This window comes from Staurois parvus, unplaced genomic scaffold (assembly GCF_062004578.1).
Source record: "Staurois parvus isolate SC_StPar_1 unplaced genomic scaffold, SC_StPar_1.0 ptg000748l, whole genome shotgun sequence".
Classification (NCBI taxonomy): Eukaryota; Metazoa; Chordata; class Amphibia; order Anura; family Ranidae; genus Staurois; species Staurois parvus.
The window spans coordinates 3836389-3908477 of NW_028318544.1; the positions used below are offsets into that span (position 1 = coordinate 3836389).

The 72089-nt window shown below is 39.4% G+C and overlaps 2 protein-coding genes across 3 annotated transcripts in view; both read right to left on the reverse strand.

The window, feature by feature from the left end:
* Positions 1-14904: 14904 nt before the first annotated feature.
* On the reverse strand, positions 14905-23034 carry PRDM14 (PR/SET domain 14). The gene is made up of 7 exons (XM_089654257.1): positions 22429-23034; positions 21825-21872; positions 21548-21705; positions 20299-20569; positions 18589-18791; positions 16345-16446; positions 14905-15151 (listed from the first exon to the last, which is right to left on the reverse strand). Exons 1-7 carry the CDS (start codon positions 23024-23026, stop codon positions 14924-14926), a joined length of 1608 nt encoding a protein of 535 aa, XP_089510383.1. The 5' UTR covers positions 23027-23034; the 3' UTR covers positions 14905-14923.
* Positions 23035-64205: 41171 nt separating this feature from the next.
* The window catches only part of NCOA2 (nuclear receptor coactivator 2), a 132080-nt gene continuing 124196 nt past the window's right edge, over positions 64206-72089 (reverse strand). For both annotated transcript variants that reach the window (XM_089654288.1, XM_089654287.1), the window contains exon 21: positions 64206-70318. In XM_089654288.1, the coding sequence (XP_089510414.1) occupies positions 70307-70318 (12 nt within the window). In that variant the 3' untranslated portion in view covers positions 64206-70306. The remainder of the gene's footprint in view (positions 70319-72089) is intronic.

The window sequence follows — 72089 nt, forward strand, 5'->3', positions numbered from 1 at the left end:
TTCAGTGCCCATCAGTGCCACATATCAGTGCGGCATCATCAGTGCCTCCTCATTAATGCCCACCAGTACCTTCTTATCAGTCCCGCCTCATAAGTGCAACCTATCAGTGCCGATCGGTGCTGCCTCATCAGTGCTGCCTCATCAATGCACATCAGAGAAGGAGAAAAATTACCTGTTTGCAAAATGTTTTAATAGAAACAAAGAAAAACTTTTTTTCCCAAAACATTTTTGCTCTTTTTTGTTTAGAGTGCAACCAATGAAATGCCCAGTAGTGATTAAATACCACCAAAAGAAAGTTCTATTTGAGTGAAAAAAATGATACAAATTTCATATGGGTACATGGCCATAAAATTTTCATTCAAAGTGCAATAGCTCTGAAAGCTGAAAATTGGCCTGGGCAGGAAGGGGGTGAAAATGCCTGGCAGGCAAGAGGCTAATGAGTTTCTTTTAAAAGATAACCTTTAGGCAGATATAAATGACACAGATTATTGGGGTTCTTTAATAAAAAAAAAAATACATAATTAAATGGTATTTAAAGAAAAGCAATCAAAACCTGAATTTACCTAGTATCAATGTCTTGCAGCCCTTGTACACCAGGGCTGAAATGTTAAAAGAAGAAGCAATACAAGAAGCATACTACTGACAGTAGAAGAGAGCACTGTGCTGCCTCTCCTTTCACTGTCCATCATAGATTAAGATGGATTCTGTACAACCTGAGCTGAGAGGAAGTGAGTTGAAAAATGCTGGTCATCAGATGACATTTCGTGGCAGAAAAAAAGTATTGTGGGGGAAATCTTTGGATTGAAAATTAATATTGCAGCAAAAGCTTTGTTTTGTGATTTTATCTATTAACAGGCTATTCATTTTTATCTTGTTATTTTAATTTGAAGTTCTATTTTTAAGCTGAATTTCAGATAAAAGGACACAAATCAACGCAACTCAGTATTTTTGAATACATCATTAAATGTATTCTTTTGAATTAAAGCAGAGTAGGTACCTCAATTTATCTTTGTACAGCAGATTTTGAACTGGAGGAGGGAGAAGTAGCACAAATAGGCAATCAATTGTCCTGCAGTGCAAAGGACATGTTGATAGGAGGAGAGATCAGAGTGACAGTGTAATGAGCTAATCAGTCTGCTGCTTCTCTTTTCACTGTCTAGTCACAGGTTGAGGATGGGAATGAGACCTTTCAGTGATTTTGAACTGTAGCAGAGATAAATCAGGTCTCATATGTGTATTTCATCTGTATATTTAGCGTATTGCCTGGAGTTTCCTGCTTTAAAATAAAATCAAAACCATAACTATGCTATAATTAAATGCTATATAAAATATGCAATTGTTTGTATGAAAATAAATGTATCTTTGTGTCTCGAGCTGCTGCTAGATCAGGGTCTCCAAATTATAGTTCATAGGCCTGCTACAGGATTTTATCCAGCCCTTTGATGAAAGGGGGGGCTCTGATGGGGAATATGATGTAAGGGATACTCTGATGGGGACTCTGATGTAAAGAGGACTCTGACGGGGACACTGATGTAAGGGGGGATTCTGATGGTCAACCTGATGTAAGAGGGACTCTGATGTAAGTGCGGACCCAGATGGACACTTTGATGTAAAGGGGACTTTGATGGGGACCCTGATGTGAGGGTGGGCTCGGATAGGCTCAAGTTTTCTTTGTGTGATTTTACAGACGTTTTTTCACTGTTGTTTTAAATCAACTGTTGGTTGAATTGGATGGACTTAACTATGTAACTATATATATCATTCTGATTACAAAAAACTCCAAGTAAAAAATTAACTGAGAAGCCACATTACACAGTAATCAAATCCTTAAAGAGGATGAAAAAGTTTGGAAGTGATGCCACAAATGAGAACATTTGGTAAGATGACAGAAATCAATCAAAGAGTAGCAGATGTCACCAAAACAGCTTTTGTTTTAGGACTTGTCAGTGTAGGACTTAGTTCCATCTCATTATTTCATCCCATTGTCATTAATGGTGTGTCTTTACAGGTTCTCCTCCCTAGATCTTGCAACCTGATCAGTCCCCAAACTGCTCCAACTATACACGGATGGAGGTCTAACCCATAGAATGTCTATGTAGATTTCTACTGTAAAACACACACCTAGAGGTGGTTAAATATTATATAATACACCAAATCCCACAGATGGGACACATACTGGGGTATTGATGGCAAAAGTCCTAAATGATACAGTGACTAAATGGTTAGAACTGTTGCCTTGTTGCACTGGAGCCCTAGGTTTGATTTGTATGGATTTCATCTAGGTGCTCTGGTTCACATCTACCATTCAAAAAAGTACTTGTTTGTTAATTATCCTCTTGCAAAAGTGGGCCTATTGAATGTGTATGACCGCTATAAGAACTTTAGATTGTATGCTTAGATACTAGATAGATAGATACTGAATAGATAGAGAGATAGAGAGAGAGATAGATAGATAGATAGATAGATAGATAGATAGATAGATAGATAGATAGATAGATAGATAAAGCATAACCCTCTATGTATGTACTTATCTCAAGTAAGAACACTAAGGGGTTTATTTACTAAAGCTGGAGAGTCCAAAATCAGACTCCCTTCTGCATAGAAACCAATCAGCTTCTAGGTTTCATTGCCAAAGCTTCATTGAACAAGCTGAGGTTAGAAGCTGATTGGTTTCTATGCAGAAGGGAGTCTGATTTTGGACTCTCCAGCTTTAGTAAATAAACCTCCAAGTGTCATTTCTCTCTGTGGTTTCATGCCTCTGCTATCTGTATGAATCACTTCTGACAAGTTTTCTGACACCAAGAGAAAAAAGGTGACAGGTGAGGGAACTCCAGCTGATTGACAGCTGACTGCAGATAAACAGCTACAACTTACGTAGGAGGATTTATTTCATCTCTGTGTATCACTTCATTGGGTATACAACCAATTTAATGGAACTCAGAGGGCATGGTTCATTCTTTTTACCCAAGAGGAGACACAAAAAAGTAGAAAAAAATCAACATCAGTGGGCTGAAAGAAGAACTGCCTCCATATTAATGGTAATAGGAGGAATAAATGCCCCAGCACCAGTGGCCAATAGGAGGAAACAATAACTCACTAGTGGTCAGAAGTAGGAAAAATGCCCTGGTGTCAGTGATCAGTAGGAGTGAAAAATGCCCTATAAGTGGTCATTGGAAGGAAAAATGCCCCCAACGTAAGTGGGAAGAAAAAAGTGCTGCATTGTCAATAAGAGAAGAAAGAATACCTGGCATCAGTGGAAGACAAAAATACCCCAGCTTTGATGGGTAGAAAGAACAAAAATGCTCCAGTGTTAGTAGCAAGGCAGAGGAAAAAATGCCACAGCATTGAAGGTTAATAGGATAAAAATAATCCCTGAGGTCAGTGGTTGGTAGGAGGAAGAAAAACACCCCTGGATTAATAGTCAGGAGTTGCGATAATATGTCTATGTCAGTGGGAGGAAAAAATACACCAGTGTTCGTGGTCAATAGTAGGGAAAAAAATGTCTGTGTTGATGGTGGGGTAAAGAAGAACAATCCAATTTTTGTGGTCAGTGCAAAGAAGGATACCCTGGTATCAGCAGTCAATATGAGGAAGAATTGCCCCAACATGGTAGTCAGTGGCAGGAAAAAAATATTAAATGCTCTATAGGGAGCTGGGTTCTCTGCAGGTGACTTGTGTAACCTGAGGGAGGCTGGGAGGCAGCGTTGGGGTTGGGACCTCTGAAGTGGGTTGGGAAAATGGAGATTTTGCAGCAGCTTACAGGGCAAAGTGGTGGGCTCTGTAGGTTGGGGCCCTGAAGCAGGCTTGAGGTCCCTATAAAGGGCTAGGGGTTCTGCAACAATCTGAAGGGGTATTGTGGGGGCTGAGAGGATATGTAAAGGGACACAATGGTGGGATGGGGCCTATGTGGAGAGGAAGGGGTTATTCTTGGTAGAGGGAGGTTTAGGAAGTACTATAGTAGGCTGGGGATACCGCGCTGTTGGGGGCTATAGAATAAGTAGGGGGCTGGGGTGTTCAATTGAAGAGTACAGTGGGTAATTGAGATTGGTCTTCCCTCTCGCCACTTACTGTTCAGACCTGTCATCAGCATGTGTGCTCCATATGAAGCTAAAGTTTATTTGACCTGGAAAGAGAAGAAGAGGACTTCACTTTCCGGTGGGCCCCCATGCTAACAAGGGGCCTGTAGATACTTTGCTTCAGAGGAGGCATTTATCTGAAAATGCCTTCCCATGATACCAGGTGAAAGCACAGCCAGTGCTGGTCCATTCAGCATTATAGCAGTGGGCACTCTACACAGTGTCCTGGACACTTGACATTCTCTGCCCCACTAAGGGGTGCTAGCATTAGTCCACTGCTCCTCATCTTAGGGGTCCTGACCCAAACTCCCCCTCTGTTCCAGGCTTCATAGTCACCGCCGGGCTGCTATGGCAGCAGTGAAGCCAGTGTGTGCTAAATTGTTGGTTGCAAGTCTGTCAATGTGTATCCAATGTTGAGCAGGGGAGAAGCACCCAAAATCTTTAAATTAGTAGAGAGCTTTACAAAACAAACATAGCAGCAATGACATTCAGTACAGTTTGCTCAATGGCATTAACAGGAAAACTGATGTGGCTGAAGGTAGAAAGATGCTACTAAATATACAGTATTTTTAAATGTATACTCAGGAACAAAGGTAGATAAACGATGCTCTGGTACTGTACTTTGAGTACCATCACTTAATTTCACAGAGCCACTTACCATACTGGAGTAAAACGTATGGATGGCCAATGCCATGACAATCTACCTGGAAGGCTCCTAAGACTCACTTTAGTGTCAGCTGTACATCATGAAAAGTTCATGAGGAGGACTGGGACTTCCCTTTAAAGGCATATCAATATTAGTCCTCCCTCACTACAGCCACACTCCACTCTGACATGTCAGAAAGATGCCCAACTAAAGCTGGCCAAAAGACAATGTTCGACTTTCATGAACCCTAGGAAACATTTCTGCTCAAAAAAAAGTTGCTTTTATAGACGGACAGTACACCACATAAACAATTCTTTCCACAAACTGTTGCCTGGACGGCAGCTGAGCAAAGCTTGTTAGTTAAAGCTGAACCAACAGCTGGGCAAAATCCCCTCAGGAGCAGAGCAATCAATATTTTACAGTAATGTACATGAATATTCCACCTCTATTGAGAAAAGAAAGCCTCTGCCTTAATGTAAGTGACCGTACAAATTTACAGGAAACCTTCTGGGATTATGCCAGATTCTAAGAACCCTCACTGCTGCCCAAAACCGACCAAATCCTATTGACTGACAAGGCAAACAGGTCTGTTTCCTCTGTTCAATAGCCCAGAAAGGCTCTAAGATCAGAGAAGAGCGAAGAAACAATACCTAACAATAGGTAACTGTGGAAGAGGCAGTGATGTGCATACTGCACTCAGTGCCATTTTATCACTAATAGACATAGATGCTCACCGGTGACAGAATAATGCTACCAAGGCTCATTTAAAATGTATCTTAACCCATCAACAAACATTTTTTAATGAATTCTAATTTTATTGAAGTATCAAAATTACTACAATTAAAACAATGGACAGTAGCAACCACCACCAGACAAATAAAAATCACCAAAAGAAAAGAAAAAAAAAAAAGAATTAAACAGCAAGACTCAAATTATCGCTCCATAAATACACATTGGGTGCTTTAACTACTAATAATGAGTGCCAAGAGGCCTTGTAGGAAAATATAAGCAGGAAGTAGCCATATAATAAACACTGGATCAAATATGAGAGAACTCCAGGCTTCCACAAAAGTAGAGGGTATAAACAGCTGTAAAATGAGTAGTAGTACACAGGGTCCAATTTTTGTCAAACTTGGTGGGACAGCCTCTACTACCATAGGAAGCCTTGTACAAGGGAAGCACTGAGTTAACCAGAGCTTGCCATTCCTGTATAGAAGGAGGGTTGGGCAATTTCCATTTCAAAACAATTAGCTTTCTAGAATAATACAGCAACATAATCAAAAAGACTCTCCTGACCTTACGGGAGGCCAAGGGCTCCACCAGGCCCAACAAGCAGACTCATCTATCCCTCGAGTCACTGAAACCGTCATCACCATTGAGGTAGATTGGAGAACTTTCCTCCAAAAGTCATCTATTGCAGGACAACTCCAAAAGACATGAATGAAGTCTGCTTGTGGGGAGGAACAACGCCAAAAGCTCGAGGAGCCCGTAGGTTCAAGTTTCTTCACCCTAACCCTTACCAGATGCATACGGTGAACAATTTTGAATTGAATTCCAACAACAAACATTTTATATATTGCAGATGTGATGGCTGTTTTCTATTTTCTTTTCTTTTGGGCTATTTTTCCATTGTTTTCACCTGCTGATCCTGCTAGTAACACACTTACATTCCTAGGGGACAACACTCACATATTATACTGTATCTATGGTAAAAACAGAGTTGTAAGTTTTGTAACCTTGGCTACTCTCTTGATTTAGACCATCAATAAAGCATTCGCAACAAACACCTTTCTGGTGTTATGGCCATGTTAGCAAATCTATGTTAGCAAGTTTTCTTGCGATTTGCATGCTACAAATTCAGGCAGCTCTTATGTTCAACATTTTTACAAAGAACTAAGAAATCACTCTATATCAGTGACTGCAAAAATGTAGGTAAATAAGACCTCTTCCATGATTAAGTAAATTACGTGAACATTGTGTTGACAAAATTCAGTCTGGGCCAATTCTGCTACAGATTTAGGGCCCGTTCACGCTAGAATGACATGCGGAAACCTGCTTTCCATGCTGGTTTCCTGCACCTCATTCAAATCCTACTGCCCTTATGATCTGCAGGAGGTTTTAGTACAAAGTTAACAACATACCAAGTGCAGATCTCAAACGCAGTGCATTTGCCCGCATATCACATGGTACAAATGTACCATGTGATATGGTTGCACTGTGTTTCCAAAAGTAATGCATGTACTACCTTTGGTGCGGTGCGGTGCGATATCAGCTCATTCAAAATGAATGGGCTGCAATCGAACTGTATGTGAATTACAAGGATAGACGCAGCATGATCCTATGTGATTCACATGCAGTTCCCAGTGTGAATGGGCCCTTATAGTTGAATATCCTTTGCTTTATTGGTATCAAGATGGAAGCTATTTCCAGTAAAGGGGATGGTTAACAGTTACAAATAAGGAAATAAGGCACAGAGCCACATAATATCAGCATGGAGTTTGCTACAGATTTATGTATGCCTTACAGTTACAAAAATGACTTAAAAAAGAGACAAATCTTGGACTTTATCAGTACACCATGTACACAGTACAGCAATATACACACACCCACCACTTTATTAACTACACCTGTTCAATTGCTTGGTAACATAAAATGCTAATCAGCCAATCACATGGCAGCAACTCAATGCATTTAGGCATCTGGATGTGGTGAAGACGATTTGCTGAAGTTTAAATCAAGCATCAGAATGAGGAAGAAATGAATTTAAGTGACTTTGCTTGGTTGTTGGTACCAGACAGGCAGGTCTGAGTATTTAAAAAACTGCTGATCTGCTGGGATTTACAAGCACAACCATCTCTAGGGTTTACAGAGAATAGTCTGAAAAAGAGAAAATATCCAGTGAGTAGCAGTTGTGTGGACGAAAATGCCTTGCTGATGTCAGAGGTCAGAGGAGAATGGGCAGACTGGTTTGAGATGATACAAAAGACAATACTAACTCATATCAATATAGACCAAAATCTTTGTTGAATCTATGCTACAAATAATTAAGGTAGCTCTGAAGGGAAAAGGGGGGTCCAACCTGGTACTACCAAGGTGTACCTAACAAAGTGGCTGGTGAGTGTATGAGATAAATAAATATAATTAGAAAATATAATCTCCAAAAAAGGGGACAGCTTATTAATAATAGTAACAGCAACAGCACTACAAGTATAATACTTATGTGAATAAATTCCACCCCAAATCTCCATGTGTATACAGATTGGGTATCCTAAACACATGACCAAACCTTCTTATAAATTGAGCTCACAGATGAAAGATGATAAAGTATATAAAATGCTCCATTAGTGCTTAAACCAGAGGTATCCAGAGTTTGTCCAGAAAGATTCCCTATGTGGTCAAAAAATCACAGGGCCTATGATAAAATGTGGATGGATATTGGGATACCTGTGAATTAAAATAAAATAAATCAAGTAAAATAGGTTATATTTTTAAAATAGCTGTTCAGATGGCTAATTATAAGCAATTAACATTATTTTGCCAAAAGTATTGGGACGCCTGCATTTTTCATGCACATGAACTTTAATGGCATCCAAGTCTTAGTCTGTAGGGTTCAATATTGATTTGGCCCAACCTTTGTAGCTATAACAGCTTCAACTCTTCTGGGAAGGCTGTCCACAAGGTTTGGGAATGTGTCTATGGAATTCTTTGACCATCCTTCCAGAAGCACATTTCTGATGTCAGGCACTGATGTTGGACTAGAAGGCCTGGCTTACAGTCTTCGCTTTAATTCATCCCAAAGGTGTTCTGTCAAGTTGAGGTCAGGACTCTGTGCAGGCCAGTCAAGTTCCTCCACCCCAAACTCGCTTATCCATGTCTTTATGTCTTGCTTTGTGCACTGGTGCGCAGTCATGTTGGAACAGGAAGGGGCCATCCCCAAACTGTTCCCACAATGTTGGGAGCATGAAATTGTCCAAATGTATGCTGACGCCTTAAGAGTTCCCTTCACTAGAACTAAGGGGCCAAGCCCAACCCCTAAAAAATAACCCCACACCATAATCCCCCCTCCACCGAACTTTACACTTGGCACAATGCAATCAGGCAAGTACTATTCTCCTGGCAACCGCCAAACCCAGACACATGGTTACATACTGTAGTTAGTCTGAATGAAAAAAAGACAAAAGTCCATCCAGTTCAACTATAAAAAAAAGTTATACACTTATACCCACAGTTGACCCAGAGGAAGGCAAAAAATCCCAGCAAAGAACAATCCAATTTGCTCCTGCAGAGGAAACAATTAATTCCTGATCCCCCACGAGGCAATCGGATATTCCCTGGATCAACTTTACCTATAAATGTTAGTATCCAGTTATATTCTGTGTATCTAGGGAAAAAATTCTGTCTTTTTTTTTAAAGCAATCCACTGAGCTGGCCAGAACCAACTCTTGTGGGAGTCTATTCCACATTTTCACAGCTCTTACTGTGAAGAAACCTTTCCGTATTTGGAGATTAAATCTCTTTTCCTTCAGACGTAAATAGTGTCCTCTTGTCCTCTGTGATGACCTCAGGGTGAATAACTCTACACCAAGTTCACTATATGAACCACTGATGTATTTATACATGGTGATCATATCTCCCCTTTATCTCCTTTTCTCAAGAGAGAATAAATTCAGTTCCTCTAATCTTTCCTCATAGCTGAGCTCCTCCATGTCACTTATCACTTTGGTTGCCCTTCTCTGTACTTTCTCCAGTTCCCTAACGCTCTTTTTGTGAACTGGTGCCCAAAAGTGAACTGCATATCCCAGATGAGGTCTTACTAATGATTTGTACAGGGGTAATATGATATCTCTCTCTCTGGAGTCTATACCTCTTTTAATACAAGAGAGGATTTTGCTCGCTTTAGAAACTGCAGCTTGGCACTGCATGCCATTATTAAGCTTGTGATCTACCAGAACTCCCGGATCCTTCTCCATCATTGATTCCCCCAGTTGTACCCCCCTAGTATGTATGATGCATGCATATTCTTAGCCCCCAAGTGAATAACCTTACATTTATCAACATTAAACCTCATTTGCCACATAGTTTGGTCAACACATCCATTGGATTGCCAGACAGGGAACATGTCCAGGGACCACATCTCCATTGCTCTACAGTCCAGTGGCGGCGTGCTTTTCACCACTGCATCCAATGCTTTGCATTGCACTTGGTGATGTAAGGCTTGGATGCAGCTGCTTGGCCATGGAAACCCATTCCATGAAGCGCTCTACATACTGTTGTTGTGCTAATCTGAAGGCCACACTAAGTTTGGAAGTCTTTAGCTATTGACTCTGCAGATGCATGTGCATACATGCACTGACCCCGCTCTGTCATTTTACATGGCCTACCACTTCGTGGCTGAGTTGCTGTTGTTCCCAGTTTCTTCAACTTTGTTGTAATACCACTACTAGTTGACTGTGGAATATTTAGTAGCAAGGAAATTTCATGGATGGACTTATTGCACAGGTGGCAACCTATCACGGTACCAGGCTTGAATTCACTGAGCTTCTGAGAGCGACCCATTCTTTCACAAATGTTTATAGAAGCAGCCTGCATGCCTAAGTGCTTTATTATAAATACCTGTGGTCATGGAGGTGATTGGAACACCTGAATCCAATGATATGGAGGGGTGTCCTAATACTTTTGGCAATATAGTTCACTCTCACACCTAATTTACAGCACATTACCCAACGCTCTGAAAATGGAAGTGTCTATGCCCACCCACTCCACTACACCATGCTATTCCTTTTAAAACAATTGGAAAAGCTGATTGGCATTATTGTATCTTTTTTTCCCCTGCTTCAGGCCTGTACAGCTTTGAGTTGCTGAAGAAGATAAGGGACTCAGGGCCATGCATAGTTGCTAAAGTTCTAATCCATTCACATATACGACTTAGAGGCATTAATAATCTAGGAACCTATGAGACTACTGACAAATCACGCTTAGGCCCAAATTCACTAAAGACACAGAACACAGGCTGGGGCTTTAGTTTAATACTCCAGAGAATAAAGCAATATAAAATTGGCCGGCAGCAGAACCATTTCAATGAAGGATTACAGGCCTTTTTGGTATAAACCTATCATTTATTTTATCTATGGGGAGCAGTGAATGTGTTATAATGTGATATGGTGCACACTGTTCTTGCACCTTTTCTTTTTAAAACAATGCAGCAGTGTACTGACAACAGAACCGATGATTAGTAACAAGTGAATGCTGCGCTTTGAGCACCCAAACACCAAAAAGGCCCTATCAACATATTGTTTTCTTTCTACTATCCCTGAGGAAAAGCTGGGAATTCTTGAAAAGTTTTGAATTGATTAGATGGGTTTGGAAATCAGCAGTGGACCCTGAAAATTATCTTACATATAGGTTTAAGCGGTTTTGATCTCTTTTGCTTAGAGCTCCTGGTAATTCGGTAAGGAGGTGGCACTTATGTTTATTTGGTGCCCTGGGATCACTGCATGCAGAGGTCACAGTACATAGCATTCATATTTTAAGTGGATTGTCCTTTTTGGAACGTAATTGGACATTAGGAGTGGTCTTTTTATGTTTATTAGTGTTTTAACCTTTCAGTTTTATGTAATATTGTTTATGAATTTTTGGTCACACTGTAGGTTATGTGTGAGGTGGAATTTAACATTGGTTTCTTGCATGTATAAAATTAGTGATAAGATGTCAACCTTTGTAATTGTAGGTGTGGTAATATGGGACTCTGCACATTTTTATTTTTTATTCAACATTATCAACAAACATGAAAACAATTTGCATGTTCAAACCAAACAGCTTTCTTCAAATAGTCTGCTCCAAATCTTTTTTTATTGCACTGTACTTAAAGCGGTATTAAACCCTAACCATTAATGTAATATATTGCAGTTTACTAACCATTAGATGAAACAGTTCTCTATTCTTAGGCCATTTCCTCTGTTTTCACCTGGTGATTCGGCCAGTAACACACCTACTGCAATAGCGTGCCCCTACTAGGGATGAATGAGCACAGGCAGCACCTTTGGACAGCATCAATGTCAGTTTGGGCAGGGGGCAGCAGTGTTAGTGTATCTAAATCTGCTAGTACACCTAAACAAGCTGAAGACAAACTCCAGCTAATACTTTCTAAGCCATTACAGCAAATTGTTTTTTCCTTTTAGGAATGAGTTTTATATGACTAAATAAAAGCTTATCATTGTTATCAGCCCTGCTAGTGTTAAATAACAAGATATGTAAGAAATAAGCTGCAATATAATAAATGATTGCTTCTTGGTTTAGTAGCACTAATTCTAAACCATACATCTCCACACAGAACATGCAAGCGGAACTCAAATTTAAATTGACAAGTACAACTTTCAATATTCAATGCAATGAAAAAAATAAGATGCAGTCCAGACATGTGGTTAAACGTCAAAGCATTAAATTTAATGACAAGTCATACTCTCTGCATCTCCACATTTACAAACAATATCCAGGCTTTTTATTACATTAAAATAAAAGGCAGCGAGATCCAATTTTACATCTCAGGACAGAAGATCAATGATCATCAAAGTGCTGAAGCTTATATAAAATGACAAGACACAATTATAATCTCTCAGAGAACATGAAAACAAGCTCTAGAAAGTATACACAATGAATTCACATGTCATTGAGAGGTGCTAACAGGAGCCAGTAAACAGCCAAGAAGGGAACCCCCAAACCTCTCAGCAAATAATCCACATATGAGGCATCACCATCTTTCAAAGTCAGTAGGCACCCTCTCAGCCACTAAGCATCTATGTTTGGCAGGTTTGGTCATGACAATTTGTTCCTAATTGGTCTGCCTGCAGCCAAGAAGGAACAGAATTTGGTGTCCCTTTTCTATCTGTGTATAAGTGGCTTTAAGCACTCTAGCTCACAGCTTCCCAACCAGGGTTCTTCCAGAGGTTACCAGGGGTTCCTTGAGCAATTTCTGACTCTCAGATAGGCTCCCACTAACACCTCTGATCTTTTTAGCCATCTGTAAGGGGTAAAGTCTTCCCATTGACCAGAAGTGTAAGAAGCATTCTTCCCACTGACCATCAGATCACTGTATCATGAGTAGTAGTTAAAGTAATTTTTAGCAGGGGTTCCTTGAGACTGGAATATTATTTCAAGGGTTCCTGTATGTTGAAAAGGTTAAGAAAGACAGCACTAGCTGCTCCTACAATTTTCTTCATATTTCAAGCAGAAACAGAAAAAAAATGGCCATCTTTGATTATAGCACATGAGACTAAACAAGAGGAGATGAGACATCTCCCTGTTCTTACGTAGAGCATTGCTTTTAGATGTCACAACCTTCTTTACCAATAGGTTTTTAACATGCAAGCATGTCAAAAGCTTTATCATCTTTTTTCCATGCGTTAAGATAACCATTGTTCCCATGAAGTGCTTTTATTTTATTGTATGGTTCACTTTAATAAACTAAAATCTTGCCAACATCCACAGGTATCTATTTTTATGAGATGACTCTGAAGACAATAGAAGGTCACCTTACAGCAGTGTTTCTCAACTCCAGTCCTCATGGACCCCCAACAGGTCATGTTTTCAGGATTTCCCTCAGATGAAACAGCTGTGGTAATTACTAAGGCAGTGAAACTGATCAAATCACCTGTGCAAAATAATGGAAATCCTGAAAACATGACCTGTTGGGGGTCCATGAGGACTGGAGTTGAGAAACACTGCCTTACAGTCACATTTACCAGAATATCCTAATAAATCCATGTTTTAGCAGAGTCATTTTAAGTCTTTGACGTTTCTGTGCCATACAATCCAGATTACTGGGCAGCATCTCAATATCTGTGTGGCTTTTGTAAATTACATAACCAACATTATTCATTAGATCTGAAAATAAAACATACTGCTTGATAGCATTGGCCAAGGCAGTACAAGGAACTGCTAAAGCTTTGCACAATTAGCGAACCATTATTTGACAAACTCATCTATTACATGCAAACTCCAAAAAACGGTCAAAGAAGGCCCATTGGGTCAAGCATGATCTTTTCATGTTCCATGAACAAAAAAGATCCCATAACTCTGCCCCAAAGACCCAATATTTTGGAAAGACCCTCCCACGTGAGGTTCACATACTGGGGCTGTGTGATCAGACGAGACTAGAATATGTCAACAATTGTTGTATTTGTTCAGAACCAAAAACCTGGATTTAAATGTTAATTGATTTTCACAATAGGTCATCTTTTTCAGATACAAGTGCAAATGTACTATGTAATTATTATTTTTTTTTTTTTTGGACAGTTCACCTTATTAGGATTTGCAACCAATGGCATCCATAGTTCAAACTATAGAGCATTAAACCCATATGCCACTTGGACATGAATACAACTATTAGAACTTATAGATAGGATTACTAAAGGACATTTTAGGGATAACTTGGGCCAATTTCTTTGACTGCTGTTCTTTAAAGAAAACCTGTCATGAGAGAAACAGAAAAATCGAAGGATAGCACTGCAGACTTCCTCCCTCTGAATATGCTACTTGCCTGGCTGTGATGTAGACTCCCTGAAATCAAGCGTGGAGATAAGATCTGACCACCAATTATTCACAGCGACTGCACCATGAACATGCAGGCTCACATTGCCTGCGCATACATGGAGAGGGAGTGAACACAGAGGACAGTCAAATGCAGAAGGAGACAGTTGATGAACCACAAAAATTCAAACCAGTCAGTCAATCAACCACCCACCAAAATTTCTTAATCAGAGTTCTGCTGGTACTCATATACACAAACAGTCACGATTCGGGAGGCAAACATTTCACAGCTATAAGTACCTTTACAGTCATCATATTTTAGTCAATAAAATTAATTTTCATTCCTACAAATGGAAAAACACTTAAAGAAAAGCAGTATCTGAATATTTACAGCATCTTACACATATAGTTTTTCATTTCAATATTCAAATGACCAAGCTTACTAAAGAAACTTGGTATTTTCTGCTCTATCAACTTAAAGCATAGAGTTGGAAACTTTGTAAATTCTGCATATATTTAGAATATAGAGAAATATTTACCACATTGATAAAATAACTGTTTCGATAAATTATAGGCTGTGAAATAATATAGACATAAATAATCAGAATAAAATAAATAGTTGGCACAGTGCAAACAAGACAGACAGGCAGGTAGCAGCAATGGGTGGAGGGATTGGTTAGAGAGCAGAGTGGATCTGCATGTGATATCGGAACTCCTCCAGTTCCAGGAAATTCTGTCCACACAGTGTACAGCTGTATCCCTTCTCCTTAATGTGAGTGCGGCGCACATGGCTGTCATGGGCAGCGTGAGAGGCAAAGGCTTTGCCGCAGTGTTTGCACTTAAAAGGCTTCTCACCCGAATGTTGCCGGATATGAGTGCGAAGGATACTGGATGCTGTAAATGCCTAAAAAGGAAGGAAAACACATGAACATTACTCCAGCAAGCCAAATGTAAAGGAAAGGCTGATACAGACATTGCTGACTTTTTATTTAAAGAAGATCTCCGGCTGAAATGATTAAATGATTTCAGTGGCCCTGCACATAAACACACACTAGTGTAGTATTTAAAGCTGAACTGCACACTGTATCTGAGCACCTAAAACATTATACAATTCATTTTAATATTCAAAAACAAACGCACCCACCCATCCATGTCTCAGTGCTATTTATTTATTTTTTAGAAATCACTTTGAAAAACACCCTCGTTTGTTGGCTGCTGTCTTTTTGAGTAAGAGAAAATGATTCATATAGGATTTCCTGGAATCCATCTACCCTTAACTCAGGCAGGAGAGTGTGCTTAGCTGAGAAATCCCCCTCCTCCAGATGAAAAATAAATGCCCATGAAGACTCCTTGGATGTATGAGATCATTGTGGCCTAGGCCAGAAACCAAGACACAACTGAAGAAATGTAAAAAATAAGTGTAAAGCAAGTAAATATAATATACCTTCCAATCTATGTACTAATGCTAGCAACATAAGGATTAAAAATAGTTAATGTTGATTGAAAGAGTTTAGTTCCACTTTAAGAATGCTCTAAACTGCATCCTATTTTGGAATGAATAGGATTTCAATTTGAAGGACATGCACTGCAGGAAAATGAAGTGTGAACACACCTTTCAATGTACAGTTGACCTCCAATCTGATTGAACAATCCCTGTAAAATGTCTTCTGAATTTATCAATAACTCGATTACTATGTAGCAAGGGCCTTCCTAAACAATCCATTAAATTTTGATAGAATCAGGTAAGAAATGTTTAGTTGTTGATAACTCTAACATACAATGTAAAATCAGATAACAGAATGTGTGTTCAACTTTACCAGTCATATGGCTTCCAAAGAAACCGAATTTTGATTCTCCAGAGTACAGACTTGTAAACCCTTCCTTAGTTTTTGAATAGAATTGTTATATTCAGGCTTAGGAGGGGTTTCATCTGGATCTTTCTACACCTATCATGTACCTACAGGTCATGGTTACCATCACAGAATATCTACAGTACACAATACTGCCAATCCTTAATAAAAATCATTTGTAATTTTCCTTTGACAGATAAAAGAATTGGAGAACAATGCGAAGGAGGGAGGCTGCCAGTTACCATACCTTGTTGCAGTAGACACATTTATAAGGTCTCTCTCCGGAATGGACTCTCATGTGCTTGTTCAGGCTGGACGACTGAGAGAAACTTTTCCCACACACTGTGCACTGAAATCAGATCAAACAGACAAGAACATGACCAATATTGAGCTTGACCCAGATGTCATCATGATTACCAGTTTAGGATCTCAACAGCACTATATGACCAGGGCTGTGTTACCATATGGAGAGTCGATGCTTGTGGCTAGAGCAACATTGATTGAGGATGATTGTTGTTCAATAGCTGTGTTTATTGCCTCCATTTGAATTTGTTTTGACATTACTTATTATAGTGAGATGAATGCTGAATAGAAGAATGTTCAAGACTAAATGGTGGATTTACAGAATGTGTAGAAAAAAAACGTACAAGAGATTTTTCTTTAATTACCCTGTATTTTATCATTGATTATTTTAGACTGCATGACATATGAACAATTTGTGCAATTTTAAATTCTATTCAAATAAGAGTAAAATGCAACATGTTCTAGAATTTAAACGCACAATTGTACAAGCCACATGAGAATGAATGGGATTTCTAACTGAAAGTGTGAGTGCGCACTAACTCCAATATGTTGTATCAATGAGTGGAGTAAAATTTAGGTATAGAAATCCACTCCTTACTGAATTTAGACCACACACACCATCTACATACATGATAAACCTTACACAAGTGCTATAGAAAAAATGGAGATGGTCACTATATTTACACATCAGGATTTCAACATTGTCCAGCACAGGATGCCAAATGCATGAAATTGAAAGTAGTCAGTGTTGGGGGTTCATGTTATCTGGTGATGGAATGGGTTCCCAGGTTCCAGTAGTGTCCTCCTTGGTTTAGTGTATGACAATGAAGAGAACCTTGTATTGATCCTAGACACATCTCTAATATTACACACAATGCATTAGCCCCAAATATATGTAGAACACTCAAGAAAATCTTCTCAGCCAACTGAACTGTTAAATAATGTAAGCTGGCCCGTGAAATGAAAGTGTGTCTCATTGAGCCAGACCTGGATCTATTTCAGTTTACAAGCCTTTCAGGTCTAAATATGGGGCCTGCAGCCAAATCCTGCTGAGATAATGGCAGCCACCCGTGACTTGGCTTAACTCTTTCATTGCAGAAGACCAACCAGTGTCATCATAGTACCCTGCACACCAAAGACTGGGTCCACACAAAATTACTTGCTAATGTTTACAACTCATTTGTAAATCTGAATGAGGAGTCTTATGCAATCTAATTACCAGAAATATATCGAAGAGCACTAAAAAGGACCACAGAGGTAATATGATTATCTCCAGGTGGGACCATATTCTGAAGTCTCATGTTCATGAATATCTTATGCTGCTCATAAACCAATTTTACAGTTTAAAATGCTGAAAAGTAGCAAACCACCTAAACTAGATGCTGGATTGTGAATGGTCTGACCTGATGGCAGAGGTTCTGATTTATGACTGTATGACTGGAAAATTCAGAAATGAAATGTATTGGGTGTGTGGATAACCCCAGTGCCCCAGCCAGCTCTTGCTTAGTTGTCTATGTCATGACAGATTCTGCCAATTATGCCCCCATTATGGCTCTTAAAACACTTGTTACATTAGTATAGTGGAGTATCAATCCAAGAGTTTGCTACTGTACAGTGCTGAGCATACCCTTCGGAGCTATATACTGTATTATAATAATAATAATAATAATAATAAATTAGTAGACCCTGATGCCTAAGCTGTGCTTGATGTTCTAATGAGAGCCAAGAACATTGGAAAGCAATGGAGGGTTTTGACATTATAGACCCACCTGTATTCCAATGACATGATCAAGAGCCAGGTTACCATCACAGGAGCTCTTAGGCACTCTAGCTTTGGCACCAAAAGCAACACCCTTTCTTCCAGAATAGCCTCGTTACCAAAGAGTTTTCTTATTTTATTGGCCCTAACCTGGTTTAGCATCCTTTAATGAGATGCCTGCTTTAAAATTTAGGACAGGGAAAAATATTCAGCCAATGACTATTCAAGGAAAAGCCTCTCCTCTCCTATTTTATAGCTCAGGGGCCTATTGTGCCTAGTAATAACTCCAACCCTTCTACCACCCCATGAGCTCTCTATCAGGATAAGCTGCACTGGGCAACACAGCCGACAGCTCCATCTCTATGTGTATACTTAAATAAGCAATCATTTATACAAACAGCAGAAAGTGGGATAGTAGTCTGAACCTACCTTGTGTGGTCTGTGCTTCTCATGCACATGTAAAATGTGAATCCTCAGTCTGTCCCTCTTCTCAAATGACCTTTGACACAGATGGCAAGGAAACTTTCTATCCCCCTGGTCCACACAGCGAGTGTATTTCAGGTGCTTGTCACGGTAATATCTGTAGGCAAACACTTTTCCGCATCGCTCACACTTGTATCCCTCTCCAGACTCTGCAAGACACAATTAGAAGAGAGTTTATTCAGCCTCAGAGCACCACTTTAATGTAACCCCCAACACCCTCCCCTGTGTCCAATGGGGTATTGCTGGGGAATTCATTACCAGCATCATTTTGACTGCCTTGGCATATGCAAGAGTGTTGTGTCTCTTAAGGCTTCATTCACACCTGTGTGATGTGTACACACACTATATATCTTTATTCACACTTTTTATGCATGTTTGCTGCATGACAGCTTAAAAGAAGCCCATACACGTGGATAGGCTGCCGTACATGCTCAAAGTAGATCTTACACCTTTTTTGTGGCAAGGAGCCTCATATTTTGTAATGTGTGGTTTGGGGCAATTTTTAGTTTTGTTGCTCGACAAACCGCATATATCTGGTAGCCACGTTTGGGTGTCATTAAGAAATAATGGCACTGCAAGCACAATTTGGCGCATTTTCAGGAACATGTGCAGAAACGCTTCTTTCTGTGTGAATGGGGCCTAAATCTTTCAGTAAAATTAACACAATATAATAGAGAGCACAGTGTAAGATCACAACTGAGAGATAATCGTAATAACATTCTGTATTTTACTATACTGGGTGGCCATAAAAACACAGGAGTGAGAAAGTACCAGATAGTGGGCAAACACATGCCAATAAGCCATTTATATATACAAAACCATTTGCATAGAGAAAATAAAATGGGCTAAATCTTTTAATAAATTAGCATGTAAATCATTCAAACGGAATAGCACTTGTCAGTGCAAGGCATGGTTCCTGCAATATCTAAAACCTGAAATTATAAATTAAAAGAAAACAAAACAAAAAAAAAAAAACCTTGCACATGGTAGGAAAAAAAGCTAACCACCATTGCCATTTTTTCCCCCCTCTCAGCTTTGTGATCATGATTCTTGCTTAAGGCAGGACATACACTATACAATCAAAATTGTACAATTGCTATAATGTCCTTTGGAGCTAACAAATCATGAAATATAAGGCACACCTAAGCAAACTGTTTATTTAGTAGCAAATCAGACAGCCTCTTGCACTACAAAGTTGAGATCTAAAGGGGATTGCACAATCAGATTGTAAATTGTATGGGCAGCTTTATGCAGGGATGGTTTGGCTTCATTTTCTCCCATGTTTTCTATAGCATGGCTAATTTCTATCGGCGTATTTGTTCTGGGAAGAGCCCGGAAAGGACCAAGCACACCCCACAGGTAAATCCATACATTGAAGGATAACAGTGGCTTGTATATTCCGATAACTATTAGCCTAAATCATTGCAAGATAATTACTTAGCAGATAATCCGGATCCGATTCTGCTCTTGTCAATAACAATTACATGGGCTTGTTTAGATGGGCTTTACTGAGCAGCTAACCGTTATATTTTCCTTCTGCAGATTAAAGCTACAGAGGTTTAAATAAAGACTTCTTTATTCCTCATCAATAGCAGGAGGCGGCAGCCTCTGCATGCGCCATTTCCCAAGAAGAGGTCTTTAGTCCAGGGAGCTTACCTTCTGTGTGCTGGAATGGGTCTCTGCCCTCATCCATGCCCTTCAGACTGACAGGGATGCCCAGGAACTGGAGGTAGAAATCCCCATACCAGACCAGCAGCTCCTGGTTGGGCAGGATCTCCTTACAGGTCTCATAGAAGATCTCCCCCTCACTCTGCACTGCGATCAGGTTCTGCTCCTCGGGGAAGCGGGCACAGTTCACTAGTGCCATCCAATGCCCACATGCCCCCTTCCCGTCTATGAAGTGACTGAGTCTTCCGTCTTCAAAAATCTGACAGGAAAAACCAAACGAATTACGTCTTACTAGAGACTGAAATATTTGTATCATTGCTAAATAAATTCAGAAGTCATTTTTAGAACAACTTTTGTTAGATTGTGTTTTAAATTATTATTACTTATATATTATCATTAGTAATGGACTTTTATATAAATGCATTTAGGCCAGGGGTGATGGACTACAACTCTCAGCATTTCAGGACAACGAATTATCAAATGAAGAGCTAACAATTTATTTGCGATTTCTGTAGTTTCGTTCATCATATGGTTAGAATATTTCAGGGAAAGTTATAATATAAGTTGCTACAAATAGCATTACAAGAATGGAACTTCTCTGAAGTCCTCGTTTTGTACTGTTATCACCCATCTTTTCCCAGCGATAACCGTTTGTTCTAGTACCTGATTAACCAATTCCATAAAAATTAGGCCGAAGAAATTAAAATAAATAAATAGGACATACATCTCTATTCTATGCTAATCCTAAATTTAAGAAATGGAATTGCAATAATTGTAACAGGTGTAGTGATCTACATTTTGTGTCATTTGAATACCTATAATAAGAATATAATACTAGAACAATATAATCATAATATGACAAACATTATTGTGAAGAACTTTAATTTTAATATTTTCTGTTTTTATTAATATATTATTTTAGGTATTTATTTTAGTAGATTCAGGAACGTTTGAGTCTTCTTTTTTTTTTAATTGGATGTAGGGAAGTCTGGAAATGTTTGGTATTTTTTTCTGGCCAGAATGTAACAAACTCACCAATCAGCATAACACAAAATAAAAAGGCAACAACATTTCCCTGTCTGTACAGTGTTTCTATTATATTTGTTGATCTTCAGATCAGATACAATATTTTTCTATAGCTCAGAAATCAAAACGAATTACATTACATGTCTTTTTAAATGAATTTTAGGGTTTTTGTTTTTTTTCCCTAGTAAAAAGGAATTGGCGTTGCTCTTACCTCCCACATCAGTGAGTTATCATCATAGGTTTTTATTTCACTTGTGTTCACCACTTTCCCCTGAAACGGACCGAATTTCAACCCTTTAGGTATGATGTTTGTGCTAAAGACCCCTGATTTTGGAATATCTCCATACTTGGTCCTCATGATGGCCAAACCTTAGAAAAAAAAATTACATAGATTTCATTAAAAAAAAAAAAAAAAAAGACACCAGGTTCTCCAAATAGACAGATGGTCATCAGTTATTATAATTAATATAATATAAATTTGTATCTACCTTCTGGTAGTTGTAGTGCCTCTCTGTCCAGTATTTGGGAGTCCAACCCTGCACAATGTACCAATAAAAGACCATTTAAAAAACAAAAAAAAAAAAAAAAAACACTGGATACAAACACTTAAATAATCTTTATATATGGAGCTTTTAAAATGTCCCAAAGTAATAAATCCGGAATATATATATAAATATATATGGTAACTGTAGGCTAATAGGTTAATAAACTACAACGATATATTTTGTATACATTCACCAAAAAAAAAAAATGATATACACATTATGTATGTATGTATGTATGTATATGTATATATATATATATATATATATATATATATTACACACACATTTTTCTCTCCCAAAAGCGGTGGTATCATTGGACCTGGTCATACAGCTTACAAGTTTTATTGCACAATTTCCTTAAAAATCATGCCATGTCAAACCCTTCTTTGTATCCAGTCTGGCAGCTCTAGATACCTGTTGGCATTAGGAGACTGTACAGATTGTAAGGTGTATAGTCAGGTTTCATACAGATGTTATAGTTCACACTGGAGAATGGAATCTGTAGACGTGGGAGTGCGTTCACCTGCGTTCAATGAGCGGTACTGACCTGCAGAGCTGGCTGGTATCCTCAGCCCAGAGATGGCATGTGTGGCGCCATGTTGGGCACGTTTGGTCTCGGTGCCACAGGTGTACCCATAGAGCACAGTGTGCAGATCATCCTCTGTGAAGTGGTAGGTCCTGCTCGGTGTGCTCTCTAAGATGGCCAAACTCAGAGAGACCCCCTTACATTTCTTGTTGGCTCTGGGACTCTCTGGGGGGTTGGAATGGATTCGGGGTCCCCCTGGCTGTCCATTACTCTGGGGGTCCTCCTTACTGCACAGTCCAGACTGGACTTTACTGAAGATGGGGTATGAAGTGGGAAGAGGACTGAACAGGTTCTGGCTGGGAGATGAACTATGGTTGAGGACAGAGGGAAGCTCCCTGAAATTGAGGGCTGCTAATGGGGAAGATTTGTTGACCAGTCTGCCCAGAGACTTCAGGGGATTAAACATGTCATGAGGGTTTGCCAAGATGCTCAGGTAGTGACCATGGGGCAACAATGAGGGGAAATAAGAGCCTATGGTGGGGGGGCTAATAGGAAGCCTGTCAATGGGAAAGCTTCTGTCCACAGGGTTGGTGAGGGTGCTGGGTATAGACAATGCCATCCTGCCAAGATCCGATCTGGGCCTCCCTGAAAGTGACAAACATGAGTGATCAGCAGTGCCAAATGACATATCACCTCCTGCCCAAATTACTGCTTGTCTTTATGTCAACATTTGTAAATATACACTTTAAAACATAAAAAAAATCGGATCTCTTAATGACATTGATAGTTAAAAAAAACAAAAAAAACAAAATGCGACTTTCTGCTGTTATCTGGTAACATATATACGCTATATATGGCTAGCTTTGGTATAATACATCAATCACCATTAAAAACCAAAATTAAATTCAGAGTAAATTATATATTTCTAATTGCAAAAAACAAACGGACAGGCAGGTGATCCCACTATTTATAGATTAAAAAATATTTAAAAAAATGGTGGGAGCACAAGCCTTCCCTTTTTTTTTTTTTTTTTTTTTTTTTTTTTAATATTTTATTGATAAAATAGAAAAAGGGCATGCAGGTGATCCCACTACTTTTTTTGTGGTTGTTATTGTGTTTATTTTTTACATTTTGGGGTAATTTTTTGTTTTGTCAGCCGTTTTATTTATTTTTTTAAACCAAAAAGTAAGAAATCTGAAATAAGTACAAATTGTGCACAACAGACAAACAAAAAGTAAGAACTTATTGCTGTGAGATCGTCTGATCACTGGGATTGCAGTGTGTATTGGGGATCTGATATTCTAATAGTAGAGTTGGTTTGGGCTTTGGCGATTACATGCAATTACATAGTTTTATAAAATGTCCACAAAAAAAAAAGATGACATACAACGCTTTGTATTCACTTTATACCTCAAAAATAAAACCAAAAGTGACCCTTCAGAATTTTAATATGTTTCTTTCAAAAAAAAAAAAAAGTCCCAGTCCTGTGTTATACAGGCAAGTTTTGTTAAACAGGAATTATTTCGAAAAACTGCAGCAAGTACAACTCGTGATTGGTAATTTTCAGTCTACATTGGATGGAAAATCTTCAACTGGATCGTGATCCTGCACATGAGATATCATACAATCTGCCCATATACATGATTTTTTATAGTGATCGCTTTGAATCAAGTGATAAGACAAGCCTGGGGCCAGCAGATATTGGAGGGGGAATATTTGTACACAATTTTTACTTTACTTATATATGTATCTCTAACATTAAGAAGTAAAAATGGGGAGAATAAAACAGATTATTATGGAAGTGGTCGGATAATTACTTAATGAAGTTTTATAATGACTAATCACTATTTTTTTTTAACTATTGCTATTTTTAATACGAACAAAATGGACAAACCAGAAATTAACATTCACCGCCTTCATAGTGTACATATTCTAGGTAGATTTGTGGCAGTTTAGATCAGATAAGATTTTTCTGTTACAATTAAATTTGTGTATTTTCTGGTTTTACTTTTATTTATAACAATCACAACTGTAAAAAAACAGAAAATTTACTGATTTTACTGAATAATTACCACAAATCAGTTATATGTAAATTTTAAAAACAAACAAAAAATTACAGAACTACTAAAAAAATAATAAGATACTACATGTCTGACCAATTAAGAACGCTAATAAATCTATTTTCGTCATATAAAAAAATATGAAGACATTAAAAAAATACATAAACCAAAACACATGTAAAAGCACATTATGGAAGTAGGATGCAGTTTATTTTTTTTTTTTAAACATGAGATCACCACCATAAACTCGATTTTAGCTGATCTTTTGATCAATTTTTTTTCTTTTTACTATGTCCGGAGAAAAAGGACATCATCCAATCCATACAGACAAATATTTGTAAACAGCCGGCTTAACCAGTCTGTGTGTTTCCGCTTAAAATAACCTTTTTCTAATGATCAATAGAGAATGTGGAGCAGAGGAGAGGAGGAAACCTTCATGAATTTCACCTAATGGTCCTGATCAATGGCAGCCAATACAAGAAACAAAACGGGGTCGTGACACACACATGGCAGAACATGAGGTCAGAGGAAAGGTCACAAATAATGAACACATCTCTCCACATTAAAAAGAAAGCATTGACACCCCTGAGCTGGGGGGCTCTGCTGGTCACTGGACACTTAGGAGCAGCTGAAAACTCCTTTAACTTTATTAGATCAGCACGGATGTCTAGATTCCATCCATAGGTATGTGGTACTCACTGTGATATAAATCCTCCAGATCTGCAGAGAAGCTTCACAGGGAGTGCAGTCCTCAAATCCCACTTCAGTCCTAGTTTGGGTGGGTTTAATCACATCTTATGGCTGATGTTGTCCAATCTCCAGCTCTGGGATCAGGGGGATGGTGGTGGTGAGTAGAATGCTGGCGATGTGGGTTCTGCCTTGTGTTTGAAGGCAAAACAAGGCAGATGGGTTAAAAGGGAAGTCAAAGTAGAAGGAGGGAGGAGGTGAGAGGGGGCTACAGTAGACCAGAAGTCCATCCTCAATCCTAGCAGCATCTGCCCCCTCCCACCCACCTAGCTGCCAGCTACTGGCCAATCAGGCTTCATCTAAGTGTGGCCCCTGGAGAGTCCACTGACCGACTTACAATAAATTATCTGCTTCCAAGTCATATCAATCAACTTTATTACAAATAATTCCATATACTGGAAATAAATTATATATATATATATATATATATATATATATATATATATATATATATATATATATATATATATATATATACACATACATATACACACACACACAGACATACACAGTATCTTACACGAATGTGCATACACTATCATCCTTGCTGTCGCTGTTGGGGGTGCTGAATAATGATCACACGGGTGCAGCACTTTATCTGACATATTGCATGGGAGAGATCAGCAATTAAAATCTATTGATCTCCGTGCTGATTACTTGAATTAAGGAGACGATTCGATGATATTTACACCCAACACTTCATACACAGCTGCAGAAATCTATAGACCCATTGAATATTAATTCCGACTTTTTTTTTTTCCCAAAATCTGTAGAAAAAAAGTTCCTTGTGCTCCCATCTGAGCCATAGATTTGCACATATTCTGTTGCCAGTGAGATATTGTATGAAATAATATGAAAAACGTATAATTATAACACCTTGAAATATGGTAGGGAGTATTGAAGGCGCATCCGATGTAAAAGTACATCAATACCCCAAATTGTACACACACAGAATATAAATATCTACACACATATATTATGTTAAACGTATCATTAAAAATATATATACATTTAACAGATAAGAAATGCATTAATAAAAGTCACAAACATTTAACGAATTTCGATAAACCAGTGAACCCGATACATTTCAAAGACCGTAAGATTGCGACACATTAAACGATATGATTGTTCTATATAAAATCCACATGATCCATGATCGAACAAAAAGTGTGCGTTATTAAACCGAAATCCAATAATAATTACAACGTACTAAAAAACACAACGATTACATACATTAAACTCCTAAGTTACAGGGGAATTCTTAGTAAATAAAAATAAACTAATGTCTGTTAGGTTGTGTTTGCGTTTGTTTTACATCACATCATCTGGTTCATGGTTCTCACTATACAGATTTGTGTTGTATTATTAGGTGCATGGTTCTCATTATACTTATTACAAGTGTGTACTGTATGGTGCAGGGTCTAATTGTAAATGTTGGATTTTCTGCAGGCTTCTCACTACTTGTTATATGTTTGTGTTGTATTTGGTCCAGGGTTCCCACTACACTTATTACACGTTTGTGTTGTATTACTGGTGCAGTCCTCTTGTTATATGTCTTAGGTTGTATCATTTGGTGCAGGGTTCTCACTATTATATGGGTGATATGACTGTTGTATAGTTTGGTGCAGGGTTTGTTTTTTATACCTGTAATATGTTTGTGTTGTATAGTTTGGTGCAGGGTTTGTTTTTTATATCTGTAATATGTTTGTGTTGTATAGTTTGGTGCAGGGTTTGTTTTTTATACCTGTAATATGTTTGTGTTGTATAGTTTGGTGCAGGGTTTGTTTTTTATACCTGTAATGGTGCAGGGTTTTTTATACCTGTAATATGTTTGTGTTGTATAGTTTGATGCAGGGTTCTTTTTATATCCGTAATATGTTTGTGTTGTATAGTTTGGTGAAGGGTTTTTCATACCTGTAATGGTGCAGGGTTTTTTATACCTGTAATATGTTTGTGTTGTATAGTTTGGTGCAGGGTTCTTTTTATATCCGTAATATGTTTGTGTTGTATAGTTTGGTGCAGGGTTCTAACTACACGTTTTGCATGTCTAAGTTGTAATATTTGGTGCAGGGTTCTCTCTGTACTTGCTACATGAAGTGTATGGAGAGAGGGGTAGGAGGACTGAGCAGGACACTAATTATAATACTGGTTGTGAAGAGCCCCAACTGCCCATTGTACGTTTATAAAAAGAGATCTGCAGGTAGATTCCCACTCTGCTTGGAGTGTCCCTGATCAGCAGGGTGCAGAGCTGACCCATAGCAAACACTGCAATGAAAAGGTTTCCTGATTACTGTACACAGAGAACAGCTGATCAGGGCAGCACTCCAATAATACAAGCATTAACATATTAAAAGGCAGGTGGGCAGGACCTTGCACACGTCCTAAATCCGAAACCAGACTGGTAAGTGCCCCCATTACTATACACAAAGAACAGCTGAGCAGTCCTGCCCATCGTTACTCTACTCCCAGGACAGGAAGGCAGGGCTGGGATCATACAAGTCATCAACCTAGCACAGAGCACGTATTGGGACAAGTCAGCTTCTCTGGCTGGTAATAGGAAGAATGGTATATTTGGTCAGTAGTGTATAGAGGTACTTGTAGTTCTACATAAACTCAAGTATATTAATATGATGACAGGTCTGTGGCTGCTATCATCCCTAGAAGACAACACACAAGAAAAAAAACATCCCCTATGGATGGGACTTTAAAGGCAGCACTAGTCAACGAGCCTATAAAAATGGCTATATTTAAAAAAAAATATTCATCACAAAAGATGTTTATATGCACTGTGTGTTTTTATCAGAGAGTGTACTATAGCCAGCTACTGCATCCCTGAAAAAGACAAGTCTATTGATCTCAAAACGTGTTAGATGCTTGACTGTAAATTATATGTACGAGTTTGTATGCAATTTTATATAAATATGACCACAAGGCTGTCAGCACACTAGCTTTTTAATAGATTTTTAACAAACTATTTTTTTTATTCCATGTCTCTTCACTTTGGCTCCTTAACTAGTGCTGCCTTTAAAGTCCCATCCATAAGGGGATATTTTTTTTCTTTTACATAAACTCAAGAGCCTTCATTAATTTTTCTTTAAATTGTATACCTGTGGATATGGCCATCTTGATATAAATACTGTATTTGAGTGTTTCCTCTAGTTTTTTATGATATATGTATATGGGAATAGCCATTTCCACACTGCGCATTTAAGCTATCATTTCTGATTAGTATTTGCTGCTTAGCGATTGTGCTTTACTGTTCTTTATAGGGGCAGGATTTACTAAAGCTTATGTGTGCCTGTTTACTTTAAACAAAACCCATTGGGGTGCACAATCTGGTGCAGGTTACTCAAATTCTAACTTCAGCTTGTTCAGTTAAGCTTTGACAATAATACCTGGAAGCCGATTGGTTTTTCTGCAGAGCTGCACCAGATTTCCATGCTCCAATTTTGGTAAATCTCCCCCATAGTGCCTGCTGTATTGAGGTATCACAGTACACTTGTGATGGGCTGAACAACCCCCTGTTCAGTTTGCGGTCGAACATTCGAACCTAACGAAACAGAAGGGACAATTCACTAAGCTGTATCTTTCCACATCCGAGTATGCAGTAAGATGCCGCACAGCTACTAAAATACCACAAGAGTTATATTAAGTCATGTGGTATTTTAGTAGTGAAAATATTCTTTACTGTTTTAGCTGTCAGTGGGTTTCCCCGCTGACAGAATGTAAAAAGAAATGCCAGCAATTAAAAACTTAAAAAAATAAATAAATAAATAAATAAAAAACTTAAAAAAACCCAAAACAAATGCATGAGTCCCCCATCCATACCAAGTCCTTCGGGTCTGGTATGGATTTTGTGAGAACCCTCCATGCCAAAATTTTTTTGTTTTAAATAGTGTGGGGGCCCCCCAAAATCCATAGCAGACCCTTATCCAAGCATGAAGCCCAGCAGGTCAGGAAATGGGGGGGGTGAATGAGAACCCCCCCCCCTTGAAACAAAAGGGCCTCTTCACCCAAACTGTGGCCGGTGGTTGTGGGGGTCTGCAGGCAGGGGCTTATTGAAATCTGGAAGCCCTATTTAACAAGGGGACCCACAGATCCCCCCCTATGTGAATGAGTATGGGGTACATGGTACCGCAAATCATTCAAAAAAAAATAAGTGTAGTGTAAAAAATGACAGTAGACAGTCTTTGACAGGGCTTTTTTTCAGCGGGAATGCAGGGGAACGCAGTTCCGGCACCTCCAGCACTGAACGTATGTAATGGCAAGGGATGCTGAGGAGTGTAATGGTACTGGTTTCTGGGATCTATTTTTGCAGTGTATCTATTGTGCTGGGAAGAGCTTGACAGATTAAGGTAAAGAGTTCCAAAGGATGGGAGAGGCTCTGGAGAAATCCTGGAGATGAGCATGGGAGGAGGAGACAAGAGAACTTGCGAGAAGGAGGTCTTGGGAGGAGCAGAGAGCATGGTTTGGGTGATATTTGGAGGCCAGATTGGTGCAGATGGCTTTGTAGATTGCTGTTAGTATTTTGTATTTAATTTGCTGGGCAAATTGGCAGGCAGTGGAGGGATTGGTAGAGAGGGGTGGCAGACACTGAGGGGTTTATTTACTAAAGCTGGAGAGTCCAAAATCAGACTCCCTTCTGCATAGAAACCAATCAGCTTCCAGGTTTCATTGCCAAAGCTTCATTGAACAAGCTGAGGTTAGAAGCCGATTGGTTTCTATGCAGAAGGGAGTCTGATTTTGGACTCTTCAGCTTTAGTAAATAAACCCCTGAATGTTTGGTAAGGTAGACAAGTCTGGCAGCAGCAATCATGACAGACTGAAGAGGGGATAGCCTATGGAGAGGTAGGCCTATGAGAAGGGAGCTGCAATAGTCAAAGTGATAGTCAAATGCATTTCATTGCTAAGGTGTCTTTTTATAAAACGGAGATCAGCATTGATCCTAAGGATTGTTGCTGATCTCGGATCATTATGTTCTCCGCTGATCATCTCAGCACACAGACTGCCAGTGTATGAAGGAGCGATGTCAGTCCTTCACTGGTGATCGGTGTTCTCCCTCCAGATTCTCCAGCCCAGAGGTGGAGAATCGGGGAGCAGCAAACGAAGCAGCAATAATTTACCGCTTAGTAAACTGTTTGACAGATCTCTTACTGTAATCTCACGAGAATATAGTAACAGCAGCCATTTTCTAACGTTCAAAGCGTTTGTAGATCGCTTCTCCCTTCATTAGTAGAAACGATCTACACTGCTTCATGAACAGGCATTCAGAGGAGAACCGTCTCCTCTGAGAATGCCAGAGAACTGAGCAGCGGTCATTTACTAGGGGGGAAGAGGGGTGCAAGTAGCTGGTCTTGCCTAGGGCACAATAGTCTAGCACCGGCCCTGCATAGCTTCTAAGTCAGTGCCTAATCAGCTGTAGCTTAGGTATTCCCTGTCCACAGATACATGTGACCAAGGGGAAGGAATTCTTGTGACATCAATGAGCTAATATGGCCATTTTTTGGCAATGGCATGGTCCAAATATGGAGGTCAGTTCAAACTCAAATGAAATCTGTGCTTATCCTTATATGCTAGGAGAGAACGGTGGTAAGAGAGCCAGTGCAGTGCCGGGTACAGCTAAAAGAGGACTTGAGATGAAGAGCCGGAAAGATTCAAACTCTGGTAACAACATTCTGTGCCCTTGATCTGAAAACTGCAGCTGTTGGAGTGGAATACTGGAGACATCACTGTCATAGCATTAAAGCATTATTAGAGCACAAAACAAAAAAAAAGTGATTACAGTTTACCAATCCTTAAATGTGGTGGCTGCATTAGTTTTCAATTTTTAGGCTCCATGCACACTAGCCCATTTGAAGTTCCTAGCAGCTACTTATATGCATTTTTTTTCTGCCCCTAGAAGCAAATAGCGGTATCCTATTTGTCACACGCTATTATAGGCTAGAACCGCTTATCAAGCTTCAGCTTCTAGGAGCAGAATTAAAGAAAAAAACAAAACAAACCCTTTGTTTTTGCATTTTTGGGAGCGATAGTTCATCTGGGAATGCAGCAGCCAGTCTGGTTGGTCATTCCCATGGAAGGGCATCCCAATTTGGGGTCCAGAGAATTTTACTCAACATGGATGTAGTACTCCAACACTGGTTCATGTACTGTACATCTACAATATCTTCCAGTGCAATGGTAAAGCCTGAACAATCCTTCAGTGGGTCAGCATCTTCCTCTTGTATTACTTTGTTCACACACATGGCTACCATTCCTCTCTTGAACAGATTCCCTCCCAGATGGAAAGGGTCTCCTAAAATTCTGCAGTTGAAAACATAGGTCACTTGGAGCAGTAGTCTTCCACAAGGTCTTAGACATGCAACCTACCTCTACAGCTACCCCTAATGATTTTTGGAGCGCTCTTCTGCAGGAGGTATGCTGATGGAGATTGCAGCAGCTTGTGGATCACTGCACAGGTTGCAAACCATGTCCCAATACACATCTTTGGCAGGTTCATTTCCGAGCAGCGACTCATACAGAAAAACTTTGCATGCCTCTCAGTGAGCTTACAGGGTGACTTGCAAAGACATTGGGTCAAAGCCGGCATATAAAGTGTCATTACTGTCTGCTGCCTCATTCCTGTGCTATAAGAATGAGTCACTTCTGACAAGTTTTCCTGACACCGAGAAAAATGGTGATAGGGGAGGGACCTCCAGCAGATTGACAGCCTTAGCTCTGTTCCTGGGCATAGTGTGAAGTGGGTGTCCCTCTAATCAGCTCCCTGCCCCCTGCTTTTCATAGCTGAGAGATCCTATGTAAATTCTACACTTTGAATGGATATAGGGGAAAGATGCGTAGATAAACAGGTACAATTTATGTAGGATGATTGGTTTCACCTCTGTGCATCACCTGAGGTCAGTCACTTCACTGGGTATATGTGAGGGTTTACAACCACTTTATTTTGGCTTTTACTCCCAAGTCACAGGGTGGGGAGCAGACCCGTAAGTGTTACTGAACTGCAGCAGAGAAAAATGTGGTCCCTCGATCTGCAAGACAGGGCGGTGATAGACAGGAATACAAATCCTTTGGCAGGTAAAATACTCCCTTTTATTATCTGTGTATTTAGTGGTTTGCCTGGAGTTCATCATTATCCATTTGAGCTCTGAAAGACTTTACCCACTTCACGACCAGGGCATTTTTTTGCTATTCAGCACTGCACTTTAACTGGCAATTGTGCAGTCATGCAATATTGTACTCAAATTATTTTTCTTATCTTATTTTCACACAAATAGAGCTTTCTTTAGATGGCTTTTGATAACCTCTGGGATTTTTACTTATTGTGATATAAATGAAAAAAAATGAGAAGTTTGAAAAAAAAAAACCACCCATTTTCTGTCATATAACACATCTTATAAAATCAAAAATGTATTGTGCTACACAGGGCTTTTCTCCCCCTCAGTGAATAAGTGCAGGAACTCACCTCTTCGGAATCACCCTCATCTCCACCCCTCTACCCACCTCTGAGCATCCCTTGGTTCTACCTTCTACACACCTCCCAGTACCGCTCCTTTTGGAGAATACAGAACCAAAATATTTCATGGCGCCAAGTAATTTGTACGGAATTTGTTGCTGATAACAAGAAAAGCAGTGAAATAGATCCCCTGCAGCCAGAAAAAAATAGACCCCCAGCAACAATAGATCCACCCAACAGCAATAGCCCCCACCAGCAACAACAGATTTCCTAGCAGGCAACATTAATAAATTCTCAAGCAGCCACAACAGTAAACCCCTTCCTGAACAGTAGATCCCTCACAGCAACAATAGATCCACGCCAACAATAATAACCCCCCACAGCAACAACAGCCAACTTCAACAAACCCTCCAGCTGCCAGAAACAATAGATCCCTCCCTCAACAGTAGATATCTCCCAGCAACAAATGACCCCCTAGAAACATAAGACGCCCCTAGCAACAATAGAACCCCTATCAAAAACCATAGAACCCTCCAGCAACAATATTACCCCATGCAAAAATGGATCCACTCCACAACAATAGATCCCTCAGCAGCGAGCATCAACAGACCCTACAGCACCCCTTGTCATTACATACATTCAGTGCTGGAGGCTCTGGGTCTGTGTTCCCACTAAAAACAAAACAAAACAAAAAAGCACTGCTGCTACATGTCTTTGTTAAAAATACCAATAAATGTATATTAATTGGTTTGTGTGACAGATATAGTGTCTACAAACCATGAGAATCTATATACAAAAATTGATCATTTCTGATGTATTGATGGCCTCTCTCATTTCTTAAGGCCCTAAAATGCTGGGACAGTACAAATATGCCCCAAATTACCCCTTTTTGGAAGTAGATAGTCTGTGGCATTTAGTAAGAGGCATGACAAGTTTTTAGAAGTTGTAATTTTTTCAGTTTTTTGGAAAATGAAGTGATTGAATCAGGGTTGGACTGACAACTTGTCCTTGCCCAAACTCAAAAAAGCCTATGAAAAAAAAAAAAAAAAAAAAAAAGTACCAGGGGCATCTCATGGGGCCCCCTACTGACCCCGGGCAGTGCCCGAGTTTCCAAATGGTCAGTCCGCCCCTGGATTGAATACATGTTTTCCCCCACAATTTTTTTTTTTTTTAATTTTAATTTTTTTTTTTTACATACTTTCACAATGCAAATCATTATAACAAAAAAAGTATATAAAAAAGTTTAACGGTCATGAATGGGTTAACCATTTATGACATCTGTGATCACTAGTGATCTGTGATTTCCTACAGCTAATCACATGGAACAGGGTGCTTTGATTTGCCCAGGTAACATGTGACAGGTTTGGGCCAATTACAGCCTAGGAAAACACAGCTTTGTGGACACTGATCATGTGATTGCACAGCAATCACAAGATCAGCACTCCCCTGAACTGGAGCAGGCAAAATATACAGGTACAGGTGCCACCCAGCCGCAGTATTTGCACTGTGGCCAGTCAGCATGTCGATATTAGTAAAAAAGACAGTCAAATAGCCGTTTCATTTTCATTTTGCTCATCTCTGTATTTTGTCTGGAGTTACCGGATTATAAGAAAACACCTAGGAGGTAATTTGCTAAAACTGGAGAGTATAAAATCTAGTGCAGCCTTGCATAGAAACCAATCACCTTCCAGGTTTTTTTTTATGAAAGCTTAACTCAAACTGATTGGCTACCATGCACAGCTGCACCAGATTTTACACACTCCAGTTTTAGTAAATCAACACCTTAGGCTCGATTTGAACATGTTTTCACACAAAATTCATACCACAGTCACCCTGGATTCGCACATTTTCTAATTTAACTCATGTAGAAAAATGTGTGAATCTTTTTCAGAAACATTTATAAATAGACCTCTCATGAACACAAGTTAGTGATCCACTTGGGAAAATAGCCCAAGCAGCAGGACATGATTTTATTTAGTGTAATAGGACCTCTATGGAGAAGTCCTAGACATGGCGCATGGCTCCAGAATGTTTTTGTCATTTTCACAGCTATTAAATCCTCCCTCAGGATTACATGATCCATCTAATCCTCCAAGATAAGTATAGTAAGCGGAGGAGTATGTCACCAGCACGGGCCATACACATCCCCATATGCAGCCTGTGGCTAGACTTTGATAAAAGATATGTTTTCTGCTAGGCCTGTCAATGTTTATCCCATTCTACCAGTTGGAAGAAAGTGAAGGAAGTGGGTAAGAATATAAAATTCCACCCAATGCTAGAAATACAGTGTTAGGTGCAACAATAGAGCTAAGGGTGCATTACAAAAATACAGTTAACCTAAAAGAAGGTCTAAAGTAAAAATTGTTTTTGGAATGCAATAATAAATAGTTAATGTTAGTAACAATAATAAAAGTAATAGAAAAATTACTTAATAGTAAATATTAGCACAATAAGCACTGGAGCCCTGGAGCACACTGGGTCAAATGAAGTCGCACAATTTCAAAGTCGGATGGCAGTGCGACTTCATAGACACCTGTGCGACTTCATGCACAGATGTCTATCCAAGTTGCACCCAAAATCGGCAAAAGTAATTAAGGAGCTACTTTTCAAATCTGTGCGACTGACGAAATCAGAGTCGCACTGATCAGAATGGTTCGATTGCCGATCAGTGGATGCATTTTGTCATGTGATTTGAATGGTCAAATCGCATCAGTGTGAACCAGGATAAGCAATGCAAGGAAAAAAAAAATTCAGTGATCCATGAAGTCTGCCAGTTTTTTTTCTATATATGCATGTTTTTTTTTTTGATGTTTAAAATCAATTATTACAAAAAAAAAAAAAAAAGGTGAAATAACAGTATTCTTTCAAAGAAATCCAGGGTATTTGTTTAAAGGACACTTTTTTCTTTGTTTTTTGCTTTGATTAGTTTGCTATAGTGGCATTATTTTTTCTAGTAAGTATCTATTACAGTTTACAATTGTTACTACCATTATAAAACAACTTCTACACTAAGCATTAATACTACTATACTTTATGGTGTTAATCTTTCCTGCTCAGTTATCATTTCCTGTCTACTTAGAGACAATTGATTATTATAACTCCTCAACATTTTTCTTATCTTTTATTTGCCATATTTTACCTGTTTTAAAATTTGTGTTACATACCTTTTATCCGCAAATGTGACATCCTGTCATGAAATGCATCACATCACTGATGTTATCTATAACTTTCTCTGTTGTGACAACTTTGGTCAAGACATTTTTTCCCATCACTGTTTGCAATTTTGTAACACACTGCTTTTTCAAGAGTGGCGCTAGATACCTTTGGGCTTGTTCTGCACCCATTTTTGGGAAACAACTCTTTCGTGAGTGTCAGTCTCCTTGGTCCCGTGCAGTGCTCCCTAGTTTCTCTCCACCAACCCCAGGTCACAACAGAACACAGGAAACTTTACTAATCAATGCATCTAACAAAAGGCGATACTTGCCTAGTACATCTGTTGTGGTCTTAGCACACTTTGAATAAATCCAGAAAAGGGGCATGTATTGGTCTCTAGTTCCCCATTAATGGTTTTAACCAAATCCTATTGCAAAAAAAAAAAGTTACTGACTAGTTTTAGATACGATTCATTATTACCTAAAACTATAAAATAGAATTATTACTTAACCTCAACAAACAGATGTACACCCTGATCTTGCAGAAGTACCACCTGGACCACACACCCTACTGGTTCAAAAACTAAGACTAGAGGACATCAGGACACCTTTGCATAGCTTTAGGACGTGATTATAGTAATAGTACATAAGGAGTTCTGTAGAATCAAAAAGTAAGCTGGCAACTGTATAGAACTCAGCAGTGTCCAGATTTGCTATAATAATGTAAAAAGGAATCATTTTTACCCTGGCCACTTAAAGTGTATCTAAACCCAAAAGAACAAATGTAATATATTGCAGCTTAATTTTTTTCCCCTTTATTTTCACCTGGTGATCTGGCCAGACAGATCAAATTCAGTTGTTTTAGCAGGGACTGGCTGAATTTTGAGCTATGCGGCCTTCCTTGTTCAGCAGAAATCGGTCATTAGCTAAACTTCTGTTGAACAGCCATGCTGGAAAACTAAAGCGGAGCTCCGCCAAAAGAGGACATTCCGCTTTAAGGGTTTGTCCCCCACTTTCCATTAAGGATTGGCACCTTTTGGGGGGTACCCGAATTTGACAGGTACCCGCTTCCACTTCTGGTGCGATTGCCTGAGGCGTTCGGCAGTTGTCCTCCCCCTTCCTCCCTCGCGACAGGTCCCAGAAGACTACGGGGCCATTCACAAAGCGCAGAATGACTCGCACATGAGAGCACACAGGGCACCCAGCTGTGAGGCCGCAAGCTGTCACAGCCGGCTGCCCACACTAAAGATGCCGGCACCGGGGAGAGAAGACGTCCAGTGAAACCAGCGGTGGTGAGGACATCGCTGGACAGAGGGACAGGTAAGTGGCTGTATTTTAAAAGTCAGCAGCTACAGTTTTTGTAGATGCTGACTTTTATTTTTTTAATTTAACTGGAACTCCACTTTAACAGCAGCTGCAGCCAATTGGAATGCAGCCCCTGATCAGTGTATTCTGACAGTGGAAGAGCCCTATTGTCAATATACAACGTCGCAGTGAGGAGGATTCCCCCGTCCACCTTGCTTGTGTTCCTTTTCAATCAGAAAAATCACAAGGCTTACAATCCAAGGCTGGCCATACATTATACAATTTTCTTATTCAATCTCCTTTAGATTGACCTTCAGCTATATAATGCAGGGGCCTGCTTGATTGCATACAAATAGAAAGTGTTTAGGTTTGACCTCATAATATATGGTTTTGGGAAATCTAAAGGAAAATGGTACATTATATGGCCAGCCTAGTGTCTCATGCATACAGGGTGTTTTTGTAGCCACTTTTAGGGGTGTCAGTTTTTGGGTTTTTTTAGTGCTTCCAAACGGCCCTTTATGTTATCCTATGTGTCCATGCACACATACATTTTAGAAGCTTTTAGTAGCAGTGGTGTTTACCAGCAGGAAAAAAAAAAACCTAGGGCCAGCGCGTCCAGGAGAAGCAGCATTTTGACAGAAAAAACACTTGGCGCGTCTAAATGTGTGTTAATGTTAGGTGCGTTAAGCGCTCGAGCATTAATTTATTTCAGTGGCCAGAAAAAAAGTATTATTCTGGCCAATGAAACGAATTAAAGCCCAAGTGCTTGACACCTGTAAATACGCCTAAATGCTTGCAAAAGCGTTAGACACTTTAACAGGCACCAGGCGTTTTTTCTGTTAATACCCTGCTGCCAGGAGGAAGAGAGGTGTTACAGGCGTTCTGTGTGCATTAGACCAAAGTCAAAGTCATTGGTTGCATCAAAAGTGCTAAGTGCTGCAAATTGAGGCAAAAACTATAAATTTTCCACCCCAGCTGATCAATGAACTTTGATTGAATATGATTTAAATTAAGTCTAAATTGAAGGGAAGTTTTTTGAAGAGGAAATAGAATTGCAGATTGATAGAATAAATAAAACTGAAGCATGTATGACCACCATAACAGGCTAAGCTGTCCAACATAAAGTAGCAGTTAGAGGGTTGAGACAAACTATTTACCACTCATAGGGGTGCTTACAATGATCAGCTTTTATTTATATAAAACCTTTATCCCAAAAAGAAAAAAAAAACTGTTTGCTGTAACTGCTTATAAAGTGTTAGTTGGAGTTTTGTTTCAATTTGTTAGTCAAGTCCATTTAAAATTGCTAGCGGATGTAACAGTACCCTCTCCCCAGACTGACAATACTGCTGTCTAAAGCGATCTCCATTGGTGTGGAGACATTCTAAGACAAGAAGTGTGTTACCGGCAAGAATTCTAGCGAAAAAAGACTTATGCAGCCACCACATTTAGGGATTGGTAAACTACACTATAATACATTTTTGCTTTTGGGTTTAATACTTTAAAATTAAACTTCAATATATTACATTTTTGTTTTTTGAGGGTTTAGATACACTTTAACCTCAATCGTGGAAACTTTTTATTTTTTTTTAGGAAGATCAGGTGACAATCATCCAACAGCTAGACCCCCACTGGTCAGCAGCTTTCAGAAAGTATTACATTAGTCCTGACACTGGAGTAGTGATATTATATAAAACATTCTAGCTGATATTCCAAACTGCACAGTTCTAAGACCCAACATTGCCTTGATCAGCTTGCTGTAGAAGTGACATAAAGCCCTTCTCACCATGTGTAGGTGGGATGACACCAGTCCTCCAGCCACACTCTCTGTGAACGATCAGACAATCTGGGCTGATGTCCATGGAGCAGGCCTGTAATTAGAGACACATCTCTGCACAAGTGATAAATGATAATCTGCCAATTAACAGACTGAAAGGAGAAATAGGAAGGTGCTAATCTCTGATTACTTATCAGATTTAGATGTTATCTTTTCCCTGGCACTCCTTAAAAAAGCCAATTCATATTGCTCCTATTTCTGTCAATTTGGATTAAAATGTTCAAGAGCTAAACACTTTACTTAGGGAATCTGTCACAATACAAAACACCTGTGTGATAAAGCTCTGATAGAAGAATCCATTCCTTGACCTGTGTCCTGCACGCTAGTTCTAATGAAGGCAATACTGTTCATTCAGACAGTGCCCCAAATCTAGTGTCTGGTGCTGGTGTCAGAGAATGATTGTATATATAAAAGCCTAAAGATGTGTGTGTTTTATTAAAAAAAACACATAAATGAATATATATATTCATTTTATTTTTTTTAAATTTTACATTAAAAATGAATGATGCAGCTGTTTTGTGTTTTATGATAGAGTCCCTATACCAGGAACCTGCTAGGACAGAAATGTGGCAGCTGCCTGCCATCCATGACCTCTCAAGCTCCAAGCAGGGCAGTATATAGATTTAATGCTCAATTAGGTACATCTGAAAGATTTATCATGTCATTGTGCTACAATGTATTTTTGAAGGAATCAACTCTCTGATTTATATTAACAGTTCTTTAGTTGTGTAGCCCAACAAATAAGAGAAAGCAGACATGGTTTCATGTTTCTTGAACTATATAAGTCTTGTGACTCCTCTCAGCATCCCCTGAACCACCATCGCCTTACGGTTCTGTTGATGAATTTAGCCACAAATGTCCAGAACAGAGAAGGAAAGACAATAAGGAACAAAACTATCATAGTTTGTAAATGTTGAGGATTGGTGTTGCACACATTGCCTGGCTGCTCTGGTTACTGGCTCATGATTACAATTATGGTAAACACAATCCTGGCTCATCTTTCCCTCACTATGTACATATCAGACATCCTGAAACATCAAGCGTACTTGATTAATACTGTAATCCTCTGGACTACACCTTCAAAAACAAGTAAGTAATGGTGACTACAGCTCCACTCTAACACCCAACATATATATCCAATAGAAGGGTACACTTAACCACAAGACTCTCTACAGCTCAGCTAATATTCAGCTATTTCCCATTTTTCTGAGAGTTTCTTCTTTGTGACTTATCAGATAATAGCTCTACAGGAAAAGTGGTTGACAGGGTTTCTACAATTATTTATTCCTGCTTTTCTTCTTTCCAAATATATTATTGCTTTTATAGGAGAAGTTTTCCAGATAATTATAAAAAATAATTCCCTGTTGAATGAAGGCACCTTTCTGGAATCCTAACAGTGTGTACATTAAAACAAGAAATATCCCATTTATGCAGCTGCATAATATCCTGCAAGCTGCAACACATATTGAAAATGGGAGTTTAAATCTAAACTCTAGGAAAACCAATAAATACAAATGGAAGTTGTTTTATCTGTCCAATGATTTGTATTCCTGTTCATTCACTCCTAACTTTACACAGCTCTGAACCAAAGCCCTGTCTGGCAGGGGAGGGGACCTGATCTTTCTCTTCTGCAGGCTTACTTTCACTTACAAGTCTCTTCCCCATCTTCTTATCACCATATGTCACGTGAACGCTGTACATAAGATGCAGCCTAATACTGGAGTAGGATCCATATGTCACGTGAACACTGTACATAAGATGCAGCCTAATACTGGAGTAGGATCCATATGTCACCTGAACGCTGTATATAAGATGCAGCCTAATACTGGAGTAGGATCCATATGTCACGTGAACACTGTACATAAGATGCAGCCTAATACTGGAGTAGGATCCATATGTCACGTGAACACTGTATATAAGATGCAGCCTAATACTGGAGTAGGATCCATATGTCACGTGAACGCTGTACATAAGATGCAGCCTAATACTGGAGTAGGATCCATATGTGATGTGAACGCTGTATATAAGATGCAGCCTAATACTGGAGTAGGATCCATATGTGATGTGAACGCTGTATATAAGATGCAGCCTAATACTGGAGTAGGATCCATATGTGATGTGAACGCTGTATATAAGATGCAGCCTAATACTGGAGTAGGATCCATATGTGATGTGAACGCTGTATATAAGATGCAGCCTAATACTGGAGTAGGATCCATATGTCACGTGAACGCTGTACATAAGATGCAGCCTAATACTGGAGTAGGATCCATATGTCACCTGAACGCTGTATATATGATGCAGCCTAATACTGGAGTAGGATCCATATGTCACGTGAACGCTGTACATGAGATGCAGCCTAATACTGGAGTAGGATCCATATGTCACGTGAACGCTGTACATGAGATGCAGCCTAATACTGGAGTAGGATCCATATGTCACGTGAACGCTGTACATGAGATGCAGCCTAATGCTGGAGTAGGATCCATATGTCACGTGAACGCCGTACATAGGATGTAGCCTAATGCTGAAGTAGGATCCATATGTCACGTGAACACCGTACATGAGATGCAGCCTAATGCTGGAGTAGGATCCATATGTCACGTGAACACCGTACATGAGATGCAGCCTAATGCTGGAGTAGGATCCATATGTCACGTGAACGCTGTACATGAGATGCAGCCAAATGCTGGAGTAGGATCCATATGTCACGTGAACGCCGTACATGAGATGCAGCCTAACGCTGGAGTAGGATCCATATGTCACGTGAACGCTGTACATCAGATGCAGCCTAATGCTGGAGTAGGATCCATATGTCACGTGAACGCTGTACATGAGATGCAGCCTAACGCTGGAGTAGGATCCATATGTCACGTGAACGCTGTACATGTGATGCAGCCTAACACTGGAGTAGGATCCATATGTCACGTGAACGCTGTACATAGGATGCAGCCTAACACTGGAGTAGGATCCATATGTCAAGTGAACGCTGTACATGTGATGCAGCCTAACACTGGAGTAGGATCCATATGTCACGTGAACGCTGTACATGAGATGGAGCCTAACACTGGAGTAGGATCCATATGTCACGTGAACGCCGTACATGAGATGCAGCCTAACACTGGAGTAGGATCCATATGTCACGTGAACGCCGTACATGAGATGCAGCCTAACACTGGAGTAGGATCCATATGTCACGTGAACACCGTACATGAGATGGAGCCTAACACTGGAGTAGGATCCATATGTCACGTGAACACTGTACATAAGATGCCCAAGGATATAACAGATTTACCATGTTTGTGTTTTCACTGATAGAAATATAGAAATAATAAGCACATCATTTTTACTATAACCATTTTATAACACCCTTTCTCTATTTTAGCTTTTAGATTTGGCTTTACTGTCCCAATTCATATATTCTTGGACAGTGAGGAATAATAGTAAAAAAAGATAGAACAGCCAAATCAGTAAACACATCTGCAGCTAGAAAAGGTTGCATTTCCACTATGAATCCTCCACGTTTGTCGTGTTAAATCACACTGACCTCAGGGAAATCACCACTATACATTTCTTGTGACCTCTGTAATTTTACCTGACCAATTATTTTACTGGAGACACTGGAAACTTAAACTGGCTGTCAACAGCTGTCAGACCTTATTAGCCAGCATGTAAATGATCTTACGGGAAAGAACAAAATAATCTCCCTCATTCTGAATGTATAGAACACAACTTTTTTTTAATTTGGTTAATATAAGTTGAAAACTGTCCATCTTGGAATATTGACCTCCAGAAGAATAACTAGTAATACAGAGCTCACTGTCATCACTTTGTGCATTTTGCAGTGTCCTGTGCTCAGCTTTCATCAACATGAGAGACACATGCCGGACGCTCTTTACAAGCACTTAACTGTCTGCAGGGAGTGTGCCCTATATAAACAGATCCATAGCAGCCTGATGTCACTGGCCCGCCTTTCAGTAAGGGGACTCAAGCTGCAGGACTGGGTTACTGTATACTAAGGCCGAATGTTGGGCGGAGGTATATTGAGACTGGGAATTGGGTTACTATGTGTTGGAATACAGTCAATGGGATTGAATCAAATGCTATTTTAGTTCAATTCAATCAGCAGAAGCAGCAAATGTATACTCCATTAATAAACAAATTATATAGTGAAGCACTACTGTAATATTACCCCAACATCAATTCATAAATATTCAAATACATAATCTACACATGTGCTTAAACAAACAAATAAATAAACAAAGTGCCACAATGTGCCCCTAATTCAAGTGTATATTAAATTATATAGTGTATATTACTAGGACCAACGGTCCTAGTATAAACTACAGGACCAATTCCTTAATATTCCTAAAACATAAGTGTACATATAAACAAACCCCCCCATACAATTACATAAATCACACACTGCAAACGTGATCAGTGTACACAATAGAGTAAACACTTTAAATACACAAAAATGATTAGAAATAACTTTTCATGAATAAAAAGTTCATAAATCCCCCAAATTTGTGCTCCATGCAAAATTAACTCATGAAAAGTGATACAAAAGTGATGATTTCTTGTGATAGTGTCAGCACACTCCTCGTGTGGCTTAAATGCCCCCTCACCTTCAATCTGCAACTCAAAGGGCCACTAAGCCTCCAAGATCTCTCCTAGATCTTTCTCCCGTGGTGATAAGTATCCTCAGTACTCCTTCCGTGGACCCCCTCTCAGGTGGATCAATACTCAAGACCTCTCAGGACAGTATCACCAGCTAAATATATCACTCATTATAGTCCATGATGAGTGAAAAAAAGATCCTTCATAGTGTAGTATTATAATATTAAATCAGCCTCTTTATTACATAAAAAATGCCCACTCACTTGTAATAAGTTCAATAATTCGCTCTGTGCATCTCAAAACCGCATGCATGGTGTACTGCAGTGACCGTTGGTCACTTATTGAATATACACTTGAATTAGGGGCACATTGTAGCACTTTGTTTATTTATTTGTTTGTTTAAGCACATGTGTAGATTATGTATTTTAATATTTTATTTGAATATTTATGAATTGATGCTGGGGCAATATTACAGCAGTGCTGCACTATATAATTTGTTTAGTTTTGAACACTGCATAAGGTATCAGTTTAGAGTGTGAGCGGCTTATATCTTTTAGGTTCTCCATATAGCGCAGGAGGATTATATATCATTTATACTCCATTAATATTACTTGTGAATTTGTAATGATTACTTGCATTTAAAAACGCATTCTTGCACTCTGATGAGCGCTCTGCATATCAGCCTGCCATGAATTTTGTGTCACACCCCATTTCTGAAGAAGTGACAACCAGTCACAAATCTGCTTATTTGGTGTACACTACAATTAAAGTGTGTATATATATCTATATATACATATAGAGCCCGTGGTGTGGTGTGGTGCGCAAAAACGAAATACCAAAGTGAACCAAAAAATTGCCTGTGAACACACACAATAAACTATGCTAGAGTGTGTCATATGGTTCCCTCCCAAAACAGAGGGACCCTTCATTGATCCCCTTGGGTGCAAGACTCCTGATCGGGGCAAGGCACTTTGATCTATCTAGCAAAAAGGCCAGGCAGACCCCTCTCCTCGTAATCAGCCAAAGCCGACCAGCGAGTACTAGGTTAAGGGCTCTTCCAATGACAGACCCCCAAGGCAAGGGAGTAGAGAAGCTAAGGGCCACACATTCTCCCTCCATTTTTTTAGATTTGGACAGGGTGGTGTGGGTATAGTATCACTGTCTGGTTTTGGATGGAGGAACTGTTTAGATTCTATGGGGGAGATTTACTAAGTTTGGAGCTCTCAGAATCTGGTGTAGCTGTGCACATTAGCCAATCAGCTTCTAACTTCAGCTTGTTCAGTTAAGCTTTGACAATAAAACCTGGAAGCTGATTGGTTTCTGTGCAGAGCTTCACCAGATTTTGCACTCTCCAGTTTCGGTAAATCTCCTCTCATATGTGTATGGGGAGAGCCCACATGAAAGAAAAATAGATTTTAAATATATGTTAAAAATATTCTTCCCAAATATATTGACATATATTTGAAATACTACAATTTTGTCCATATTCAATATATATATATATATATATATATATATATATATATATATACTGTATGTTGAAATGCATTTTTTATATACTACAAAACATATGAAAAATATTTTTAAATATATATTTTTTAAAATATATTCTTCAGATTTTTTTTAACATATATAAAAATAATTTTAAGATATATTTTTACATATATTTGTAAATGCATTCCAAAAATGTAGATTAAATGTATTGTTAAAGACATAAAGTATATTTGAAAAAATATTTTTCATATATTTTGTATTATATCAAAAACGCATTTCAACATACAGTATATATATATATATATATATATATATATATATATATATACAGTCATGGCCGAAATTGTTGGCACCCTTGATATTTTTCCTGAAAATCAAGTATTTCACACAAAAAAGGTATTGCATTAACACATGTTTTGCTATACACATGTTTATTCCCTTTGTATGTATTGGAACAAATATAAAACAGAGGCAGAAAAGCAAATATGACATAATGTCACACAAAACCCCAAAAATGGGCTGGACAAAAGTATTGGCACCCTTAACTTAATATTTGGTTGCACACCCTTTGGAAAACATAACTGAAATCAGTCGCTTCCTATAACCATCAATAAGCTTCTGACACCTCTCACCCGGAATTTTGGACCACTCTTCCTTTGCAAACAGCTCCAGGTCTCTCTTATTGGAAGGACACCTTTTCCCAACAGCAATTTTAAGATCTCTCCACAGGTGTTCAATGGGATTTAGATCTGGGCTCATTGCTGGCCACTTCAGAACTCTCCAGCGCTTCTTTGCCATCCATTTCTGAGTGCTTTTTGACGTATGTTTGGGGTCATTGTCCTGCTGGAAGACCCAGGATCTTGGACGCAAACCCAGCTTTCTGACACTGGGCCCTACAGTGCGACCCAAAATCCTTTGGTAATCCTCAGATTTCATGATGCCTTGCACACAGTCAAGGCACCCAGTGCCAGAGGCAGCAAAACAACCCCAAAACATCATTGAACCTCCACCATATTTTACCGTAGGTACTGTGTTTTGTTCTTTGTAGGCCTCATTCCGTTTTCGGTAAACAGTAGAATGATGTGCTTTACCGAAAAGCTCTATCTTGGTCTCATCTGTCCACAAGACGTTTTCCCAGAAGGCTTTTGGCTTACTCAAGTACATTTTGGCAAACTGTAGTCTTGCTTTTTTATGTCTCTGTGTCAGCAGTGGGGTCCTGCTGGGTCTCCTGCCATAGCGTTTCATTTCATTTAAATGTCGACGGATAGTTCGCGCTGACACTGATGCTCCCTGAGCCTGCAGGACAGCTTGAATGTCTTTGGAACATGTTTGGGGCTGCTTATCCACCATCCGGACTATTCTGCGTTGCAATCTTTCATCAATTTTCCTCATCCGTCCACGACCAGGGAGATTAGCTACAGTGCCATGGGTTGCAAACTTCTTGATAATGTTGCGCACTGTGGACAAAGGCAAATCTAGTTCTCTGGAGATGGACTTGTAACCTTGAGATTGTTGATATTTTGCCACAATTTTGGTTCTCAGGTCCTCAGACAGTTCTCGTCTCCTCTTTCTGTTGTCCATGCTTAGTGTGGCACAGACAGACACACAATGCAAAGGTTAAGTGAACGTCTCTCCTTTTTATCTGCTTTCAGGTGTGATTTCTATATTGCCCACACCTGTTACTTGCCCCAGGTGAGTTTACAGGAGCATCACATGCTTGTAACATTCTTATTTATCCGCAGTTGTGAAAGGGTGCCAATACTTTTGTCCAGCCCATTTTTGGAGGTTTGTGTGACATTATGTCGAATTTGCTTTCTTTCCTCCCTTTTTTTGTTTTGTCCCAATACACACAAAGGGAATAAACATGTGTATAGCAAAACATGTGTTAATGCAATACGTTTCGTGAGAAATACATGATTTCCTGGAGAAATATCAAGGGTGCCAACAATTTCGGCCATGACTGTATATATAAATATTGAATACGGCTAAAATTGTAGTATTTGAAATATATGTCAATATATTTGGGAAGAATATTTTTAACATATATTTAAAATATATTTTTCTTCCATGTGTGAGAGAAGGAAGGAAAAACTGGAATTGGTGAGGGGGGGGGGGGGATAACAGCTGTACCTAAATAGACCACCAATAAAAGATAACAGTCCTCTCTATGCTCCCCTTCCCAGGCATGGGGAGGAAAGGAGAAGATATGGGCAAAAATATAATTCATGAAATGATACACACCACTTGTCTCTGCTCCAATGTAGAATAAAGCAGCATTAAACCCAAAAGCAAACACTTGTTATATTGCAGCTTACCAATTCTTAGATACGATGGCTGCATTAGTTTCCCTTTTATGGCTTTCTTTCTTCTATTTTCATCTGGTGATCCAGCCAGCAATTCGGTTGCTTTTCAAAAGCACAAGCTCTCCAGCATAATGTATCAGTTTACATGGATGAGATGAACCACTTAACACTAGCAGGGGTGATTACAATGATCAGCTTTTATTTATTAATGCAAAACCTTTATCCCAAAAGGAAAGAAAAAAACTGTTGATTGTAAAGTGTGATCTGCAGTTTAGCTTCAATGTGTTTGTGTATTTAAATCTGCTAGTATATCTAACACTCTCCTCCCTCCAGACTGAGAAGGCTGCTATCTACTGTGCCTCGTGTGCTCATTCCTCCAGAGTGGTGGCACTCTAATACAGGAGGTGTGTAACTGGCCAAATCACTAGGTGAAAACACAGAATGACCTGGAAGAAGATGTCAACGAACATAGAGATCCTACACATGAAAGAACGTTTGCCTTTGTCGTTTGTGAAATTTTCGAACAAGTTAATACCATTGTTGGTTACATCATAATATGCACCTTCGTGGAAATCAGACGCTCGTTTTCGCATAACGTGTACCCCAATTTAGTCTTGGTTTACCACTTAAGGAAGTCCCTGGCCTGGAACAAGCATATGTATTTTAGGAGTCCTTGGACCAGGCATGCAGATAATTATTTAAGTGGATCGGTAGTGAAGGAAGCATGGACATAAAGCACCTTCGAAACAAGCCAGCCATAGCAGCTCCCATACTTCTACCCTAACAAGTTCCTTTTTAAAATATATGCAATATACAGTAATACAAATGTTATGTAAAGCATAGAATACAGCTTTTCATCCCAACTCAGATTAGTCTTCTATGAATGGAGATGTTTTACTCCATAGAAGCAACTGTTCTCTATTCTCTATGGACTTCTCACTCCTAAAGTGGTTGTAAAGCCTGAAGGTTTTTTATCTTCATGCATTCTATGCATTGAAGTAAAAACCCTTCAGTATGTACTCCCCCCCTAATACTTACCCAAGCCTGATTCCGGCCCAGTGATGTGCACGAGAGTGGCTGCTCTCCCAGCTCTCTGCCTTCTCATTGGCTCAGAGACAGCAGTGGGAGCCAATGGCTCTGGCTGCGGTCAGTCACAGCCAGTAAGGAGGAAGCAGGGGGTGTGGGCGAGCCGTGCTCTGTGTGTCTTATAGACACACATGGTCTTATGGTCAAACAGATTTCTCTGGGGGCACTCAGTAGGGGGGAGGAGTTAGGAGTGCAGGTGGGGGGACCCAAGAAGAGAAGGATCAGGGCATACTTACACAGAGACAGTGGAGACTTTAATATAGCGTTTAACATGTTAATGTCATTTTCAATATCTGAAACACCTGGTGATCCCACCCTAAGCCTGGGTTCACATATATGTGGTGCGGTATATCGCATGTGATTCATGCAGGAACCACACCGCATCCCTGTACAAATCACATGTGATTTGTGTGCGGTGCGATTGGAGCCATACATTTTTTGTGGCTGTAATCGCACCGCACTCACACCAAAAATGTGCAGGACCCTTTTTTTGGTCCGTACTTAAATCGAATCGCATGGGTTTTCACACCTATGCGATACAATTCTGCACATCGCACCGTGTTTTGTGGACCGCTTTTAGGTAGTTGTCAACTTAACATACACACCCGCAGCGGTTCGCATGAACGGAGTGCGATTCTGATGGGGTGCAGAATTCACACATCAAATTCCGCATCACTGCAAATTTCGCATCGCATCGGTGTGAACCAGGGCTTAAGGTCCTTGTTCAAGCTGTTACAGGGTGACGATTCGCTATCCTAGTTTCCCAGTTGTTACACTGTCACAAGAGCTTCCAATAGAGACTACACGTGGCCATTTGAAAGCATTTGAAGCAGATATGGTCCCTTGTTTTCACCATCAGAAACCCACCCTGAGAAATGCCATGTAGCCATTATTGGAGTGCATGTAGCCACAAAGGGGGTGATTTATTAAACCGGTGCAGATGTGCTTGGCAGCCAATCAGCTTCTAACTTCAGTTTGTTCAATTAAGCTTTGACAAAAAAAAACCTGGAAGCTGATTGGTTTTTGTATAAAGTTGCACCGGATTTTGCACTCTCCAGTTTTAGTAAATCTCCCCCAAAGTGGCTACAAAGAAGATGCAGGAGATCAGCAGCACTGACATGCATCAAAGGATGAGAAAAGGTGAAAACAATGATTTTATTTCAAAACTAATAATTATTTATGATACGCAGTGCTTTAGCCAGCCACATGTCATTAAGTTAGAGTTTACATCAATTTTAATCTTTATTTTTTAAAAACAACACATACTTTGTGAAAGTACCCAATAACATTTTTTTATTTATTGAAGAAGTCTCACAGCTCACATTACATGGTTTTAGTAAATATAAAGTTGATTGTACAAAGATTGTATAGTCAGATTTTAATGTGTATGGTGACCCTTAGGGCGGCTTCACACTACCCCACTTTTGCTACAGTGCAGTTAACCCGGAATTTTCATGCAGTTTAGTTGTGCTTTCCCATAGACTGCTATGGCACTCTGCAGTTTTGCTGTGGTTTCAGAAAAAAGCACCAAAACTCCTGCATGCTTCATCTTCTACATCTGGTGTGCTTTTTGAACCCGCACCATCATAGAAGTCTATGGGAGAGCACAGCTAACCTACACAAAACCTGTGGGTTAGCTGTGCTTTGCCCAAAGCGTAACGGGACCGCACTGGGCCAATGTGAAGCCGCTCTTACAGAAATGTTAGTATTGGTTGACTTGGACATACTCAGACATTTACCAAAGATCACAATAAATACATAATTAACCACTTCCAGTCCGGACACTTTTACCCCCTTCCTGTCCAGGCCAATTTTGAGCTTTCAGTGCTGTCACACTTTGAATGACAATTGCGCGGTCATGCAACACTGTACCCATATTACTTTTCTAGCATTTTTTTGAGACAGATAAAACTTTATTTTGGTGGTATTTATTCACCACTGGGATTTTTATTTTTTTTGCTATATAAATGAAATAGTCCAAATATTTTGAAAAAAAAAGTGTTTTTCTTATAAAATTTGCAAATAAATAATCTTTCTTCATAAATCTTTGCCAAAATGTATTCAGCTACCTTTTTAGTAAAAAAAAATAACCCAAATTAGTTTATAACCAAAAATCATAATTTAAGAAAAGAAAATGTTTAATTTGTATTTAATTTTTTTAGATTATTATTTGTTTTCTTTTTTTTTAACATACTGTCACCCTAGCAGTACAGTGTCACCATAGTCACACTGTACTACTTGTGGGGGGGGGGTGATGAAGATTTTTTTTTTTTTACACTGATTGCTTTTACACCCATAAAGGCTGTAAAAACAATCATTCTCCTCTCTGGCTGCATTCTTGCAGCCATTGAAAAATACTGTGAGAGCTGTGATTGGTCACAGCTTGTCACATGGTACAAGGTTGTTGTGAATAGACTTGTACCATGTTATTTCTGTGATCATTCACAGATTTCACAAGTAGTAAGCATTGATATCAGAAGTGACATCTTGCTTACTACTATTCATGTGATCACTGATTTGCCAATCAGTGATCACATGATCGGGACCTCACAAAGAGGTCCCGAACAGCGATCAGTGTTCCACTGGGCCTTGGATCGTGGTGCCGCACGTTCCCAGGGGGTACGCACAGGCTGAAAATGCGGGCACCGTTTATGAAGGGCAACCCACTCCTGCACTGCTCCTGTCTGGCCATTTATATACATGGGCCAGATGGGAAGTGGTTAAAATTTGATGCTCCCCATTATGGGGTCAGTTGCCTTTTTAGGACAGCAAAGTTCAAGTTCCATTTCTTTCAATAGCCCTGGGGTATTGAATGGAAAGCCTCTGAAAGTAATTACTTTTAAATTGCAGGAGAATAACCCCAAATTGGACTAAATGGCCTATCCTGTATTCAATGACAACACAAACACATAAAAATAATATATTTATTGATACAAATATTAATCACCAGGAGGAGGCTACATTTCAGATCCATCCAAGGCAGATGTCAGTTTTTTGCTGCCTTATCTACACTGGTATTTGGCCCTAATGAACCCTATATATATGGGGCTATTGATTTGTTGTTGCCATTTAGTAGGTTTTATTTAAAAATACTTTGCTGTTCACAGACGCTCTCCATCCAATCTGACAGAGCTTGAGCTATTTTGCAAAGAAGAATCGGCAAAAATGTCACTCTCTAGATGTGCAAAGCTGGTAGAGACATCCCCAAAAAGACTTGCAGCTGGAATTGAAAGGTGGTTCTACAAAGTATTGACTCAGGGGGCTGAATACAAATGCACGCCACAATTTTCACATATTTATTTGTAAAAATGTTTGAAAACCATTTCTCATTTTCCTTCCACTTCACAATTATGTGCCACTTTGTGTTGGTCTATCACATAAAATACCAATAAAACACATTTATGTTTTTGGTTGTAAAATGACAAAATGTGGAAAATTTCAAGGGGGATGAAGACTTCTTTAAGGCACTGTACCTTCTTCAATTTCCTCCTGGCCTTGTTACTATAGTATTTTTAAGGTTAGTATATGTGGATTTTGTTTCCCTTTCCTTCTTATCATGATTATCTTGGTACATTTTTTTCCCAGCTGCATAGCTCCCCGTGTCAGTCATAGTTGGAGGTATATTGGTGCCCTTGTTTGACCCTCCCTAAGCATAGGTCCATATTGGGAAGCAATCAGTTCACCAATTTGAATGTAATATTATAAATTGTATGTCTATACAATTTATAACAATACAATACAATTAAGTCATGATATGTCTATGTTTTGATCATTATGGTTTTGTTTCAGAGTATATTTTGATCTTTCCTCCTGAAGAAGCGGACTATCCACAAAACATGTAGAGGAGTAAACTTCACCCTCCATGGTTCTATCATTTCAGGGGTGTGAAGCTACAGTACTTGTGACTTATGTATTTCACTGTACCATGTGTGCCAAATATGACATCATGTACATGTTAAAGAAACTTTTCATTTTTGTATCAATAAATATATTATTTGTATGTTATCGTGTTGTCAATGGGTACCGAGATAGTCCATTTAGTCCAATTTGGGGTTATTCCCCTGCAATTTTCATACAGCTTTGGGATGTTGGGGATGGAGCTGTCCTGGTGGGAATAGGGCAATGCCATTGCTGAATGGTAATTTACTATAGCATGCAAGTGATAACATCTTACAGAAATAGTGTGTGTTATTTATAATCTATTTTTCATTCCATGATTGTAGCACACACAAATTGTTGTCTGATGGTCTAATTGTTGGGTCAACACTATCCAAGAACTGGGCCATGACTGGCCATGCACCTACCATTTCACTGATCTTGTAGTGTGGTATCTCATTTAAATGTATGACATGTGGACAAACATCTATAGAAGAAGAGCTAAAAACAATAGACAACAAAACAGCAACCCACACAGAGAGATGCCTCCTGCACTCCTCTATTCTCTGGCCATTCTGTTTGGATTGTGAAGCACAGAGACAGGGCAAGAAGAAAGTTCTGCAGTCTGTAGACTATTGTGTCGTTTTCTTAACATCTGCCCAGAAAAGAAGTAGGAGGGGGACGCACACAGCAGTCACCTAAAGCCAGCTTGAATAAATTGGCATCCATCAAAGCTGTAAATGAGCACAAGTCAGAAAAAGATTTATAGCACCATGGTATAACACACATACTAGGCTGATGCCCCATACACACGATAAGAAAATCGTACAAAAACATTTGCGGAACCACTGATCAAACGATCTTCTCTTTCGTTGATGAGCAGGATGTTTTAACCGATAAGATATTAAGAACGAAAAAATCCGGTTGAACAACAGTGAAAAATGTTATCATTACGCATACGAACGACTGATTTTCTATGCGGTGATATGACGATCGTACAAAAAAAATCTATCACGCGCTATCACGCATGAGTGGAAACAGAAGATGACCCGGATGTTTATGTCCAAGGAATCTTCGTAAACACGAACATAAAATCCAAATGTTAAAAGTAGATTGGCCTAATGAGATCATGAAACCAGAATTCTGCAGATTATATGTTTATGTATCACTATTTATGTATATAGTTACTGTAATAAACTATATTATACTCATTGCTGGTAATTGTTGTGTATATCTCTCGTTCTGGCTGGAGGGGCATGGCTACAAGGTCACACACACACTGCGTCACTTCCACTTGTATGGAAGACGTCAACACTCCGTATTGCCCGACGAACAATTTTTTTAGATTGGTTAATGTGGGCCACGATTTCGACCAACAAACAAACACCCCTCGGTCGTCGGATGACCGATCGGTCGATTTTCTAATCGTGTATCCCACCTTAAATATCAACTCTATAAAGGGCGACTATCACACTATATACTGTATTGTACATGTATGCAGCTAAAGCAGGGGCGGACTGACCATTTGGAAACTCGGGCACTGCCCGAGGGCCCGGGGTCAGTAGGGGGCCCCATGAGATGCCCTGGTACCTTTTTCATAGGCTTTTTTGAGTTTGGGCAAGGACACAGGGGCCCCATGATCCCCTATTGCCCGGGGGCCCCATGAGTTGTCAGTCCGCCCCTGAGCTAAAGTGACACTAAACAATATTCTTATTCTCCAAAAATAACCCATACACACCCATTGCATAATAGCCCTGTGATATATTTTTCACAAAATCATTTGTTTTTTTCCTCTTTGTAATGTACTCCGTGAGCTCCCAAGTTTCTCTTTTTCCCCCTCACTTTCTTTTGTTTGGAACCAGAAGTGCATGTTAGTCGCAGTCATGTACACTGATCTATGCACTCTACATATCCCATAGTCCATCTTGGGAGCGAGCAAGAGATGTTGCTACATTCTGAGCCTCCCTGGCGGTATTCCCGAGTGTAGCTCAGGGTAATGTTTCAGTACCACAAGCGGTAACCCCGAGCTACACTCGGGCTTACCATGTGGCGCTGCTCCGGGATCCCTCGATCACTTACCTTGTCCTGCGGTCCCGCAATGTCCCTCCTGCAGTGTCCCCGGCAATGTAATCCGGCAGATGCCGGCATCTGTCATCTGGGTTCAGTCCCCTGCGAGCGTCGGGACGTACGGGGGACGGAACTGGCGGGAAATTTGAAAATGACAAAAAGTGACATTCACTAAAATCACTAAAATCACATAGTAAAACATTACTGTATCAAACCATTTCACATACATTTGTCCCTAGTGCTTTGTCCTGTGCCCTGCCTGCATTTTTACTGTTCTTTCTGCCTGGAAACTGAGAAATGTCCATGGTGTCCAAAAAGCGTCCCTTTAGGTCAAAAGTGGTTTTAGACCAGCTAGAGAACAGCGATAGTAAATTAGAACCACTTACAGAATTGAGTGATAATGATTTGTGGGGAAATTCGTCATCAGACACTGAAAACGATTTTGCGACTTTGCTTAGTGATGTGTGAACTTGGCGCTCTATTTCAAATTTCAGTGTTTTTGGTTTTATTATATTACTGAATTAAATTTATTATATTATTATTTTTTATGATTATTTATTAAATTATAATTTATGATTTCGCGTTTCAAATTTGATCATACCCGGGATGGTTACTAGACTCTTGTTTGGACAGATTTCAGTCAGTTATTCCTAAAAATTCTAGGCCTACAATAAAAAAATACATATTTCCATGCAAAAAAAATGTACCGCTTTGAGCACAGAAATATGGACATAATCAGACCGCTAGGGAGGTTAAATACAGTCAACATAGCCACCCTGTAACAGGAAATCACAGCAGCAAAAAAAACATTAAAGAGTTTGGATAGAAGGTGTTATTTTTTTAGCTAAAGGATGACTAAAGGCAAAACATTTTTTTATGCGTGTTGAACAGAGTGGAGAGGGATTAGAACACCTGTCAGTTTTTATAGATGCAAAAAATAATAACACTGAATAGGAACTGGACTTGAAGTTTGGGTATTCCATAGTACACCTGATCCAGTGTAAGATGTAAAATGTTCTGAATCTGAAGTTTAAAGTATAATAAAGGCAAAACCTTTTTTTTTGTTTTGGATAGAATGGAGAGGGAGTAGAATACCTGTCAGGTTTTTATTGCTGTCTGTAATCCCATAAAGTAGATTAACCCTCTATGATTGTCCTGTTATCACTGAAAGTGAAAGAAAATCCCATCTTTTGGGTTGTGCCAAGAACAGTTAGTCACCGGTCACATAGCTGTGATTTAAAATCATGCAATTTGTGTGCAATTTCAGGTGCGATTTCTGAAGACTTTATTGCTACTTGTGAAGATTTTCAACGATTTCTTGCAATTTTCAGTGTGATTTCCATTATATTCTATGTATGTGAAATCGCAAAAAACCTGCAGAAAAAGTAAGGCAAGAACTGCTTTAGAAACTGTGCTGCAGTAAATCGCAAATGTTAACACACTGACATTCACATTCATTAGATGTGATTTCAATTCGCAGATCGCACCACTGTGACTGGGAACTAAGAGAAGCAAAATCATCCAATGGGGACACTAGTTCTGGTGACCGTCAGGGATTCCTTCACTTTGGAGGGATTTCCTGCACTTTCTGTTTTAGCTTTGTAACACAAAATGAAGGGAAATCTCCTCAACTGGACACAGAGGGCAAAAACTGACATATAAACCCCCTTACTTGGCAACTGAAAAAAAAAAAGTTTCCTTTAAAAGCTAAGTTCACCTTTAAAAATCAGTAAATAAATAAATCAAATAATAAATGCACATAACAAATGCAGGTAAAACAAATTTGCATTATTATTTTTTTACTTGGAGCCTGTAAAGCATTGCACCCATGATCATCTGATAGCGGGTGCCATGCAGGTCTCCTACAGATTTGTCAGTGTAAGCTGTCTGCTTGTAGGAGAGAATGAACTACCAAAGCACTCAACATTACCATGGTAGTTCATTGAGAACTACAAGCCAACAACCTCAAAGGCTGTCATGAGTTGTAGTTTTCCAGTGCACAGAACCCATGAACGGATGACGGGGCCAGGTGAGGTGGCTGGAGCCCCGCACGAGCGTATTTTCTTCAGATTGTTACAGCTAGTGGGGGGAGAAGATCCCCTGCTAGTTGCCACAATGGGGGATCAGGAGACGGTTCAATTTTAACCTGTTACATGTTACACTCTGCATATGGGTGTGACATGTTACAAAAGGTGAACTTATCCTTTCCAGTGAGTGTAGAAAATAATCACCCCCTTTAAAACAATCACATTTTGTTGCTTTGCAGCCTGAAATGAAGACAGACACAGTTTTTGTTTTATCAAGCTGTATTTGCTCAGTGCAACTTATAACATCCAAGTGAAAGATATAACACCAACATGTCAGAAATAAAAAATTCAAAAACAGAATCACTGAGTTGGAAAAAGGCTCACCCACTTGTGTCAGTATTTTGTTGAACTTTAATTACAGCCTTTAGTCTGTTGCAGACTTTCTGTTTAGGCTTTGAAATATTTGCCAACTCTTCTTTACAGAACTGCTCAAGTTCAGTTACGTTTGATGGTGACTGTTTGTGGACTGCAGTCTTCAAGTCATTCCACAGATTTTCAATGGGGTTTAAGTCTGCGCTCTGACTAGGCCATGCAAGAACATTCACCTTTCTCTCCTTCAAACCACTGGGGTTTATTTACTAAAGCTGGTTCACTCAGAATCTTGTGCGTTTCTGCATAGAAACCAATCAGCTTCCAGGTTTTATTGCTAAAGCTTAACCGAACAAGCTGAGGTTAGAAGCTGATTGGCTGCCATGTACAGCTGCACCAGATTCTGAGCAAACCAGCTTTAGTAAATAAATCCTACTGTGTGGTCATTTTTGCTGTGTGCTTTGGGTCATTGTCATGTTGGAAGGTAAACCTTCTTCCCATTAGAAACTTTCTGGCAGAGGGCAGAAAATGTTAAGAATTTAACCGTATTTTGCCCCATCCATTGTTCCTTCTATCCTGACAAGTGCTGCAGTCCCTGCTGCGGAGAAACACCCCATAACAGGATATTACCACCTCCCTGACCAGTGTCCTCCTGGCTCTTTCATCCAGTTTGGAATGATGTCCTGATCCAGGGAGGGTCTGTGTTGTACCAAATACCTTCCAGTTCTTAATAATAGACCTAACTGTGCTTCTAGGCATTGACATAGCCTTTCAAAACTTTGTTGTATCCATCTCCTGACTTGTGTCTGTCCACAACTTTATCCTGGAGATCTTTTGACAGTGCCCTGCCACCCATAGTTGATTGTTTGCTTCAGTTGCGCTACCATGGACTGAAATGCTCCAGGGAAGCTCTTTTCTTGCTGAGCTAATCAAAATGACAACAGCTGACCACAGTTGAACGTCAACTGGCTTTGGGTGGCATTGAAAACATTATTAGCTACACCTCATTGAGTTTACATGTCATTTTTAGGAGGGAGGTGATCCTAACTCCGTGATTCTGTTTTTGAATTTCTTTTATTTTTTTGGACATGTTGGTGTTATATCTTTCACTTGGATGCTATAAGTTGCATAAGAAAATGCAGCTGGATAAAACAAAAACTGTGTCTGTCTGCATGTCAGGCTGCAAAGCAACAAAATGTGATGATTTTAAAGAGGATGATTGTTTTCTATACCCACTGTATGCACTATTCTTAAAGATAAACTCCAGGCAGACATGAATGTCCTCATCAGTCTGTTACTTCACTGTCCAATCAAAATCTGTGTGCCATTTTGGTGACTTAGTTATTTCACTTAACTGCAGCAGAAAACGTCAGCAGCCTAGCTCAGCTGTCTGTAAATCTCAGAACGGGATGCAAAGGCATACAAATATTTGGCAGGTAAAGTAGCCCCATATATGTATTTACATCAGAGGCGTATTTACCACAAGGCAAACAAGGAATTGGCTAGGGTGGCATTTTTCAGGGGGGCAGCAATGCCCCCTTCCCCCCAGAAGGGACACATATGGCACGGGGACCAGGTGGGATCTGAGAGCGGCTGCTTGATGATGTATGCAGAGCCTGACTCTCGTTCCCGGGGATGAGCTGTGAAGGTGAGTGTCTTTCTCTTGCCGGGAAGGGGTGGAGGGGTTGTATGTTAGTGGAAGGCTCTCTCAGGTTGGGGGGACAGGGGTATTGTTGGTCAATGTCAGGGTCTACCCATGGGGGAAGAGGGGGGGGGGTTGGTCGGTGTCAGGCTCTCTCCCCGGAAAAAGGAGGGCGTCCAATTTTTTTTCTTTTTGCCTAGGGCAGCACAAAATCAAAATACACCACTGATTTACATGTGTGTTTGTGCTTTGTCTAGAGATCAGCTTTCATTTGGATTATCTTCTCCAAGCCCTGGCAAAAAGTATGGAGTCACCACTCTTGGAAAATGATTATGATGAGATGATTATAAAACTTCTTCAAGAAGGTAAATCATCCCGGAATGTTTCAAAAGATTGGTTGTTCCAAGTCAGATGTGTCTAAAATCTGGACCAAGTACAAATCAAATGGGAAGGTTGTAAAAGGGAAGAGTACTGATAGACCAAGGAAGACTTCAAAGCATCAAGATAGAAAACTTAAAGCAGTGTGCCTTGAAAACAGAAAATTGACAACAAAACAAATGAGGAACAAATGGGCAGAAACTGGAGTCAATGTCTGTAACAAAACTGTAAGACATTGCCTAAAGGGAATGGAATTTACATACAGAAAGCCAAATGAAAACCTTCATTAACACCTAAACAGAAAAAAACAAGCTTACAGTGGGCTAAAGAAAAGCAATCATGGACTGTGGATGACTGGAGGAAAGTGATATTCATTGTTGAATCATGGGGGGGGGGGGGGGGGGATGACATTCATTAAATCTTCAATAAATGCACTAGTTTATATTGAGATTTTGGACACTTTTCTTATTCCATCAATTGAAAGGATGTTTGGTGATGACGACATCATTTTTCAGGATGATAATGCATCTTACCATAAGGCAAAAGCAGTGAAAACATTTCTTCTAGAAAGACATATAGTGGTTTATTTACTAAAGCTGGAGAGTGCAAAATCAGGATCACTTCTAAACAGAAACCAATCAGCTTCCAGGTTTTATTGCCAAACCTTAATTGAACAAACTGGGGTTAGAAGCGGATTGGTTTCTATGCAGAAGTGAGCCTGATTTCGCAATCCCCAGCTTTAGAAAATAAACCCCATAATGTCAATGGCATGGCCTGCAAATAATCTGAACCTCAATCCAACTGAAAAGCTATGGTGGAAATGAAAGAAAATGATCCCTGACAAGGCTCCAACCTGCAAAGCTGATCTGACAACTGCAATAAGAGAACGTTGGAGCTAGATTGAAGATCACTAGTTGTTAATAGTTAAATCCATGCCTCAGAGAATTCAAGCTGTTATAAAAGCCAGAGGTGGTGCAACAAAGTACTAGCAGTGTACTGTAGTGGGTTGTTTTTTTTTTTTTTCATGATTCCATAATATTTTCCTCAGAATTTAGTGATTCCATATTTCTTTCTTCTGTTGGATCTGCAAAAACAGTTGCAACTGACTACAGTTTTCTTCTTTTAAGTATTTCTTAAAGCCAGAAGGTTGGAATGTTAAATGAAAATAGTTTTGAGGCATGTTTGTGATTATTTTTTTTTCTACACAATTAAATGAACATTTTCCAAGAGTGGTGATTCCATACTTTTGGCCGGAGGTTGGAGAAGTACTGATGCTCATGTAGGCTGGAAGCAAGGCTTTGGGACAAAGTGATTAGCAGAACAGTGCTGCCCCCTGGAGGAAAATCCCTAAAATAAGTCTTACCTTATCATGAGAAAACCTTTCCCTGTCCTCTCATCTTGACTCAGAAGTTCTTTAAGATACCTCAACTGCGTAAAGCAGAACATACATGTATATGGTCTGATTGTACAATCACCTTATATTAAGTGTTGGTGCATTTTGGTAAAACACATTTTGCAATGCATTTCCACAAATGCATGGCAACTTGCATACTACAGTGCACTGCAGAGACATTCATTTTGGATAGCACCCCAACCCACAAAGTACATACAACACACCACAACACACTCAGGTAAACAATCTGTTCTTTGCAGTGAGTCGCATAAAAAAAGTGCCTTACACCATTTTAGGTGCATTCCAGTACATTCAAAATGGGAGTTAAATGCAATGCAGGTAAAAACATACAATCAATGCATGTACAATAGACTGCTATGAACCAGCCCTCAGAACAACTGTAATGTGAGGTCCTAAGCTTGTGTCTGGTCATGCAGGCCTCTGCACAGTTGCTGGTGGATGTCGATGAAATTGTACAATCAGATTGTAAAGAGAATTGGGACATTCGGAGCCGTAAATCTTGGTTGTCTTGCTTTATTTAGGCAGAATTATCTAATAGTTGTTTTTCTTCTTCAAAACACAACAAGTTCTTCTAATTTTCTTTTTATATACAGTATCTCCCAGAAGTGAGTCTACCCCTCACATTTTTGTAAATATTTTATTCTTTCATGTGACAACACTGAAGAAATGAAGGGGTGTACTCACTTTTGTTGCCAGCGGTTTAGACATTAATGGCTGTGTGTTGAGTTATTGAGGGGGACAGCAAATCTACACTGTTATACAAGCTGTACACTCACTACTATACATTGTAGCAAAGTGTCATTTCTTCAGTGTTGTCACATGAAAAGATACAATATTTACAAATATGTGAGGGGTGTACTCACTTCTGGGAGATAATGTATTAGTTGCAGCTATCATCAGATGTCTCAGCATGCTGGACTCCAAATACAACCAGCCTGCAACTAGACCATCGAAGAGTCCTGCACTCTAAAACTTCAGTTTTGTGTATTTTACTGAAGTCATGAGATGGTAAATGAACTCCTCCACCAACTGAACAGTGATAACATACCAATGAAACATTAGAATCTGTCAAAGATTTGGCTATCCAGTAGTCTATGGTTTGGAAAGAACACCACCTAGTGGTGTCATCAGTAATAGAACATACAGACCATACAAAAGAAATAAGGGATTGTACTGAAAAAATATTAGGAAGTGTAAACTCGAACTATACATTTCTCTTATTGCTCCCTTTTGATCTGTTAAACATTGAAAGTGTTTTATTAAATTTGTCCCATAAGTGCATAAAAAAAAACAGCATCCAGCCAAAAATCTTGTGAGCTGATAACAGTCCAGAGGCAGAAAGCATGGGAAGTTATCAGTTAGCATTGTTTCCTGCTATCTTCGTAAACTTTAAAACAGTTCCCCTGTCATGGAAAAGAGAGGAAGGTGCTATGCAGTCTTAACATTCTGTCTTAGGGTGACAATGCTACTTAGTACCACCATTGTCATCCTAGGACAGGAAGGGTTTTAATGTTAGGGGGAAAAAAAAACTAAATGCAGCCACATCTAAGCACCATAAAGCTGCAATATTATCAATTTTTGTTCTTGATTTTAGAGAAGTTGTAATATTTGTTGTTCACAAAACACCTCCATTCTTTAGTCTTTTCTAATATTTATGTGAATAAAATTAATCAAATGGGAACATTTGTAACCATATTCAAGAAATGGTTCCATTCCCAACAGTTGTGTCTTAGATGTAGTAACCCAGGGAAACCAATCAGAATCTCTTTTGAATTGGTCTGACTATGCAAATTATGATTGGATTCTATGAGTTGATGTACTTTTGTTAATGCAAAGAACTACTATTTACTGAATAAGGCCAGTAGCCAGCAATTCTTGTACTATTAATTGCTGCTTTCAAGCATCATTATTAAAAGTGTAGTGGCTAGAAAATCAATTCCTTTTTGTTGCACCCGACAGCCTTTAAATGCATTGAGGAAGGGGTAGCATTCAGAAAATTACAGGATAACTCCACTTTAATTTAAAAATTGAAGACACATACAAAACTTTTTGTATAAAATTTCCTGCTCATGTGATTGGCTCAGTGGGGTTCCCAGCCGTTTTTTCCATTACAATGACTAAGGAGGAAACAGAAGGGCTTTCCATTCATCGACATCTATCATTTAAATACATCTTGGGGCTATCTTTCAAAAACCTGTATTAATACACACTCTTGGTTAGAGGGTTCCCTATTAAGTTCTATATCATCTGTTGCATCTAAATGTCAATATGGCTTCTACAGGTTAATGGGCAGAGCTGCTACGCTGTTACATTGTTTCAAGCAAGCTATTTTAGAAAAGAAGGTTTATAGTTCAGTAACGCATATCGAAGCAATACTGGGATTTAAAAAAAAATGTTCATTCATTCTTAGTGATAAAAACATGCTCATTTGGCTATAGCTATGCTGCTCACATCAAAGATCTCCCCCAGTGGGTACTAGGAAGGTCACCCAAAGCAAGAAAATTATAACAGAAAAGCCAAACTAAAAGGGGTAAGGAGTCCAAAACACTTTAATAGTTCATTAGTAACATGACATAAAACATAAGTGCTTTTCAGGGGTTCCCTTCATCTGGGTTCAGTTAACTTTAGGTCCCCTTCACATGGGCAATACGATCAGGCGGACCTGATAGGAAGGTCCATGAATTCCTATGGACAGGCAGGTGTAAAACTTATGTCCTTTCTGAGCATCCAGTTTTATGGAGTTCATCTAGGCCTGGATTAAGTTCGCTGAGCCCTGATGAAGGGGTGTTTTATATGAGGTTTCTAAAAGAAAAAAACCAATAACCATTTCCTGACCACCCTATAGCAGAACTACTGCTACAGGGCAGGACTGCACAAAATCATGTATATATACACACACGTGACTTTGCATTTCTGGGTAGGGGTGCGTGCACCGCCCTAGGTGGCTACAACTGTTGATCACCAGGTCTGGGCAAGAGATTCCCTGCCGGCACCCGGCGATCACCAAGGAACATCGACAGGGGAGAGGTCTGTATGTTAACAATACAGATCTCTCCCATCAGCACCAGCATGCTGCTTTGTACTGCTGTGCATAGCAGAGCAATACAAAGCAGCATGCTTACACAGACCCAGTAAAACAGCACACATCACCCCACATGTTAACCCTTCCTGCCCAGTGTCATTAGTTCAGTGTAAGTGCTTTTTATTAGCACGGATCATTGTATTAGTGCCACTGGGGATGTCAGTGACAGTTAAGTCCGGTCCCGCCCAGTGTCAGAATGCCCACCGCAGTCCCGCTACAAGTTGCTGATCACCACCATTACTAGTGTTGAAAAAATAAACAAATTCCAGTATATATACTGCCATTTGTAAACCCTATAACTTTCACGTAAACCAATTAATTTACATGTATTGGGATTGTTTTTTGTTTTTTTTTAGCAAAGACATGTAGCAGAATACATTTTGGCCAAAAATTTATGAAGAAATTTGATTTTTTACAGGACATGTTTTATAGTAAAAAGTAAAAAATATTGTTTTCTTTGCAAAATTGTTGGTCTTTTTTTGTTTATAGCGCAAAAAACAAAAACCGCAAAGGTGAAAGAAAGATCCATTTGTGGGAAAGGACGACATAAATTTCATTTGGATGCAGCGTTGCACGAGCGCACAATTGTAAGTTAAAGCAACGCAGTATCGCAAAAAATGGCCTGGTCAGGAATGAGGGTAAATCCTCTGGAGGGCAAGTGGTTAAAGCATTTTGGCATCTTTACTCTACTGGTTTGGTGCTCCTGTTGTATTTTTATGCTACAATGATTTGGGGAACAGTGTAGCCAGCTGAGTAACATGAAGTGTGAACTAACAATCAGAACCATTGGGTCCTTTGACTGCATTTGTAAAATCTTCATATCTGACAAGAGTGTGCCACATATAAACTGCCATTTGTTTCAGATTGCATAAAGACAACACAGACTGCATAAAACCAAAAGGCATTAAAATTTATTAATTGATGCAATAACAATTCTTTATTTACATGAGCATTATTTGACATCAAATAAGCAAATAAGCATCAGCAAAGCAATATTAACTTGCATAAGTGTATTTAAAATCTTTCTAAATAGATCTACCTTTGCATAAACTGCTCGCACTATAGAAATACAGACATCAATGCAGGTGAGACAAGGAGCTTTTACCAGGAAACTCTATGGAGGGGGGTGTGTGTGTGGGGGGAGGGGGGGAGGGCATAAGTCAAGACCTGCAATACTGTACGCTTTCTCCTGAAGAACCATATTTTATATATTGCTTTATTTTTTTTACCCTTGTATAATTTTATTCAATGTAAATGCACGCACTCACACACACTATTCTCTGTAGATGAGTTCAACTGTACAAATAAAATTCACAACCAATGGGAAAACAAGAGGGAGGGTTAAAATGATTCTGGATAGAGGTCCACACCGTCCAATGAAACAATGGCGTGAGAGGGAGCCGCTTATCCAAAATGTACACAATACACTATACAAATATTATACAACAAACAGCTACGTAGGAATATACAAGACGTAAAAACAGATCTAAGGCATTATGCTAGTTTTATTAGCATTTTGAGGTTCTTGCACATAGCTTTAATTTTCACCTGTAGTAAGAAACCTAGAAGATTTTAGTTTCCAAAGTAAATGGGGAGAGAAGAGAAAACACACACTGAAAACGGCTACTGGACACTTTGTCGGCACCGATCAAGCCCCACCAGAACAGTGACTGGTTTTGAGTTTAGCAATGTGATCGGGGTGCCCCGATGCCGACAGGGTGTTCATTATAGCCACTTACACTAAATCTTCTGCAGACACTGCTGTTTTTATTTACGCAGCTATCTGCTTCAAACACTACAAAAATCTATTCACACAGTTAATGGCTTTTGATGAGTTTTAAAACTGATTGTATCTTTGGGATCTGTAGAGTGGAGCTTGCCACCATTTCAACATGTCATGTCACATTCATTAAATAAAATATGAACCTATGAGTATTATGGATATGGTAAAAACAGCAGGGGTAAGGCTGTTACAGGGATTGAGAGGAGGGAAAGCAATGCCATGGGACAAGCTGGCCATTGTAAATGCAGCAATTGTTTTCAACCAGCAATCGCCAGATTGTTGTTGGTGTTAACGCACAATTAAACCATTAGTTTAAATTAGCTTAATACATTCCAGGTGCACCAAAGCAAAAAGTGTTCAAAGTCTTACAGTTCTTAAAGCAGCCCCAGCCTATACTGTAAAGCCTGTCTCCTGCCAGCAGCTTCAGAGTGGGACCCTTGCTCTCTGTGGGAAAGAATTGGTTTCCCTGCAGGAATTCAACATGCCACCAGCACAGTCCGAGCTCTCCAATCAGCAAGAAGCATGTGCTTTGTTGACCGGGTTAAAGCTCTAAGTAGGTGTGCTGGACCTCTGCAGAGAGACCACTGCTTCTCAACAGAGAACATGGAGCCAATTCTGCAGCTGCTGGCAGGGGACAGGCTTTTCTATTTAAGCTGTAGTTGCTTTAAAAAGGAAAACCAAACTTGACTTTAAACACCTTTAAGTATATTTTATACTGTGTTTCCTTTATGTTAATAAAAGTAGGGTTCCAGGTACATGGGGAAAGCGATCACAAGATAAGGTCAATAAGATAAAAACAGTCTCAAACATTTAATTTCAAAACAAGCACACATCACACAAATTAAAATGTGTATGAATATAGGAGCTAATCTGCAAGATTACCAAGTGACAGCCTTTAGGTATAATTAGCATTCGGAAGCTGGGGAAAAAACATGATGTAAACATTTATCTCATATATGAACTGCCTCATATACAGGTTTGTTTAACCAACTGCCAAGCTGTGTAGAAGTCACCATAGGCTGCTGCTCTATGTTAGCCAGCGTTTCCTTGCCAATGGAGCCACAGTAAGGAAAGAAAAAAAAAAAAATCTGTCAGGTATGGGGTAACCTGTTTCCCCTTCCCAAGATTCAGCACCCTGTGCCCGAGTGGCCAAGCACAATTGCTGCTGTCAAACGGCTGTGCACAGGCTGATCTGCACATTGCTAGTCTTTCCTCACCTCTCTATCTGCCTCTGAAGATAGAAGTTTCTAAAACTTACAATGTGGAAACAATGTAGGACTCGGAGTATGCCTACTACACAGCCTGGTAATTAAAGTGAACCCCTCAGCAGGCAAAGTAACGTCCACTTTATGGAACAGCCCCAGTAAGCATCCTGCAATGCCCTTGTGCTGCTAAATTCTTCCAGAATCCCAGGATTAGATCTTAAGCCTTATGCACACTGGAGGTTTTGTACGCTGTGGTAAGGGTTGTATGGTGTCTTGTTTTTCTGCCTGTAAAAGCCCCTGCATGTTAGCCTATTAGAGTTTATAGAGAAGAAGAAAAACACTGCCAGGGCATCCTGGAACAGCAGTATTTTGGCAGAAAAAAATGCTTAATGCATACAACTGTGTCTAAACATGCATTTAGTGCTTGAGCGTGAATTCATCCTAAAAGCCAGAATAAATTCTTATTATGGTCAATGAAATAAATTACCGCTCAAGTGCCTGACACACCTAAATGCATTACACGTGTTTACAAGCGCCAATCATTTTTTCTCAGAAACACTGCTGCCAGGAGGAAAGGCATTTAGGACAGATGGCCAAACCATCCAGCATGCATGAGGCCTTAATATTGGAGTTGGTGCAAATTTAGAGCAGACACCCAAGATTACCTCTTTTTTCCCCAAGGGATCTTTTTACTAAATGTTATTATTGGAAACTACTTAGCTTTTGCTCCAGCCTTTGTATACAGCTCATTTTTCCTTCCCTTTACTGGATGGAATTTTCCAAACCACATTTCCTAAACAACAGGCATGATGTTGCTACAGTCTACTGAAGAGCAGCAAGTCAGTACCCTAGTGGCCATGAGGATTACCAGGAACAAAGTTAAACTTCTGCAAGACAAGTGTGCAGAGAAGTTCCCCAGATCAGCATGCCCATGTTGTTGGAAGCACACAAATGATCACTATGCTTCACTGGCAGGTTTTCTACATACAAAACTCATCCTCATGCCTCCATTAATGTACACCGCCATTTTGTAATCAGGAAGGAAAATTGTAGACAAGTCCTTGCCCAATACTGAAGAATCCTTAGGGATGTTAAGAGTAGCCAACAAACTGAAATGCTTCATTCAGTTCAGCTGAGATCCCAACATGGCACAGGGTGCAATGCCAAGGTCTTCAGTCTGCTGTATGCACTGCAGCCAAGACATGTGACTGTATGCCCAACTTTCATGGCTCTCTCCAAGGAAGTGATACTCCAATACACCTTACAAGAACTACTTAACAAGAAGCCAGAATTTAAGGCTGTTAAATATTTCAGCATAGAAATGAGAGCTGCCCTTCATTGTTGACTAACATTTTAAAGTGCAAAATCCAGGGCTGCCATCCTCATCCTTCTCCTACTTTCTAAGCCTGTGAGTAGGAAGAAGCATATGCATGTCAGCCTGACACCTCCTTTGCTTGTTCTGGTTTACAAGAGCATTGATGAGGTTGATAGCCCTGAGCAATGACAGCTCCTGTATTTCTAACCTGAGAGGTTCTTCCTTGCAAAGACCTATGAAGATGCTTTGAGCCCACTGGACAGTTTTTGTCCTTACACTTGCTGCAAAACAGAGACTATATATCTGCCTCCAGCGCTGGGCAGACAACTGAAAATGGCAGCTGGCACAAAGTAATAGAAGGTGCCCACTTCCACTCTCAGATGTCTGTGTTACATGAACACCACAAGCTCAAATAAGGCTTGAAGATGGCAGAACTTAATCAGAACTAAATGTCACTCTGTATGACTGGCTGGCTTACATGACCGCAAAACCCCGTTCTAAGCAGACAAGAGATATAAACCTGTCTGATGTACATAATGCTAGCTATTCATTTGTCATGATGCTGGACATCATTAGAATTCTAATAGGCCTCATAAAGCAATACAAATAGCACCAAGAACTAGAAAGTGCAGTAACCATATTACTGTACTCAGACCAGTAAAAGATGAATGGTGATTGGCTGCTAGATGTTACTGCACTTTGCATATTTGCTCCTTGCCTTACTGAATAATTTCAATAATCTTCATTTGAATGGGAATTAATGACAAATATTACAAAAGGCTTTCAGCTATGACAATATAAACAGATTCAGGAATAGGTTTTTTTTTTTTTTAGCAGAAGACACTACCTTACTTCTGATAAGCCCATAATCATCTTCCCTTTTAAGATGTTAACATTAACAGCCTACAAATAAAAAGGGATTCATGAAAACCAATGACCAAAAATGAGGAGCATTGTCCCTTAACAGCCTATAGAAAGTGGATCTCCCCAAATGTTTAATGACTATACTAGAATGTGACTAGTTTCTCTGGAACAAAGCATAATTTTCCAAACCTCAGTTTTGGTAGTTGCATTATATGCCCCCAATAGAAGCAGCCCTGAAAAACAGCTGTCTGTAAAGCCAAAAGGAGCAGGGTACTTGTAAAAAGGACAAAGTTCATTCCAATGCTCTAGAATTAAGAAACAATACAAAAACTCTTGATGTGTTCAACACTGGCACACTGCAGAAAACACAGTTCTAAGCAGGGCACAGGGGATATCTATGTACAGAGTAAAGCCTACAAACTAGATCTATCAAAGGCATTGTGACAACTAATGACACTTAGCGGCCACAGTCAAGAAATTACCTATTTAATACTGAAGTACCTTTAAGTTTAAATTGACAACGCTTTGTTTTTTTTTTATGTTTTATACAAAACAAAAGATTACAGATAAAACCTCTTTCAACTTAAATTATTGCTTGTTTACACAGAAGCCGTTTTAAATGTACCATAAAAAATCCACCCTGTCAAAGGAAAATTAAACCTGAAGAGTTTGTAAAGTTGGATTTAACCAAGAGCCTGTCCGAGTAAATGGTTCATAAGAACGACAGAGAAATTCAAACAAACAAAAGGGGGAGTTTGCTCTATTACGAGACATTTTCTGGACCCCTCCATGGCTTCACACTTTTGCTTTTATGATTAGTAGGGGGTGGTATTGTGGACAGTGACTATAAGTGACCTGCTTCTTCATTAATAAAACAAAGAGAAAAAAAAAAAGGGTGGACTATCATTAAGTGTAAAATGATACGCACCCAAGAATTTTCATTGAAAAGGCTCACATTCAGCTATAGGTAATAATAATGCACTGCAAAGCCAGTAAGGAGGCAGCAAAAGGCTGCTTCACAAATTATTTTATATATATATATATATATATATATATATATATATATATATATATATATATATTTATTTATTTTTTAGTTAAAGAACCTTAAACACTCACCTCTATGACTGACCAGACTTTGGGGGTGGGGGGGTTGTGTCTACTTCTTACCTAAAATATATTCTACGTTCCACCCAATTGCCATACATCTGCAGTAAGTCAATCCAAATGCCATTAATTCTGACACGCTTTGCTGTGATGCGATTTAGTATTAAGCTGGCTTTCAGCTCTAAATTTATAATTTCCCGCACAATAATAAAATTACATGTTTTGGAAAACAAGAGGAAAAAAAAAAAAGCCTTCATGTGGTAGCAAAAGTATCTCTTGGGCTAATCGGCCAAGAAAAATGAGGTTAGAGACCAGTGTCAAAAACTTGAGAAAACAAAGTGAAATCAGGGAGGAAGGGAAAAAAAAAATTAAAAGAAAGCGCATAGTTTTCCTTAAATACATACAATTAAATACATTCATTTGAGAAAGTCCAAAGAAATTCGCCTGTCCGTAATGACTCCACAGAAGGTATCTAAGTTGCACTAAGGTGAATGCAGTGAACAGACCGGCCGCCTGTCTATATTCTGGTTCCGCACTGCCTGTGGGAGGGGCTGCACGACGGACAACACAGTTTCAGCTTTTCAACCTAGAGGCAGAGGAGGTCACCTTGACAGGGGGCTGCTAAGCTGGCTTCTGGTACCAGTCTATAAACATGACCACAGAGAGGTTCCAGCTGGTAAGTGGAAAACACAATAACACCCTCAGCGTCTTCTGGGTCAGCAGTATTTCTGAAAAACAGAAAATAATTGAATGAATACAAATATGCTGAATAATGTGAAACTCCAGCAATTGTTTTGTGTTTTGAAAAGAATGGAGAACCTCTGTTCCCACTGCCATCCATGTCATTGCAAGGTATATTTGTCCTTTTTGTTCTACAGAGATGAAGGAGAGAGAAAGCCCCATAAAGTAATTTGTGACTGCTGTTTTCAGAGGAGGTGTCCACAATGGGAGATTTTCCCTCACCCCCGTTCCTGTGACAACTATTTCGGGTGGTGTTCCACATCAATTGACCTTCAAAAATACATTAGTAGTTGAGGAGAACATCCCAACCAATCATAATATCTTGGTCTAGAAAAACATTTGCAGCCAATACAGGAAATAGTTATTACCTGAAAAGTCTATACAAAATATTATGCATATGCACCAAGTATATTTATGACAGATCGTGACATATGCAGTCCAGGATAAGAGGGGACCCGGTACTGCCTAACTTAAAAACTGAGTCCACCTGTTGCAAACTGAATAATAAATGCATCTATATTTGAAGCAAAAAGATATCAATTTACCATTTTTTTTTTGGAAATGAACCCGCAAAGCACTGCAACCACGATCAGTGTATTGTAGTGCACAGGCTCCTACAGACACTACAGGACGTGGTAATGGAATGTGTGTTCCATTGAGAACTACAAATCCTTCTGCCATGGTGGAAGACAGGACGTGTAGTTCACAGATCTCTGTGCGTAAGTATTGTAAAGTAATGTGAAAATAATTAGATACAATAAAATAATCTCATCAACGTGAATTAATGTATCAAAATCTTGCCTCAATTAAAGTGGTAGAAAACACTTTTGAACTTGTACCTACAGGTAAGCCTATAATACAGTGAATATCTCCTAAACTTGTGGTGTTTTAGGAAATATTCACAATGGATGCAGCTGTTGACGTCACCAGTGCACACGCTCTGAAGGGACGGCATACTCATATCGTCTCTTCAGAGCTCTGTGCCGTGGCTGTGACTCCCGCACACATGTGCAAGTGTGACATCATCGTGGCTTGCCCATTCAAGTGGCCGCAGCCCACAAACCTGAAAGGAAAACCAGTTGAAGATGGAAACCCAGTCAGCTGTGAACGTGTGCTGCTGGCGGGCTCTGTTTAAAGTAAGTATGTCATAATGTGCTAGTATGCAGTGCACGTTATAGCTTACACCACCTAAGGCCCAGCTTTTCTTTTTTTAAGGAGCAAATTTACTACTTTAAATATTGTATTTGTAATTATTATAAAAACAGGCAACAATATCCACACATTAATAGGCAGGCTGTGATTCCTGCATAGCAGTGCTGCACAAAGGTTGTGCCTAAAGGGCCAATTCACACTACATGTGTTTCAGTTGCTTTTTTTCTACATCCAAACACACAGAAAGTAGGTTATATGGTTGTCAATGTCATAGTTCACATCAGTGCTTGCAGTTCCAGTAAAAAAAAAAAAAGTAGAACATGCTGCATTGTTTCTGCACAGAACTGTACTGGAACGTGGTAAAACACATCAAAAACACACTGTAAAGCACATGTCCCTATTTAAGTTGAAGAAAGAGGGGAAAAAATGAACTGGAATGCATCAAACACGCAATGGAATTGCGCCAAAAACGCACATGCAAAAGCGCATCCGGACTGCGTTTCTATAGTGCAAACCGGTCCTAAGAGTGCTCATACAAAGACAGTCTTCTCTGTCCAGTCATATCCAGCGATCAAATACCAATGGGGCATCGTCAGACAGTAATGT

Excerpts from the sequence above, each read along its gene's own strand:
- PRDM14 (XM_089654257.1), bottom strand. The coding sequence starts at position 23,026 with ATGGCATTGTCTATACCCAGCACCCTCACCAACCCTGTGGACAGAAGC. Across the intron at positions 21,873-22,428 it reads GATACCAGCCAGCTCTGCAG|GGTTGGACTCCCAAATACTG; the intron begins GTCAGTACCGCT and ends TACATTGTGCAG. Across the intron at positions 18,792-20,298 it reads CCCATTCCAGCACACAGAAG|AGTCTGGAGAGGGATACAAG; the intron begins GTAAGCTCCCTG and ends TGTGTCTTGCAG.